General features: G+C 38.7%; 2 protein-coding genes across 2 annotated transcripts; one reads left to right on the top strand and one right to left on the bottom strand.

Moving 5' to 3' along the window:
• The first annotated feature begins 19,739 nt into the window (after positions 1–19,739).
• On the top strand, positions 19,740–34,278 carry MFAP4 (microfibril associated protein 4). Its single transcript, XM_032237669.1, has 6 exons — positions 19,740–20,145; positions 24,884–24,974; positions 30,166–30,329; positions 32,413–32,509; positions 32,956–33,138; positions 33,850–34,278. Exons 1-6 carry the CDS (start codon positions 20,140–20,142, stop codon positions 34,095–34,097), a joined length of 789 nt encoding a protein of 262 aa, XP_032093560.1. The 5' UTR covers positions 19,740–20,139; the 3' UTR covers positions 34,098–34,278.
• Positions 34,279–42,162: 7,884 nt separating this feature from the next.
• RNF112 (ring finger protein 112) lies at positions 42,163–69,283 on the bottom strand. Its single transcript, XM_032234550.1, has 14 exons — positions 69,184–69,283; positions 64,612–64,680; positions 62,581–62,878; positions 59,472–59,687; positions 58,768–58,905; positions 57,773–57,877; positions 57,625–57,675; positions 55,546–55,602; positions 52,730–52,816; positions 52,452–52,578; positions 51,385–51,515; positions 47,290–47,343; positions 45,982–46,053; positions 42,163–44,758 (listed from the first exon to the last, which is right to left on the bottom strand). The coding sequence occupies exons 2-14, from the start codon at positions 64,635–64,637 to the stop codon at positions 44,213–44,215; spliced, it is 1,908 nt and encodes a 635-aa protein (XP_032090441.1). The 5' UTR covers positions 64,638–64,680; positions 69,184–69,283; the 3' UTR covers positions 42,163–44,212.
• Positions 69,284–72,089: the final 2,806 nt, after the last annotated feature.

Below are 72,089 nucleotides of genomic sequence, written 5' to 3'. Positions count from 1 at the left end.
TAATGTGGTGGTGAGGAATAGAGTGGTAATGAATCTGCAATACTAATAGCAGCGGTGAGTGATTAAAGTCTATATATTTTTTAATTCCATAATGTATATTTTATTACTCTAATGATAACATCCTTTATATATCTATTCTGGAATGAGCTCTAGTGTGTTCAGTAGGTTTTACTCATCTTAGCCCTCTATACTCCCCAAAGCATTGTATTGCTGCTTTAGTTTTCTTTTGGAGGGGCCTATTGTTTGCATCCCTTTGCAAAAAACCAAAGGAAATTATCTTTTCCAATACTTTGACGACACCAACAAAGCAGTCCTCCATAAGGTAACCTTCGAGGAACATACTCAGAATTGGGATTGGTCAGCATCAGTCTATTGATAATACATGAGGATGAAGCTAAACCAAGGAATTGCTAATTTAGATCAGAAATTCCAGTGATTTTGCAATTCATTTGTGTGAGATACTTAATGTCTTTGTTATACTTTCTTCTGTTCTACACAATGATAATTCTATCCATTCAATCCAACTCTATCCATGTTGTTTGATTTTTATTAACCACTACACCAAACTGGTTCTAATTATGTTCATGTCATGTTTATGATTATTTACTGCATGGGCTAGATATGAATTCTGTCTGAAAGCAAAAGTGAGTTTAAAGAGTTTTCATGAAACATAACTTAAAATCCAAATCTTAACATAGAATAACTCAAGGCAAATACAATCTTTATTACCAATTGTTAGTGACTAGAACTGATTAAGCTGACCATTTTCCTTTATTTAACAGATCAAGCTGATCTTTTTTTCCTTTAACTGACCGTTTGCAGAAAGCAATGTCCATTAAATCTCAAAGTACTTTTGTGCATATATAAGAAAAGCATATTTGTTATTTTAGTCATATTCAGATGGTTGCAACAGGTTAGCTCCAAAATCGGACTATTACATTACTGGAGAATAGCCAAGGGAGAAAACTACTGTATTGTTTTCCCAACTTGCATGTGGACTTTGCAAAGTCTTCTGGTTGATCATCACAGGAATCAGTAAGCTAGGCTAAATAAATCTTTGCTAACATTTAAAAAACATGAAAGAGATATCATTCTCTCATGAGTTATAAAATTATACAGAATAATAAGTTGTCCCTATGTTTTCTTGGCTAAGATTTTTCTAATGAAATGGGGCTTCTTATCTAAATATCTAGGATATTTTCTACCACTGATTCCTGATTATAAAGAGATCTTGCTAAATCTTGCTGATTTAGTAAGATTTTATAACCAACTGTCCAGTTGAATATGTTTATATTTGTCAGACTGGAGAACAGAACTGGGAAAATGGAATTCTGCCATAAGATTGTTTAACCTTAGTGACTGACTGAAAATAAAAACTTGTGGAATCTGTTGTACTCAAAGCACTCATAACACAGCAGAACTACATGGAAAGGGCTATTCCTTATGAGTAGATGAAATGATTTTCAAGCAAACAGTTTAGGGCTATGCCATCTTTGTTTTGAATAGTTGAAATTAGATAGATAGATAGATGGATGGATGGATGGATGGATGGATGGATGGATGGATGGATGGATAGAAAGAGACAGAGATACAAATACATACATACATACATACATACATACATACATACATACATACATACATGCATGCATGCATGCATGCATGCATACGTGTCTCTGTGTGTGTCTCACATCCAAAATAGCTAACTCTAGCCCATATGCTAGATGGCTCTATGCTTTTGCACACTTCTTTTACAGTTATATCTTGATAGTTTTCAAATACTGGTAACTTCTTGCCTCTCCATAAATTGTGCTTCTCAACATCAGGTCCAGTTCTGAATGTTTCTGTGAAGATCATTTGCAAATATTAACCAGCTGTATTTTGAGAATCACATTACCTCATCCTTCCAAAGTCAAACCAGATGGTTTCAATCTTGAAATCTCAGTCCTGTGTATTTTCTTTGTACTCAAGGGAAGAGCTAGTGGTTTCAAACTATTATTTTTTTTCAGTTTTCCATTTTTCCTCTTAATGAATTGACCTCAATATCACTTTACTTGTAGGTAAACTTTCCTTTGGACTATTCTAATTTTTTGATATGCTTTAGGCTAATTCTCCTATTTTATTCCTGAATTATTTTAACAACATTTTAATTATCTACTATTTGCAATGGTTCAGGAAATAGAAGACCGATAGACAGACGGACAGATATGAGAGAGAGAGAATCGTTTCAACAGAGATTAAAAAATATTCTTTTTGTAATTCAAGAATGTATAGCCTTAGAGATGGGAGGATCCCCAGAGGTCATCAAGCCTAACAACCTGCCCCATACAGGAATCAAATTGAAGCATTTCTCAAGGTTGTCTAACCTTTGTAGGTGCACATTCTCCAAGACCATCATATCTCTGGGTCATCAGTTGCCTAGTCCAAAGGATAAGTGGTGTCTTTGCTTCTCTTTCAGCACATACAGCTCTCAAGAAAAACAACAACAAGGTGCCTTTAGGTGTGTGGGTTTTTATTTTTGTTTTGTTTTTGAAAGGGGTTGATGTGGTAGTTATCCCTGGAGACACATCTGGCAAAGGAAATATCTAAAATATGCAGTAATGTCATGCAAGGCAGCTAAAGTTGAAGTTAAAATTCCAATATTTCTGTGGGTTATCCTGCACCATCCTGTTTCTTGGGCTGCTGGTTTCCAAGATGGAAAAATTGGGTTGATACTGGATGGAGCAAGGAGCAAAAAGAACAGGGGGGCAGGGAAGTATGAGCATTTATTCCCTCCCATAGATAGATAGATAGATAGATAGATAGATAGATAGATAGATAGATAGATAGATAGATAGATAGCATAACATCTCTTTTTCACCTTGCAGAAACTATATTATTCAATCACAATGCTTCTTGTCTCCATGTATCATTCAAATTCCTCCTTTTTTCCTTCCTCCTTGGATATACTCTTTTCTTTTTATTTCAACAAGTCTATAGTTTTGTTTACCTGTTTGTGTCCCAATTACAGTTGGTTTTGTTATTATGAGCAAAAGACTGCTCATCCCAATGATTTTTAATGACTTGACAATTATTTTTAATTGAATGATTTCTTCTTAGTTTACACTCCAATTCCACATCCTCTTCCAAGGGACTTAGGGCTGTCCGCATAAGTGTTTCCAAATAGAACAACTTTTTGAAGCAGAAATGATTGTCCCATGCAAAAGAGAAAAGGGCTTCCATAGCAGGAGACGCAATCTTAGGAAAAACAAATATCATATTTGGTCTGATATGGCATGCAGGAGAAGAAACAGTTTTCAAAAAGGAACGAAGTCAGAACAACAAATAATTTGATTGAATTCATTTTGATTGCATTAAACAATATATAGTGAATTTGATTATTAAATCCTCTATATGGAGAGTGGTTTCCTCCATCTATCCCATAAAACATTCATCAGCAAGTTTTAGACAAACTCTTAGATCTCCTCCTTTTTTTGAGATTTTGTTTATAAATGGAAAACTCAATATTAGAAATTATTCTTTTTGAAAGGTTCTTTCTACACAACTTTGCTTCACAAAGGAATGGATTCTTTTGTCCCTGAGCATCTGAAAAGTAGTGTCACAGGGAGTGGCTTTCCCCAGGTGGCCTATGTATTACATGAGTCCAGGTTTTTCTTAAATAAGATATATTAATCAAATCATAATCTGTTGGATTTTCACGTTATCTTAAACCATCTGGTTCAGTTCTATAATGCATGGATTTTTCCCAATATGTTACATTAAAACCAAAAAAAGCACATTATAGTTTAGGGAGATGTAGGAATTAAAGTAGGGATTTTTCTTAGCGTGGCTTGGATACTCGTAACTAGACTGACATTCTAACCACTACCACACATTGGTTCTTATGTCTGATTTTAGATTCTCTGAGGTAGGTTATTTATTGTGATAGGTTAAAAAACCAGATCACACCTGTGATTACAGGATTTTTTTTAAAGCCAATGCAATCCTAAATTTCATTAACACTCAATCAAGATCACACCTAGAATATTGCATCCAGTTTTGGTCACAACACTATAAACAAGATGTTGAGACTCTAGAAAGAGTGCAGAGAAGAGCAACAAAGATGATTAGGGGACTGGAGGATAAAACATATGAAGAATGGTTACAGGAACTGGACATAGCTAGTCTAGCGAAGATAAGGACCAGAAGACATGACACCAGTGTTCTAATATCTGAAGGGCTGTCACAGAGATGAGAAGACTCATTCTATTTTCCAAAGGACCTGAAGGCCAAACAACAGATATTGGATGGAAACTGATCAAGGGGAGATTCAAACTAGAAATAAGGATAAATTTTCTGACAGTGAGAACAATCAACCAGTTTGCCTTCAGAAGTTGTGGGAGATTCACCACTGGAAGATTTCAAGAAGAGACTGTCAGAAATGTTGTAGGGTCTCCTGCTTGGGCAGGGGGTGCTGGACTAGACCTACAGTATCCCTTTCAACTCTGTTGTTGTAATTCTGTGATTTTTGTTTAGTTTCTGTACAAGAAGTGAATAATAAGATGGCAAATTAGGTTACACCATGTGACCTTTTAAGCAGTAGTCTTAATTTGTAAATAGCTCTCTATGTCAAAATTTCCTGGAAGTAATTTAAACTCTACAAAATGTGGGTGGAACCCTGAAGAATGCAAACTTTAATGCTCAGATCAGCAACATTATCTAAAGCATTTTTCCAGCCATGCATGAAAAATATAGAAACTTGCCAGGGACAATGACCCTAAAACATAAGTTGCTTTGTTTTGTTTCAACAATTATTTGAATATAGCCCAAGAACAAGAATTCCAAAACAGGCAGGGCAATATTCTCTTGTTTGACATTATTCTTCCTTAACTCATCTCTGCCTCCACAATGAATTCCAGCAACAATATTTTCCCCTCTACTGGGAACTGTGAGTACTGCTTGCCACTGGATATTTTTGGATGATGACTACTAAAACTGAGAGAATGGCAACAGTAATATACTCTTTCTTTTTCCCTGCCTAAGTTTGACTAAATGTAGTATAACAAAAAATTCACAACTTCAACCTATTAGCATATCCACATTATAATTTTATTTCAATACTATTTTAGGCATGCTATTTTTTAAAAAAAAATCTCAGGAAAAAGAATGGGTAAATTTGTCCATTTTGATGACTACAAGTCCTGCTTAGTCATGGTTTTGTTTCAGTTGACATACTTAGTCAAAAAAGTTCTGCATTAGTATTTTCAGAATAAGAGAGAGAGGAGAGGGAAGGAGGGAGAGGGAGAATTTTCTGTAGCTATTTTCTATGCACCCGAGGCATATTGGTATTTCCCCAATATTACATGATGTTAAGGCTAGAGCTTCAGGATTTGGGATTCCAGTCATTGTTAACATTATTATATACGCTGTAGCAGATAATTGGAGAAGTCATTTATTCATCAGGTTGGAAGCTTTCTTAGGTAATGCCTTTTTAAGAGAAAGATATCTATTATATCTTGCTTCAGCTATAACATTCTTAATGGGGGGGGGTTTCCTACTCATTTGATAACCTCTTTTACCTCTTGTGAAAATGAAAGCTATTTCATTACTCTGAATTTTGCAGGAAAAAATTCACACATTCTTTTCAGACATCTGTCTCAGAATGGTGAGACTGATTTGCCTACAATACACAGAACAGCAAGTTCTAGAAACCCCATAATGATGGATACCCCCTATGGAAAGCTTTGATAACCCCATGAATTTATACCTACCATCCATACAAAAATAAGGGGAGAACATTTCACTCCATCCTTGTGTTTTATTTGTCTCTCCAAATATTGTGGATCCCCTCCCCAAAAGGTTGGTTTACTTACTGGAGCTGGAGAGAGTAAACAGAGCAGTTTCTCCTTCATTTTTTATTAACTAAAATCTTGTGAAATAGGTTGGTCTGAAAGACATTGACTGCCCAAAAATAATCCAACACTTATCAAAGGATGAATATGAATATGAACTTTTGCCTTCTTGGTACTAATCTTGTATCTTAATCAGCATTCCACACTGGCAATAAGTGAGACTCACATGTATATTTAATTTTCCAAATTCATATTGCAAAAATGAATATATTAAATTATCCAGAGTTTCCTGTAAGCTTGGAATATCCATATATGAAAGAGGCTCCTTGATAAGTCTACACAACTATTGCCTCTGGCTCTTCTTATGTATCTTCTCCATTTGGTATAGATAATTCTTCCTCTTTCCTCATCAAATTACAATTGGAACATTCAATCATTATTGTTACAGAAATAGAATTCTCTGTGTTAGGAATCTGCCTATTCATCTCTGCATACGTTGCACATCTTTGCTTAGTTTCTTTTCATCAGGAAAAATGCTAATGTACATTATACGTTTGCTTAAATGTATTGCTAAAGAAATAAAGCCACTGGGAACTAGGTCAAGTTATTTCCACACATAGTAGTGCTGATTAAGATCTATATGTTCTCAATGGTTTCCAGCCCAGTTGTCAAGTTGTTCTTAATGAAAGCATGTCCCTGGAAAATCACTTTACAGTTAAACTAAAAGCAAGTTTGTGGAGGGTCTCTCATTTCAGAAGGGTAGATAATAACTATAGCATGTTGTTTCTATCAGAGAGAGCAGTGAATAATATATGCAAAGGATGACATCTTACTAACAAAAGCACAGGCACAAACCTCTTTGATCTTCGTCATTGGTTCAGTTTTTGTAAAAAGTGCATGGGAAACCCCTTTCATGACCATGGTGTCACAATTTATTTCTGCTATATCTAAATTCAGTAACAGTTTTTATTTGATTGAAGTGGCTCAAACTTATTTATTTAGAGATTAATACATTATCCAGCCCACGTGGACTGATCTTGAAAAATCTGTGGGCCACCAGGAAATCCCAGGGCTATGGCTTAATTTAACAAGTTCAGAAAATGAAATGGCAAATCAGTTCAACATTTGTAAACCACATGCTAAATTAATACACCCACCCAGATGTTTCTATGAAGACACTAAGAGTCAATATTTATTTAAAGAGACTTCACTTTTTTCTATTCTTTAATCAAATTACCAGAATAGCTTGTAATGTCAAAACACTATCAAATCAGTGGTATGGTTACAAAGTGCATTCATACACACACACAAAAGCTAAATACAAAATATTCCATATTCATATTCAATCCTTCACGTTGGTTTTGAGTAGTGATAGAAAAAATTCCAGTCTAAATTCACTAATAATGTACAATATAGAGACAGCTGAAAACATGTAGCTCAGTATGAATTAAGATATTTAATAGATAAAGGTTCAACAGTGAAGCTGAACTCCTTGGACTAAACTGAACTCCTTGAACATGGATAAATAGTTCAGAATATTTCAACAGTAGACCTCATAGTGCTTATTTCAGTGTTCAAAGGTTAAGTGCAGCATTTTCCAATGCAGATTAAATGGATTATCAACTCTTAGCCAAACATGCTAAAGTTTGCCTTTTTGCATTCCATATAGAACAAGCATGCTAATATAATCAATGGATATAAATTTGATATCAAAAAGAAAGTGTAAAATATTATCAGGGGATTTCAACCTCCTAGGATATTCTATTACAGATCTCAAAATAATCATTTACAGCTTCATTCAGTGTGAGATTGATAAATTCACATACATCAAAAGTTTTTAGGCTATTACAAAAGGTATCAATAATATACTGGTCTACTATTGCTAATTTATAAGATACTTGTAACTATCTCATAGGTATATAATCTGCATCTCATAATCATCCTGCCTTTCTCTATTGCCTTCCCCTGCTTCAGTCCATTTAAAATCCTATTTCAGTGGGATTTGTATTTGATGTAATGAACTGTAGCTGAACAAAAGTTTGTGATTTTAATAAAATAAAGTATATTAGTCTGAAACAGAGACCCAGACTCTTTATGGTTTGAAACTTTCAAGTAATTGAATAAACAGTCCAAACAGTGCATTCCAAGAACTTGATATCAAGGTCACTTACTCTAATCTTGCTCTGAATTCAGTCCTCCACCTACCACTTTCTTTGTGTCCTCTTTACAGGAAAAGTATAACATACATAGAACATTAAAAAGAATGTGCCTTATTCTAGAATAGTGTTTCTCAACCTTGGCAACTTGAAGATGTCTGGACTCCCCAGCCAGCGAATTCTGGGAGTTGAAGTCCAGACATCTTCAAGTTGCCAAGGTTGAGAAACACTGTTCTAGAATATTTCACTCATAAATATAGAACCTGCATCTCAGAACCTCACATTAATGCTTTTAAAATATGAAAATAACAACTTCATCTAAGACCTTAGGGTGGGGAAGCTTAGACTGCTAAAATTGTGAGTCTTGGGTCATTTTATGAAAAAGCCTTCTGTTGTTTTCCTTTTTTTTAAACTATGATCATTTCTTAACACTCATCTTATCAGGCAACATGAGGCAGCAGTGATTCTGAGTGCCAGAAATATCCCAACCTATTCCTTAACATATAAGTAGCAGAGTCAGTTGCAAGAGGCCAACAATAAATATTTGGATGAAGAACTGTATGATTGAAAGGGAAAAGAGAGAATGTTTGAAGGAAAGAAACTGAGAAAAATGTGAAATGCTCTATAGGAATAATGGATCTGAGAGCCTTTAGAGATGGCAGTTGTATGAGAGGGAGGAAATCTTCAAAATAAGTGTTTTAGTGCCACATACTGTTGTCAATGCAGTCAACCTTCCCTCGCCATAAATTCTTCAGAAGTTAAGTATGATGCACAGACATGCACTGAACTTTATCACAGGAACAGGAGTGATGGCCTGATTCCACAGAGATTCAAGATATGTTCCGTGGTGTGCTTTCAAGATGCCTTGAAAGATAGGTAGTGTCCTTACTCAGATACATTGCATAGTTATGGAAGCAACTCTGGTATAGTGATTAAGGCATCAAGCTAGAAACCAGGAGATCATGTGTCTCATGTTTCCACCTTGGGAATAAAGCTGCTTGAGTGACCTTCGGGTCAGTCACTCCCTCTCAGCCTTAGGCAAGGAGGCAATGACAAACCACTTCTGAAATCTTGCCAAGAAACTGCAGGGATTTATCCAAGCAGTTGCCAAATATCTAAAGAAAAAAATTGACCCGAAGACACTCTATACATAATATATGGAGAAGGACCAATGCTATTACATGTAAGAAGAGGAAAATAATGTTTAAAGAGTGGTGGGGAGATGTGAGATTTATGTAGAAGAAAGAAGCTCCTGACTTAATTATTTTCTCTGGGTGATTAAAAAAAGAAAACAATCCTATCTGGATAATATTATAATAGATGTAACATATCTCCTTATGCAAATGAGACTTTCAACCAGCCCACCAACACTGAAAGACAAGCATTAAAATATAAATTGATAGCAAACTACACTCCTTACTAGCACTGGTTATCAAGTTTGGGTGATGAAACATCTGCAAGAAAACAAGCAAGCTCAGAGAGTACCAAGGATCCCAAGTATCTCCCCATTTTCACCAAAGCTATTCCTGGCCAATCATACATAAGAATCCAGAAACATTACATTCTAACTGTTTACAGGCTTATGATCTATGATCATAATTGAGTCAACATTTCTGTTGCTAAATAAAACAGTTGTTAAGTGAGTTTTGCCCAATTTATGATCTTTCTGGCCACAGTTGTTAAGTTACTAACATGATTGTTACATGAATCTGGCTTCTGCATTGACTTTACTTGTCAGAAGATCACAAAAAGTTATCACAAGACCCTGGGACACTGCAACTGTCATAAATATGAGCCATCTGCCAAGCATCCAATTTGATCATGTTACCATGATTATACTGCAACAGTCAAAAGGATGAGAAATAATCGTGTCATGTTTTCAGTGCCATTGTAATTCAAACAGTCACTAAAGAATTGTTTTAAGTCAAGGACTACTTGTAGATCCTCACAGTTCCTATATAAAGCTAAAATTAACTTTCTTCAACTGCTACTGCTCTTAGTTATGACATCTTGAAAATCAAAATTTGTACATAAGTAAGAGAAACTGGGCTTAAAGCTGAGCTTAATCCTCATTCAGAAACAGCTGGTTTTTATTTGAAAATACAAAGAGATAGTAGTGTTATAAGCTATGATGCCCAATTTTAAAATGAAACCTGGATTCAAGGTGATCCAGTGACTGAAATACAATAGTGAGATTAAAATTTCAGGGAATAAAGTCAAGTTTCCAACTTTTCCCATTACTTCCCTTTGCTCTCAGAGAATGTTATTCATTGACTATGTCAGATAGTTTCACTGGGCATTCCTCTCACTCAATATTCCTTTCAATTTTCTTGATTCACAGGGCGATTCTGAAGGTCCTATCGTATATTTGGTGGGCTAATCATGAATTTTAGCTAATATTATTAGTCGGGGTGAAGGGTGTGCTCTTGGAAACCATCCTCGTATCTACAGTTAGCTCACATATTACAAAAAAAACTATATTCCAAATATTGAATGTATCAAAGGCCCAACAGTGATAAATCACATAACTGGCAGCAGAAATAACTTGCCTGACTATGGTTCCTGACATACTATAGATTATGGATATTAATGGTGTTATTGACTTTTGTAGAATTAATAGACAGTGAAAAAGTATTTACCTGATGGATTATGAATAAGAAAGACAGTGCCAGCTAGCTTTCTTATGAATCTAAGGGAAGTCTACTTCTATCTTCAACATTAGCTGCAGTAAGAAACTCAGCTTTTGTTGAGAGTCCAAATGTATGTTATTACTATAAAGATAGTTCTTGACTTACAGTCATTGGTTTAGTGTTCATTCAAAGTTACAGCACTGAAAAAAAAAAGATTTACAATAGGTCCTTGTACTTATGACCATTACAGTGGTCCCACAGTTATGTGATCAAAATTCAAGTGCTTGGCAACTGCCATGTATTTATGATGGTTTCAGTATCCTGGAGTCATGTGATTACCATTTGCAACTGTCGGAAGTTAGCACCGACCCCTCCCTAGAAAAATGAAATATTTTAGGAAATATTAAAACGGATGAATATTTCCCCTAAAAGGGAGGCAAAAACTCAGCTGCCCCCCACATGTGAATGGGCCATTAAGGCCTGAGCAAGTCTATTCTACATAACAAAGATCTATCTCCTTCAGGCAGTGCCATAATAGGAATCCCAAACCCCTTTCATTACATCATCATCCAGTAAGGCTCAACCAAGCCTGGGACTCAGCACAACCTACAAAGTTGCCCCTGTATGGCCCCATGGGAGTCTGACAACCAATCAGAATACAAGCTCAAATTCAAAAGCCCAGAGAGGGTATAAAACTCAGGCACTCTCAGCATTTCTTCCCTTATTTTCTTCACCCAACATCTTCAAGGCATGTGATTCTGTCCACCATTAAACCTTCTTTCCGAGCAACTTCCATGAATCCAGTGTCTCCCCCACCCCCTTGGAACTGAACCCAGAAGGATATTTCTTCCAACACAACTTTCCTAGCCAGTTTTCCGACAAGCAAGATCGATGTGGGGTGGGGTGGGGGACATTGTATTAGCTTAATGGCTGCATGATTCACTTCACACCTGCAGAGATTCACTTAATAATTATAGGAAAAAAGCTGTAAATCAGGCATGGCTCACTTAACAATGGTCTTGTTGAAATTATTGCTCAGATTCCAAAATACAAAACCTCCAATGGTCTTTCTAGTCCCAGGTTATAGACCAATAAATCATAAATTGAGGATTGGTCTGTAGTTTCTCTTAGATGTGAAGCATTTTTATTGTAAGGCCACAAACCTAATTAAAAGTTATACTATCCCAATATAAGTAGAAGTACAATTGTTTTCTGAATGATTATTTCTTCTGAACTCAACTTTCATTAAAACAAGACAAGAAAAAAACAAAACAAAATCTGATCTGTATATATAGATCTTTATATAAAAGTACTAAAATATTATTAATACCTATTCTCTTTTTCATGAAAATTGAATTCAAAAGCTGACACAATGGAGGTTTTGTATTTTGGAATCTGAGCAATAATTTCAATTGGGCACATCTTACAAGTTTTAAAATAAAGTTTGAATAAATCGATGAAGTTCCCTAGTTTGGGGGGTGAGGTGGGAGAAAAAAAAAACACATCTTTGCAAAATTGTTCAAATCATTTCCATACCTTTCTTCAGTCTGATGTAACTTCTCTGGAATATTGGAATAATCTTTACATACATGCTAGCCTAAACAAATGTAACATAACAGTTTCCACCATTATGTTATATTTATCTGGACTAGAATGCACGTAGAGATCTCAGAGATAGGCATTTGGCTTTAAAAGTTTGTTGAGAAACATTTTTAGAAAAGAAAAAGGATTAAAAAAAAGAAAAGAAAAACATCTTGGAATCTATCTTTATTAAGATTTAATTCATTCCCTTGCTAGGCACATATGTTTCACTACATAGAATGGAGGAGTCTTTTCTAGCCTGATGCCCACCAGATGTGTTGGAAATTGAATCCTGTTGTTCCATCCCCATAACCAATCACTATTCTGGCAGAGGATTATGGAAATAGCCATGCTGGCTGGAGATGGTGGAAGTTTTAGAATATCCTCCAACAAATCTGGACAGTATTATGTTGGGGAAGATTAAGGAAGTTCTATACATGAAAATGCTATAGAAGAAAGTGCTATAATGGTGTTGCTCTGAAAGTAAAGATCTGAACCAATCACCCAGGAAATAAATTGATAAATGAAATCTGTGTATTAAGAGGGGTCATAAGCTTGCATTTCTTCTTAATCTTAATCTTTATTCATTATGAAGGTAAAACAAATGATAAGGCATTAAGAAAGAATAATGAAGTAGCCATAATGGTACACTAAGCTAAATATAATTGTCACTTGTTAAAAGTGTCATTTTGGCAGTTTCAAACAAATCATGAAAATTTTTAGGATGTAATATGGTATGTATCAGAGGTGGAGAACTTTATTTATGTAATTTCTTAGTAGATCCCTTTGATTTACTAATTTGATTCAAAAAGAGATAATAGACTAATATCATATACTATAGATGTAGAAAGTTCTAGAAATAGGGCACCAAAGTTCAGAAAATTTTAGATTTTCTGGTGATGGGAATAGTTCGGTCTGAGCTGTTCATATCTTTTATAATCTTATAATAGATTATTGTAATAACAGAATAATGGAGTTTGAAGGGACCTTGGTGTTTTTTTTTTCCTTGCTCAAGCTGGAAATCCAATACCATTTCAAATAAATGATTATCCAATCCCTTCTTAAAAACTTCCAGTGTTGGAGCATTCACAATTTCTGGAGCTAAGTCTTTCCACTGTTTAATTGTTCTGTCAGGAAGTTTCTCCTTAGTTTTAGGTTGCTTCTCTCCTCGGTTAGTTTCCATCCATTGCTACTTGTCCTGCCTTCAAGTGCTTTGGAGAATAGACTGGCCCCAACCCCCTTCTTTGAGGCAGTCCCTAATTATCTGTTTTAATTTAGAATATACCTAAGAATAGAAAGCATTTGTATTAGCAATTGCCAAGTTCTTAGTAAATGTTGACATCCTTATAGATATGGGTGAAAACACTCTTCTATACCCATTACCCATTAAACCCATTCTACACCCATTACCCATCCAGCTGGTTCCATTTGTAGAAACAAAATTGAAATGTGTATCTTTGCCTTGAATGTCTCAATGAACTGGTTTGGACATTTGTAATGAAATTCATTATGTTTACCTATATTACCAATCATACTGTTGCTAACTAGGGAATTCTAGAAGCTGAAGGCCACATATTTTAAAGGCACTATCTGTCCATGTATTTGTCTATCAAAAGTGTATGCTGCTGACTCCCATTGATTCTGGGAGACTCACAAGAACATTTTTTAAAAACGCAATAAGAAACAAAAATAAGAAAAATAAAGATTGTAAAGAATGACAGAAACTAAATGGAATTTGCATCATGATATTTCCTCACTTGCCTCCCTCTTGAGAATGCCTATGAAAGCCATCAGGCATGGCATTGTTTTCAGAGCAAGACAGAGGTATTTTAAATGAATAAATAGGGAAATCTTTTAAGCAATTATTTGCCATTACATATAAAGAATTTCTTACCTGCAAAGAAATCTACTGAGCTCATTGCCACTTAATTTTTGAAGAATTTCAGAAACTGCTTCATACTCAGGTTCCTATTCTATGCACCTGGTTTGATCTGACTTAATTGGTTCTGTTGTTTGTAAACTACAATTTATTGCTTTCCATGATATGTAAACCTAATGAATTCAATGTTACTTACAATGAGATCTACAATCTTTATTCATTCAGGGGTAATACTTTTCCTTCTTCTCCATAGGAGAGCCGGAATTAATGTGTAAACATTATTAAAATGTGAATTCATATATTTCTCCTCATTTTTTGCTTCTTGAAAATCCAAAATGGTTTCAAGTGCTATAAGACCAACCCTACTATTTTGCTTGCAATTTCTTCTCCCCCTGCCCCCCCCCCCAAATAATAAAAGAATCATGGGCTACAAGCCAACTGGAGGTTGCCCACCATTTATTTGATAAGCAATGAATCTCCAGAACGTCAAGAATCATGATAGCGGCAAAAACAGCCAATTTATGACAGCTCTATCATTTTTATTGGATGCCTCTAAAAGTGGAAAGTTGGGAGAAGAGCATTTTAAGTAAATAAATGTTGTAAGCAAATGGAAAATGTCGAGCAATCCAAAGATGGGATGTACTAGCTAGGCTGTCTTTCCAACTGAAATTGATGCCTTATGAAGGCCAGCTGTAAACAATATATTTCAGTGAGGGGAATATTAGTGTAAAGTACATCTCTTCTGGAAATAAGGTGACAGATTCGCTTGGAACTTCTGGAAGTCCTGTGGGATACCAGATTTCTGTGACTTCAACCAGCTAGCCAGCGTTTCTTTAGGTGTAATGGTTGTAAAGAAAAACTTGTGGTTCATTAGGTTCTGACATACACCTGAAAGGGGCTGTTATAAAAGAACTGGGGGGAAAAGCCAATGTAAATTTATTCACATTATGGAATTCAGGAACTTATGGTAACAGAATGTATGTACAGATAGTCCTTGACTCACAACAGCTTATTTAGCGACTGTTCAAAGTTACAACAATACTGAAAAATGTGACTTATGACTATTTTTCAGTTTATGATCACTGCCGTATCCTTATGGTCACATGATCAAAATTCAGATGCTTGGTAACTGACTCATATTTATGACACTTGTAGTATCCTGGGGTCATGTGATCACTTTTTAGGACCTTCTGAGAAGCAAAGTCAATGGGGAAGCCAGATTCACTTAATAGCCATATTACTAATTTAACTACTTAATAACTGCATCAAGAAAGGTTGTAAAATGGGCTTCTGGGGGAGGAGTCTGTCGCCGACGGGAGCTCAACGGAGCTCCTCTCAGAGTTCTGGTCTGTATATCTTATAAGATCTATAGATATCTCCCCTTTCTGGCAGAAAGGGGCAGGGAGAAGGTCAGTCGTTAGGATCTCTTTGTAATTCACAGCCTTTTTTTTCGCTGTGAATGGAGAAGAGGTTCAACATTAGCTGAGCTTTTACTCCAGCCAGTTCTTCGCAGCTGCTTTTTTGCAGCCCTAGGCAGGTTGCCCCCCCCCCCAGGACAAAGCTAAGCTATTTAAAAATTAATCCGGGCGGGGACCATTCCTGAGGAATTTCTTCTATTATTATCCAAAATACCAGCTTCAATTTTGTAAAAGGCTCCCTTTTCTAGCTGCGTCACAAGATGGCGATCTTATAGCTTTTGTGTTTGATGTGACGTACTTAGTCAGCCCTACTCTCCTGAAGGCTTCTCCGTATTAACTGTTAAAAGATTAACTGAGGGGAGCAGAGACTTTGATTGTTGGCTTGCTTGATTGCTTGTTTTTATTTTTTACTTTTTTGGAATGGCTCCCAAATCTAAGCAGAAGTGCTTCCTTAATAACACATCTCAAAAAATTGCTATGAAGTCGCTGCCCTTGCCTCCTACGCCCTCCACTGGAGATTTGTTAACACAAGAATTTCTTCTCAAAACGCTTAATAATTTCAGACAGGAAATTAATCAACTGATATCGGATTTATATGATCAATTTGATGCTAAAATTGCTCAAGCAAAGGAGGATATGATCGGAGTAATGACAGTTATGACAGATTATATTGCTGAAACGGAGGATAAATTGGAACTTTTGGAAGAAACCAACTCTAATTTGACATCCAAAATCCAAACGTTACAACAGGAAATTGAAAATGCTCAAAAACAACTTGTCATGATAAATTATAATAAGACTGCGTTTGCAATAAGAGTTAGAGGACTGCGTGAAAAGGAACAGGAGAATTTGAAACAGATCTTCTTTGAGGCTCTTAGCCGTTCGGTGGGAAGTCCGGGACTTAACTTTGATTGGCAGATCCAAAAAATTTACCGCCAGAATTCGTGGGTAGCAAAACAGCGACAGCTTCCGAGGGACATAATTATATATTTCACCACAAGGGAATCCAGAAATGTGATAATACAGAGGCTTTACAACAAGAGGCTGAGAATTGATGGACAGGACTTGATTGTTTTTAAAGAAATACCATCTCAAATATTAAGAGCAAGGAGAGACTACATTTTCTTAACTGAAGAACTCAGAAATTCTCAGATTCCATACAAATGGGAAGTCCCAGCTGGCATTACAGTTACATTTGAGAATCAAAAACATCGCTTTAACTCTGTCTGTGAAGCCCGAGAATTTTATTACAAGACTCTGAAGGCGGGACTTCCTGATTCATCCGGACCTGGAGAGAGACAAGGAGAAGGAGAAGACAAGCAGCGGGACACGTGGCCACAAGGCGGAGGGTGTTGCTTTCCTCTTCCGGAAGGGCAGAAGAGTAAAGAATAAAGACTTAGCGATGCTTTTAAAACTTCATGATTTCTGCCTGGTATAAAATGGAAAAGTTGTACATCGATGATGAGATATGGAGGCTGAAAGAAGCGCTGCTGATTGTGGACATATATTGTATATAAGATTTGTTTGAACTCTAACTCAATTTGCGCATGAATTATTTTCCTAGGCGAGGAGAGCGGAGATCGCGATCTTCTTGAGTTGTGGTTTGGGACGAACGGAGTTGGGAGCTGCATGGGAGATGGAAGGGTAGCGAAAGCTTAACTAGACTACTTGGGGCTAGAATGCAAGCTGATGTTTGTATGAATTGCTATTTCAATATAAGGTTAAGAAAGATTAGTCAGAGAGTCTCCAGGAAGGTGGAGTAAATATGTGAGGAGCAATGGACGCGGATAAAATATATATGTGGACATGGGTAAAGGCAGGGTGGAAGGTAAAAAATTACACGTGGATGTGGGTAAGGACAGAATGGGAGGTGTTGGAAATGAAAAATGAAAGAAGTACTTGAGTTTAATGGTTTTATAGAAAGGTTTGGATATTTGGATAAAAAAGAGATAAATTAAAGGTCTGAATAGATAGATAAAGCAATGAGACCTTTAGTTGGAGAACCCCAATTGATTAACTTACCTGGCTCTAATAGAGTTTGAAACCCTGCAAGTAATAAAATAACCGAAATTTGGAATGAGGCACATTGTTTAAGATTTACAGATGATGGGAAGCTGTGTTAATGTAGCGGGTTTATTGATCTTTCTTGTTTTTCTTTTTTTTGTGTGTCTTTTTCTTTCTATTTTTTACTATTTCCCCCCCCCCTTTTTTTTTTTTATCTTTTAACTTTAAAGTTAGTCGGTCTTATTACACTCCAGTGCTTGTTAAAGAATTATGCCGGGTATGGGACCTGGGAAGCCGTAAGGGGGTTAGGGAGGGGGGATTATAGGGGGGAGGGGGGAGGGTGGAAATACAGTTTCAATTCTTAGAACAATAAGAATGCACTTGTATACTGTTGCTCGCTTTTCTTTTCTTTTTTCTTTCATTTTCTAAAAAATAAACTGAATAGATTAATTGTAGGGATACACCAAAGTGAGGAGTAGAGGGAAAGAAGAGGGAGAAGTAAAGAGGGAGTGAGAGGGGAATGTAAGGAGGGTGAGATGGAGGGAGGGGGAGATGTCTGAGGGGGAAGGGAAGTAGAAGAGGGGAATGTTGGAGGGGAGAAATGAAAGTTGGAGGGGGAGAAGAAAGGGTGTATTGAAGTGTTATGTTGGTTTTTTTTATGGTGGATTTTTTTTCCTTTTTTTTGTTTTTTTGTTACGCACAGTATATAAGTGATTGTATAAAATGAAAATGAAAATGAAATAAAATATGGTAATTAGAAAAAAAGAAAGGTTGTAAAATGGGGTGCTTAACAAATCTCACTTAGCAACAGAAATTTGGGGCTCAACTGTGGTCGTAGGTGGAGGACTACTTGTATACACACACACACACACACACATACACACACACACACACACACACACACAGTATGACTGCAACTCTATGCAGTTTACTGGGAATAAACTCCACTGAATATCTTGGTGCTCACTTCTGACTGAATGGATTTGATTTGCAAAATACATTGTCCTTCAATAAGTTAAAATACACTTTGGGGTTTTTAATGTGAAAAAGAGGACTATTGTCTCATTTTCTGGAGATGTCAACTAGGTCCATAGTCCAGGAGAAAAAAGTATCCAACTCTTGTTTGATTATCGGTAGTTTCTTCATTATTTGCTCTCTTAATCCGATACACACGTTAAAATCCTTGTTATGATACGCCACAGATGAGGCAGCTTTTAAGTCATCAGTTAATTGTACCAGCATTAGTGTTCTTATCTGTATCCTGATTGACTTTTCAGTATGCAAAAGCACCATACACTACCATTCTCTTAGGGGTGCACTTGGACGAGTCTTATAGGTGGGGACAATCTGGTTTACGTTATACTGGTTTGTGATCACATTCGGCTGGTGTGAGATCACTCCTTTCCTTCCAATCCCATGGCAATGTTTCCCAAGGCCCTTCTTTTCTTTCTCAATCTCAACTCCACCCTGCTACAAGGCTGATGTTTCCAGACAAACTCTGGGTTGGAGATCTGAATGAGTTTTGAGAGTTAATGACCTGTAGTAGTGAAGCAAGAGAGAGAGAGGAGAAGGGGAGAGGGGGAGGGAGGAAGGTGAAGGAAATGTGATTCTCTGCTTTTTCACAATATAACAAGCTTAGCAATTTTTCTGACATTAATTGATAACTAATGGTTTCATTTTTCGATGAGAGTTTGTGGTGCCTCTCTTCTAGAGGAATGCTATAACAAGCCTTGTGACTTATTTCTTGTGGGAATCCAGTGCAGTTTTTGACAAAAAACTAAAGCTACTGCTAAAATTGTTAAAATTAAATCCCTTCACTTGTCTGAACATATATAGAGAGAGTAATTGATGGGTGTTTTTCTACTAATAACATTTGCTGAGAGCTGAAGAAATAAAAACCCGGTGAATCCATTGGACTTTGAAAATAAGGAAGCAACATTTGCTATCATTGTGTATCTGTGAGATTGTGAATAACCAGTGGGAGCGACACATTTTATGCTGATATAGTTTTCTACTAGCTCCATTTAATGTGTCTGTGGGCAAGAACCCCAGATTTTGAGTCATTACTAGATCACACCCTTCTTCCACAGTAGACAAGAATCCTAATTTTTATTTCACTGGAAGTCTCTCTTTGGGACTTCACAGAATACACCCAAATGTTCTGGCTCTGAATTTTCTCCAATTTTAGTTAAAATTTAACACATTTTCCAATATGATCACACAAACACAGAGGCAGAGAAAGACTTTGGGGGGGGGACCCTTCTCGGACATACGTGAGAATGGCATATAGCAGCATTATGTTCATGCCAAGAGCCCTGGAAAACATCTAGCTCTTGGCTTGTTCTGTGTTTCCTTTCTTCTCTCCAATTTTTCATTTCCTGCCTTGCTTTTCTGTAACACATTCTTGCTCCCCCCCCCTTCCCCTCCCAATCCTGCGACTTCTCTTTGGGCTATAAATCCGGGATTTACACATCATGTCTGTCCCTTATCTTGGGGTATGTTAGTGGGCAGGCAGCAGTGTGGGTGGGAGGTGTATAGCTAAAGGCCTGCAAAGGAGACTGAAAGAGGCAGCTTCAAAAGAAAACAGAAAGTCCTATACAGAGAGCAACAGGAGTGACAGCTCAGGAACCACAGAACAACATGAAGGTACAGTAAGTCAACGAAGAATCTGAAAGTTTGGAGCAACAGATATTTTTGGAGGGGAGGTTTATTAGGCTGTGAAATAAGGTTTGATTATCTTTTTTTCAGTTGGACTTTTGCATTCTCTCTTTACTCTCAAATAAATTAATGTTTGCAATGTTCTATTTCAATGTTGTATGTGATGAATGGAATTTGCACTTATAACAAATGGTGAAAGCCAGCTTCAGTAACTTTTAGATATGATGGCTGAATGTAGTAACTGAGACCCAGCAAAGTGGAGTGGTTAAGGTGCTTGACTAAGATTAAGGTTTGGGAGATTCATGTTTATCTTCAGCCATCAAATCTCACTGGGTAACTTTTGGGCAGTCCCCTTCTTTGGGCCCAGCTTACTGACACCAAATTATAGCTGCAAGGATCAAATGGAGGAAAAGCCTTCTGTGAGGTCCCTATATTGATGGAAGGATATAAAATTAACACATCAATAAAGATATCCTCCCAATACAATGTATACTAGATTTGACAAAGATTTCAGTAAAAGATTCTTGAAGAATTCTGTCTGGCCATTGTAGGGAAGTAAAATGCTAAATGAAATAGACTTTTCTTTTGATATGGATGGCTTTCCTTGTCTTCTTAAATCCTGGCATTTGTTTTTCTTATCATGAAGTTGATTCTTTAAACAAAGGGATGTTTACTTTTTCTATCTGTAATACTTTTATGGGATTGCTTTCCAAACAAAGACACCTTGAACTATGGATTGCTTAACTAGTTTATTTTTGTTCTGTAACAAAGGAGAGAAATGGTTTCCATTTCATATCCAAGATAGTGGCATTACAAGGGCTAATTGAGCAGAGTAAACCTTATCAATATCTAATTAGTACCTAATATGATTCTATGAAGTGAACTATTTCATACAAAATGCTTTGCAAAACTAATAGGGAGTGGATGGGAGGAAAACTGCCCTGATTCCCTACATATGAAAAGAGATAAGAGGATATTAATTTCCACAGAGAAAAATGATCAACAAGAAATGGGAAGAACAAGAAGGTGCAGGTTATTTTAAAAAATAAAGATGAGCCAACATGATTGTACGAACTACAGTGTGGATATCTCTATCTATATGTATTATAGCTACATCTATATATCTTTCTATCTCTATCCATCTATCCACCTATCCACCTATCCACCTATCCACCTATCCACCTATCCATCTATCCATCTATCCATCTATCCATCTATCCATCTATCCATCTATCCATCTATCCATCTATCCATCTATCCATCTATCCATCTATCCATCTATCCATCTACCTACCTACCTACCTACCTACCTACCTACCTACTATCTATCTATCATCTATCCATCTCCACTATATAGCTCCCTCTCTCTCTATCTATTTATAATCTATCTATCTACATAAAGGTACATGAACAGAGACGTACTAAAGATCAGCAAGGAGCATATCTGATTCAGATAAATTAGCCCGCTGTAATTGCACTGTCTTGAATATGAAGGAAAACACTTTGTTGCAATACAAAAATGAAGCAGTTTTATACACATACATAAATACATACATACATACATACATACATATCCCGATTTTCACAGACCTAATATAAGCCCTATCCCCCCAAATAAGCCTTGGTTAACCTCCGCCCGCCATCTGATTGTACAAAGTAGAGCAAGGCGCAGGTGTAAAAATCAAGTTAGGGTGGGGGTGGGCGGGGTGGAGCTGCCCCAGACACCCCACGCCTGCTTACCTTGGGACCACCACAGCCAGGCCTCCTATCTCCAGACACCTGTCGCACTGCTGCTCGACTTCTGCAGCTGGACACAATATGCGGTGCATCGAGCCGGTGCTGCCGCTCGCTGCAGAACACCACAAGTCTCGTTGCACTGGTGCCACCACTCATGGCAGAACACCACAAGGCTTGTTGTGCTGGCTCTGCCATTCACGGTAGGACACCACAAGGCTCGTTGTGCCGGTGCCACCACTGACATGTGCAATGGCACAATGCACCACATAGCCGCCTGCTGCTCGCGGTGCCATGGCTCCAGTGGTCCTAAGGTAGGCGGGTAAGACAGCCCCCGAAAAGAAGACCTGGTGCTTATTTTGGGGCTGAAAATAAAATAAAACCAGGTCTTTTACACACACACACACAAACACACGCACACACACACACTTCTGTGTGTGTTGGTTTTCTGCACTATCTAGAATATTGACTGTTGATTGCATGAAGAAAGTTTACTAGTCCATATTTTTCATGAGCCTCTGCATATTTTTATCAGGAATAGAGGCTAATACCCTAGTTTCAAATAGAATATTGTTTATTGCAGGCAGCTTTTATGTATCCATGCCAGAATCAAACTCAAGGTTGCCTACTTGTTATGTTTCCTAGCCGACACGTGATGCCCTAGACATGAGGTGCTTGGAGAGATAGCTGGGAGACATGATGTGGAAACAGAGAGGATTTCTTCACATGTTTCCTATGCGTTGCTCTTTGCTTGCTTGCAAATGTTACTGCAGGTATTCTAGGGGTGAGCTATGATTTCCACCTAGTTTCTTTAAGGGCTTGGCTGCAATACATTAATGAAAGCGAGCAACACTATGCAATGGTGTTTCCTATCCGTGGAAATTTAAAGATGTGAGGACTTCAATTGGCTGGGGAATTCTGAGAATTGAAGTCCACGCCTCTTCAAGTTGCTAAGATTGAATTACACTGCCATACAGGCAGTCCTCAACATACAACTGTTCACTTAATGACCATTCAAAGTTCAAATGATTTATGACCTTTTTCACACCTCTGCAGCATCCCCAGGGCCACATGATTTATATTTGGATGCTTGACAACTGACTCACATTTATGACAGTTGCAGGGTCTGAAGATCATGTGATCCCCTTTGCAACCTTATGACAAGCAAAGTCAATAGGAAAGTCAGATTCACTTAACGACTGTTACTAATTTAACTACTGCAGTGATTCGCTTAAGAAATATGGCAAAAGTGGGACAAAACTCAAAACAAATTTCTTGCTTAATAACAAATATTGTGGATTCAATCGTGGTCGTAAGTTGAGGACTACCTGCTCCACTATATATCAGAGCTTCAAATAAAAGTAAATATGTAGTTTAACAATCTATAATTTTTCATTTTAATCTCCACTTTCTTCCTCATTGGTTCTTCATTCAGTAAGAAAACAGTGTATGTTCCCAGAAAAACAGACAGATAGCTAGCTGTAAATTTACAAACTTTAAAACAAAACAGACAATAATAACAGCAGCAGCAGACCAGATTATATAAACATTTTATTTCAAAAGTAAGTAACTGGGACAGGAATATATTCAACGAATTTGCAAATCTGGTCAAAATGTCCCTGCGATGCATTTTTCCCCTCGATGTTAGGCCAAGAAAATCATGAGGCCAAGAAAAACAACAGAGTACACAAAAGTTTCTACCTAAACTTGTGTCTGCCGTGCAGATTGTTGATAGATTATCAAAGTTAAGGAGAAAATGAATAATGGTAGATTAACTTTAGAGTTGTTCTCATTTTCCCACTTTGGGAACTAACAAATATTAATTAATGTTGGATCAGATGGAAAAAAAATCTGTTTGCCAGTTTATGAATCTTAATATTTAAGGCTTCTTGTGACCTGAACATTAGGCCAGTTATCATGAGCTAATGTCTCTAAATCATGTTCTCCACCAGCATCCACGTTTTTTGCTGCTTGCCTCACAATGACAAAAGCCGCATTCCAGCACCATACTGTAAGATCTTTATCTATGGAGCAGGGATCCAAGATTGCAACACATATACAAAAGGGACAGGGTTTGTATTGCACCAAGACAAGGCCACCTTCATCAACCTGATTCCTTTTGCTCCTTCTACAGGCGCTGCTTTGACTAATAAATATGTAGGCAACTTTTCAAGTTTCAACTACCAGGTTTATGTTGTGATATACTGTATTTCCATCTCTGACAAATATTTTTCTGTTTTCAATCAGTGAATCAATTTCTCTCTTTTTCTTTCTACCATATATTGCTATGAAACTTTGAGCACTAGAGTTCACATTATTATTATCAAAGAAGCTTTTTAAAGCCCTCAACAAGTTTCTGAACCCAAAAAATGTGCATTTACATTTTTCACTTGAGACATTTTTCACTTGAAAAATCAGCGAAGTCTGATTTTTATCTTTTGGTAATATTTAATGTGAAAATAACCAAAAGGAAGATTTGACATAAATAAGCCATGGGCAAACTAAGCACACATGACAGATTTCTATTTTTATTTTTCTTGGTAGACAATGCCAAATGTATTAGGACAGTGTCAGAAGGAGTTGCTGGGAATTGGACAGTATATATTCTATATTATAATTAGGTTGGTCACACAGTCAAACAGATGATTGACTAGGTTTGGCGTTTTTGTCCATCCATCAAGTTCTTCCAAAGAACCTGAGATAGTAATAATGAAGGTACTGTCTCCAATATGTAAGTTGCTCCAAGTAAATCTGCCTTCTGCCATTGACCTCATGGTGATTATGTCAATGCTGATAGTGTTCAAGTAATGTTTCGGAATTGTATCCAAGTTTCCTATCTGCAATACCTTTGCTTTCCTTTGCCACATTCATTCTACTTCTATTTGCCGATCTTTATAGTAAATGATAATTATATTATTATTAATAATAAGGTGCCTCTTTCCTCACTATGTATCATGGATGACAAGTCATGCCTTTTTTTTTTTTTTTTTAGCTTTCTCAGGCTTCCTCATTTTTGCCCATCTCTCTGTTCCTCCTTTTACTTCTTCAGCTGCCAACATTGCAAGGACAGGCCATCAACTCAGGTAAGGGGTCTTGAGACAGATTTATGGCACATACTCATCCTCTAGATGGTCATTCCATATTACGTCACCTGAAAGAAGGCAGTGACATCATCTTTTAACAAAGTAATTTTAGCCATCTTTAGGTTGGACAAGAAAGAATTCTTATCTAAGACTATGAAAATCTGCTTGTCAATATAGGCAATACAGAGCATGTTATGACTTGGGACATAAGTACAATTCTCTAAACTCCAAAACATACCTCTCAAATGTCTCTCCATACATTATTTTATTTTTTGTGCCTTCACGTCAATCTATATTAGTGACTGATCAGAAATTTCCTTCAGTTTTCTTGGCAAGGTCAGAAATGATTTATCACTGTCTACTTCCTAAGGCTAAGAGAAAATGACTTGCCCAAGGTCACCTTACTGGCTTTATCCCTAAGGCAGACTAGAACTCATGGTCTCCAGGATTCTAACCTGATACTTTAACCATTATACCAAACTGGGTCTCCATTCCAGCTTGACTCAACAGTTGAAGACTTCAAGGTTTCATGTGTTCCAGTGCTTGGGCTTCGTATACACAAGCTTCTGTCAGGGAGAATGGGCAGCAGCTTAGGGAGCTCTCCTGGGAGTGTGATATTGCCAGCAAATTGTACCAGTATTTGGGTTATTGGATTGGATCTATGATAATTCACCATGTCCAACTTACCAAGACCAACTCACCACGTTCAACTTGCCATGGTCAACTTGCTGTGACCATAGGAAAACTCACTGCAGGATAAGAGTTACACTAATATCAAATAAATTGTGGAGTAGAATAATTAAAAAGGATGCAAAAGCAGGGATAGAATGAAATGTGAATGATAAAAATTAAAATCATTTTTTAAATTTTAAATAATTAAATTGAATTGTTAAATTGTCCTGCCGCAAGTTGTCCCAGGGCGAGCTGTCCCGCAGTGAGTTGGCTGTAGTGAGTTGGCTGTAGAAGTTGTTCCATTTATTATTGGATGTGGGTTGAAAAAATACTGATGATTCCTAGATAGCTCCCACAATATAGACACTTTTCTCTTTCCTGCCATTTAGTGACTGATCTAGGAGTGCATGTTAAGTTTATGTATTGTCTGTCATGGAACCCCCAGACATTATACAGCCGCCAGAAAATGCTTAGATTCCTTTACCAATAGCAATAGTACTTATATACACAGTGCTTTACAGCCCTCTCTAAGCAGTTTAACAGAGTCAGCATATTGTCCCCAACAATCTGGGTCTGCATTTTACCAACCTCAGAAGGATGAAAGTTGAGTTAATGTTGAGCCGGTGAGACTTGAAATGCCAAACTGCTGCAGCCAGTAGTTAGCAGAACTAGCCTGCAGTACTGCATTCTAACCACTGTGCCAACACGGCTCTTATGGTTGCATATCAGCTCTGCAATAACCAAGTTTGTTTTCTAAAGATTATAGGTTCAACTAAGAGTCTTAGAACTATGGCCATTTACACTGTCTCAAGTATATTAATGTCATTGGCACAACTTAGTATAAGGCACCTTCTTCTACTATTAAATAGATAATTTGTGCTAAAAGTAAATAAAGCTTAACTCTTGGTGATTCTGACTGTGAAGCTCTTTTGGCAGCATTATGAAAGTTTGCTGTTTTTTTGTGGTTTCTTTTATTTCTTAATCTAGCTAACAGACATAGCATTTCATAATCATCCCAATCCAAATACTAATCAGGACTGACCTTACATGGCTTCTGAGATCAGCCAAGTCCATTTGTTAAGACATTTCTAGACAGATAAACTTTGCTGCCAGAGCTGCTCTCTGCATATATATTCTTTTTTTAAAAAAAATCTGGCATTAAGTTGCCGAGCAGACAGCCATTTAACAATAAATGAAGAACATCAAAACATAGTCCATGTTCAAGCAAGCACAAAAGACACAAACAAGCATTTAAATTATATTCTTGGCTTCTGAACAGCTGTTTGCAATCAAACTGGATAGAAAAATACACTGCTCTCAGTTAGCCAGAAAGTCTCATGTTGGGAGGTCATTTGTGGCTTGTAGCTTGCCCGGCCTGGCTTACATTATAGCATCTTTTGCCTTTTTAATCCTCAGATCATTTCACCATAGTTAAAGACAGTGTTCTGGAATATCCAAAATAGCAAGAACACTTAGACTTATATACTACTGCATAGTGCTTTACAGCCCTCTCTAAATGGTTTACAGAGTCAGCATATTTTCCCCAACAATCTGGATCCTCATTTTACTGACCTCAGGAGGATGGAAGGTTGAGTCAGCTGGTGTGAATTGAACTGCTGACAGTCAGCAGAATTAGCCTGCAACATTGCAATCTAACCACTGTACCACAACGGATATATACAACAATAAAGTTTCTTGGATGAGATGTCTCTGTACTTTTACAATGCAGTATAGAGAATCTTGAAGTACACTTGAATTATTTCAAAAGAAACACACAAATCTACCTTGGGTTCAGAAAAGTTTATGGAAAAAAGCAAAAAATGAAAAGATTTAAACTATGTATTTGCATTAATCTGAAAGTCCTTTAGAAGATGCTGTTTCTGACTGCTGAGTGGGCACTAATTATGGAGACAGGGAGATACCTGCTTGAAGAAGACACTGGAGCATCTAGTCCTACGATAGAAAAAAACCTTTCTTGCTGTTTAGTGCCTTCATATCTCAGATAGTGAAGGGACCATAAACGTTCATCTGATTGCTCAGGTACATTAATCTTCCTACAATGGAGCTGTAGGCTATGCTGTCTCTTATCTGACCATTCACTATGCAGAATCTTTTTTTACATGGCCTCCTAAAATAATTCTCACATACCATTGACAATAGAGAGGGTCAGCCTTGAGCTATGGTCTCATCGTTTCTTAGTACAGAAGATGCATTGAAAATCTCTGTCATTATTATCCAAACTCACAACATCAGTAATCTGTTGGGATAATAAGTATCTTATCTCATACTATGTGTGTGTGTGTCTGTATGTATGTATGTATGTGTGTGTGTGTGTGTGTGTGTGTATGTATATGTATATATATACATATATGTGTGTGTGTGTGTGTGTATGTGTGTGTGTGTGTGTATATATATATATATATATATATATATATATGTATGTATGTGTGTGTGTGTGTGTGTGTGTGTGTGTGTGTATGGAAGTGTGATCTTCCTCCCATATTTGGGCATACCAGGTGTGTGTGTGTGTGTGTGTGTGTGTATATGTATATATATATATATATGTGTGTGTGTGTGTGTGTGTGTGTGTGTGTGTGTGTGTGTGTATATATATATATATATATATATATATATATATATATATATATATATATATATATATATATATATATATATATATATATATATATATATATATATATATATATATATATTTCAAGCTATTTAGCTCTCATCAGCTAGCCATACCCTTACTGGGATTTGAAATAGCTTGAAATAGATCTATACTAGTCTCCCTTTATTTATTTATCAGCACAAATACAACAAAATGTAACAAAAAGGCAACAGTAAAAATATTGGGTTTCTGCCTGGATGGTCTCTTGTGATGAGCCGAAGGACAGAGAATGGAAGTATTAATCTTCCTCCCATATTTGGGCATACCGGGGGTTGTAAAAATCATATATATATATATATATAAATAATTGGAAGAACAATAGAAGTTGAATGAAGTTGACAACATCTAGCCTTAGTGGCATTTTATCACACTCCTTCCTTTGTAACAAAATATTACAGGTTTACGACTGACCAGCCTGCTCTTTTGAGATATTGCTGTCCACTGTTTTCTTTCCCAACAACCATTCTGTTAGTAATGTTATTTGTTAGAGGATGAAATTACTATATATTTGTGAGTCTCAAGTAATGTCAGATGATCCTACTATAATAGGCAGAATATTTCATGGAACATAGAATAATGGGGTTGAAAGGGACCTTGGAAGTCTCTAGTGACTAGTCCTACCCCCTGCTTAAGCAGGAAAGCCTGTATCATTGTGGACAAATGGCTGTCCAATCTCTTCTTGAAAATCTTCAGTGATGGAGCACCCATAGCTTCCAGAGGTAAGCCATTCCATCAATTATTTATTCTCATTTTCAGGAAATTTCTCCTTAGTTCTAGACTGGATGTCTCTTTAACAATTTTATATCTGTATTTTTTCCTCCACACATATTGTTTAAATTGTAGTGGGAGGCTGAACAAATAGCTTCCTATTATGGAAGAATGTCTAGAAAAGTCTTAGTTAATGGCAGCTACTACAATATATCACCTCTTGCTATCCCTGCACTCCCTCAAGAGTGGCTTTTGACAGAGATAATAACTAAAACAATTCCTTAATGGGATTCTTGGCTAGAAGGTGCTTGCTTATATGACTGTTAAGTCTTTTTCATGCTTGGTATCTTTTAGTTACAGGCATATATGCACAATCTCCACAACCTATAAACACCTGTTTCATTGAGGAATAAAGAGCAATAAGTATACATTTGAAAACTATCCAGAAAGGAAAATTGTTATCCCTTTATAGGTTCAAGCTATCTAAAAGTAATCATTAACCTCCCCTGAACAAATCTCAAGCATATCACATACAAATTCATTCAGATTGTTTGTGAATGACAAAACAATCTAATTATATATTTTTGGGGTAACAAACCTGCATTGCACATTAAAAGTTAGCACTTCCAAAATTTTACAGTTGTCCCCAAATCTCCAAAATTAATATATATGTACTGTAAATGACAGCAAAGACTGCATTGAAGTTAAAGTAATATTAAAGTAATATTTCCCCCCCAAAAATAATAATAAAAATTATTTATAAAATCTGTTTACATTGGATGAATATCAAAAATGTGTCTAAATTTGGACAAAAATGTACAAAAATGTCTATATAAATTTTAATATGAAGCTTGAAGGGGAAAAAACAACATTTAAATTAATAAAATATAATGTTTTTATTTATTTCTTAGCTATTCTCAGAAATGTCACATTTGCCCAAGTAGAAGGTAATTTTGAATAAAAGAATTATTTGTAATATATTTGTAAAATAATAACAACAATAGCTTTATAATTATTGTCTTGGACTACTAACTCTCTGCTTTAAAGCAAAATGATCAGTCAGAAATCAAAGTAATGTCATATGTTTGATGGGTTATTTAAATTTAAAGTAATCTGTTTTTCCTCCCACTGGGACAGCTCAGCAATCTCAACCCTGCGGAGAAGATTCCTTTCCACTTGACTGTGAGGACATATACGATCAAGGTTCAGAGACAGATGGCGTGTACCTTATCTATCCAGCAGGACCCAGTGTCCCTGTCCCCGTGTACTGTGACATGACCACTGATGATGGAAAGTGGACGGTAATGAAATCCCTGTGATGGATCCAAGATGGGAAAGTGTATCCTATGGAAGCACAAGAGATCCTAGGACTGGGTTATATTAGTAGTGGCTGTTAGTAGTGCTAGTTTGGTGGAAGTTCTCATAATCTTGATTTCTTTGATTTCAGCCTGTTCTACAGTTGTAGTTTCACTATCATTGATGGTGCTGATATTGCTGTACATAAAGCCTTAAAAAAGTTGTAGTATTTATCTTACAAGCATTTTCCCCCTGGGAGTTCAAGACAACAAATATGGAAGGATGTGTCATTTTATCGCTACAGACCCTTCTCAAGTAAATTGGACTAGAATTGGCAAAAAAAAAAAAATATTGAGCTCTAATGTCAAATGGTGTTATGATCCTGGATATTTCCAATCCAGGTCCTCCATTACTCTTTTTCATGGGGCCAAGGTATCTGTGTCTCATGTGAATCTTTTCACTCCTTAATTTGAACATCAGAACATTTAGGATTAACCAGAAATACACATTTTGTGTGGTGTCTTCCTGTTTATAGATGTAGGCCAGGGGTGGGTTTCAAAACTTTTTACTACCTATTCTGTGGACATGGCCTATTTTGTGGATATGGCTTGATGGTCATATGACTGGGTGGGCATGGCCAACTTGATGTCACTCACCAGGAGATGTCATGGATTGGGTAAAATGTGGTGAAGCTCACTTAACATCGCTCTTGCTTACCAATCAAAATTTTAGGCTCAATTGTAGTCATAAGTCAAGGACTATCTTTGCCTTTCACTGAATGGCAGCCATGTCCTAGTAAATTCCTTCTCCTTTCTGGCAATTTTCCTTTCTGTTAGAGGCACCAAAATAATCCAAGCAATGTAAGGCTTCCTGCTGTAGCAGAAGGTTGGACTAGATGACCCCCGAGTAGCCTTCTAGCTCTAAATTGCTGTGCTGTTTCTTTCTTTCTTTCTTTCTTTCTTTCTTTCTTTCTTTCTTTCTTTCTTTCTTTCTCCCTTCCCTCTGTGGGAAGCAACCCCTCCCCCCAAATAAAGTATTACTCCCAGAAAAGGAAAAATCAAGCTGCTAACAAAGAAACCTGCCTGAAGCTCATTCCACATTCCTGCCAGATTGAGATAATAAGCCTACAGAAAGTTTGGCTCCATTCACAGGGAATCATTCAAACACAAAGCCTATATTGCACAAACCCCAAAACTTCAGAGAAACATATAAGAATCCTTCCTTATATCCAGTTTGTTGTTCAGCTGACCCAGAAACAAACTGCTGAATATCACTTTGCAAATTTTCTTCCGAGCAGCTTTTCAATTTAAAGGAGACTCCAAAGTTTGCAGCTTTAAGACTTGCAGACTTCAACTCCAAGAATTCCACAGCCAGGCATGCTCAGTTCTGATTTAAAGTGATAGCATTTGTTTTTCTCCTTTGCTGAATCTCCATGCTGAAAAGTGAGTTTCCTTCTTTCTTTCTTTTTATTTTTCTTTCTTTCTCCCTTCCCTTCCTCTTTCCCTTTCTCTCTCCCCCCCCCTCTTATTTTTTAAAGCCTCTTTCCCCTTGCCTGAACCAGCAGGGGAAAAAACTTTTAAAAAAAGCTTCTGATGGGAGAACAGGTTTGGGGGCGTGGCCATGTCATCATTACTACTGGTCCTATCTGGTACACCAGATTTTTACTACCTCTTCTAGCATACTGGACTGGACCAGGAGGAACCCACCTCTGATGTAGGCCACAAAAATCACAAAAGAACTACAGATATAACCAATTCCTTGTACTTTTCCTTGTCTTGTTAGCCAATGTAGAAGTGAGATGGTGTCCAGCATGAAAAAGTAGAATATAAAGACCAGACATCAAACAAGCAAATATACATTTAAAATAGGAGGAGGAGGAGGATTTTTGTGTATACTTAAACCCAGGCTGTTAAGAGTAAGGCTTAGCACAGTGTATGAATTATTTTGGCTTATCCAATTAACCATGTTTTAGCATAATGTATAATCTTCCTTTTCATGGTGTTGACAGGAATACAGCTTCAGGGTAACTGTTGACAAATTGATGTTAATTTAACAATTGTTTTTCCTCAAAACTCTTATACTTTGCAGGTTTTCCAGAAACGCTTCAATGGGTCAATCAGTTTCTTTCGGGGATGGAATGACTACAAGTTTGGCTTTGGCAAAGCAGATGGCGAATATTGGCTGGGTAAATATGAAGGGATAAAGAAAATTTCTCCTACTCCTCCTTTTCTCTCTCCTTTTCCTCTTCCTCTCTGAGGAGCCTGTGCCAAAAGTCCTTGATTTTTCCCACCCTTTCCCTCACTGGCTTCTCTCCAATCTCATAATTTTATGCATCTCTTGGTCCAGACATCTCCTTTTGCCAGAAACGTTTGGAATGCAAAATGTTTGGGTTTCTCCCCTAAGCAGCTGAAACCTGGGCCAGAAAACTACATCATGAAGTGCAATTGCTCTGTTTATTATGAGTCCAGGCCAGCAAGCTCAGCCAAGAATTGTCTTGCTTTTCTGTCTGGCCAGTACTTTTTGGTTAAGAGAATGGGGGTCATCCCCAAAGGGTAGGAAAATAAATGGAGGTCTTAAATGGACTTCTTCCCAAGGCACCACAAATGATTTTAGAATTCCCATCTGGTCTAGGACTGCAAAATATCCACCTTCTCACCCTGAAGCAGAAGTATGAGCTACGTGTGGAAATGGATGACTTTGATAATAATACCGCCTTTGCCAAATATGCTGACTTCTCCCTTTCCCCAAATGCAATCAGTGCAGAAGAGGATGGCTACACACTCCATGTATCTGGGTTTACTGATGGAGGGGCAGGTAAGAGGCCTTAGGTTCCCAATCCCATGAGTATCAAATAAAGTAAGACTGAGTCTCAAAACGAGGGCAAGAAACCCTATTTACAATAAGAAAGTTGCCACACATTTGCAGCTGTCTTTTTTTTAAAAAAGTTGGAAAGCATAGTCTTCAAATAATTTCAAACATGGTAATCAGGCATTTAGGTAGGATCAATTTGGATCTGTGTATTATCATGAATACTAAGATAATGTTTGACTTCAGCCTAGTATATAGATCAGTCACCCCCAATTTGCTGTCCTTCTGATTTATTGGGTCTATATTTTCCAAAACCCTTCTGGGCCAGGGGTGTCCAAATACTAGCATAAACCCACACGTGAGTTAAGAAGATGTTTACAGCAGCAAGCAATATTTTTCCCCCTAAGACAGATGATTTATTTAGGCTCCAATGGATCTACTCTCAAATATACAAGCAAGGACACTTACCTTGGTATATGGAATCAGAGTATATTATGGGGAAATTAGAAGTCATTTAAAAGATTTTTACAGCATGTTTTGTCCAATCTTGAAACATAAGTTATGAGATGTGCATGAAAACATTCCAGTGCCAGCTATCCCTATACTTAGGCTCCAATGGATCTAATTTCAAATATACAAGCAAGGACACTACTCCTTATTCTTACCAGCCTCATGAAGTCTCATTGTTACCATTATTTCGCTTGATGTTCCCACCAGGTGATTCATTGTCCTATCACAGTGGCCAGAAGTTCTCCACATTTGACCGTGACCAAGATCTCTATGTGCAGAACTGTGCAGCTCTGTCATCAGGTGCCTGGTGGTTCAAGAGCTGCCATTTTTCCAACCTCAATGGCTTCTACCTTGGTGGACCACATCTGTCTTATGCCAATGGCATTAACTGGTACCAGTGGAAAGGCTTCTACTATTCCCTCAAGAGAAGTGAGATGAAAATACGTCGTGTTTGAGAGCCAAGGCAGCTAGTGGCTTTTCCCATTCTTCTACTCTAGAGGCCACTTGGATCTTCATGTAGACTGAATTCCCAATTATTAATGTATTTCATTACTCTGTTTTCCTACCTTTAGCATGCAGCCTGCACCAAATTATTCCTCAGAGAACACAACTCTCAATAAAGATACCCATTTCTCAGGCCTTGCTTTTCTGAGATCCAATACAACTAGATAATTGCCAGTGCCTTATCCTACTAATCACCACAGTTATTGTAGCCACCAACATTCCCACTCTTCCAGGAAACCTGATGTTGGTTTGTTTCACCAACATCAATATCACTGGCCATGAGTCTTACCTGCCACTTCAATGTCCCAAATCAAAAATTGCATTGGGAACATACCAGAAATAAACCCCATCTCTTCTAGCTGACTGCTCCTCTTCAGCAGCCCACCAGGAAAGAAAAAAATGGAGGAAGCTATAGAGATTATAGTAGTGTTCCAGGCTAACCTCCCTGCCTCAATTAATAAAAATGAGGTAAAGTGTATTGGCAGAACTGGAAGAATGGCTCATCTAAGCCATGTTCCTGCTTTACCCATTTCCCAGTCCTTGATACAAATCCAACAAAGGATTTGTAATATTTTAAACTACAGGTACCAGACGATTTAAGACGAAATGGAGAAAACATTTAAGAATGATCAGAGAAGACACATCCAATTGGAAGTTTCTGGCAGATGGGACCAAGTATTGTAAGGTTCAGGGAAAAGGTTCCCAAAAGTGATAGCAATTATCCTGCTTTTAAAAAAATAAATAAAATGAAAGTCTCTTTTCCAAATATGGGCAATTGAGAGACCAGTAAAACTGTTAACAATATAAAGGCTTTTAAGGCCATCCTTTCTGGGCCAAATCCCACCCCTATACATCTACCCAATCATTAAACTGTTTCTACAGCATCTGTCTGGACAGTGACATGGTCCAAGTTCTAAAGTAAAAATCTGAAGATGAAAATCCTCCTTCTAGCCTGCTCTGGTATCTTGCCAAAAGACTTGTTTTGACTACAGCCTGCTCAACATCTGGATTCTGTTCTCAGTAATTAAGTTTATAGGACACCTGAGGCTACAGTACTGAAATGGGCAGAGATCCCAGAAAACCTGATGTTCTTTTGCATGTTCCAAAGAAATCAGTTTGGATCTTGCAAAAGCATGTTGTGGGAGAGAGTGATAAATTGGTGGTTAGACCTACAACAGTGAAAGTTTGGATCTGTAGTCTGTGAAAAGGAGATGTAGAAAATCCAAGCCAAAAAGTTAAATTAATTAATTTCTGGAAACATTATACAAGTCATTAGCAATCATGCAAATTAAGATAGTGAATATATTGGAGAAAACAGATGAATTTGAAAACTTAGAAAGAGATGTCTTCGTTTTTTTGAGGGGGGACACAATGAAATAGTTCGCTGAGAGTATAAAGGAAAAAAGACTTGTAGAATCCTTAGTACTTTCTGAGCTTGATTATTTGCTTGCAGATGTTTCATTACCCAACTAGATAACATTATTTAGCAATAGCACATTGAAAAATCTGTAGCAAACAACCAAGCTCAGAGAGCACAAAGAAGTCCACAATTCCACCCTGAGCTACATATAATCTATGTGAAGGTGAACTTCCTTGAGGACGAGATAAGAGGTTTTGATTTCCTAAGTCAGTATAAATTTCTTAGCACACCATGGTGCAAGCAGAGTTGGGAACTGCATAATTTACCCCATATTCTCTAACTGAAAAATTAAATCTTTAGGTAACTGGCAAAAATCAGTAGTGCCATTTGAACTTCATTGACTATTTGAAAAAAGATGAAAAGAGGTACACACACACACACAGAGAGCTAGGAGAACCAAATCCCACAGTTTTAGAATCTTTCCGATTTCTTGATTTCATATTTCATCTCTTTCACACAAAGAATAAAGGAGCTTCTTGCAGTGTAATTTAAGATATGACAGCTACGCCCACTACGTACTGCTTTAGTTTTGTACCCAAAGCAATCCCAGAGTGGAAATACAATGGATGTGAGCAAGTAGTTCCATGTCAATCTTGATTCTAGTACTCAGCCAAGGATGGCATTCCCCACTTCCCTCCATTGTGCTTATTACATTAGGATAGGTGTTAGGACAAAGATACCTGTAATGAAAAAGAATGGGCAATTCATTAAGGGAGTATCCAAGAAAGGAGGGAGAGACACAGTGAAAGCATTATGTCTTTCTTTACCACTAGTGAGCATGCTGCCCTAGTTTTTATCATTACCAGCAAATCAAAATATTGATGCTGGCAAGTATGTCATTTTGTTGTTATTCCTTAATGGTGCTATAATACAGGATTGACTTTTTTCATAGTTTTTAGGATAGAGAAATTCACGTGTAACCTATCCGTTGATATCTGTGGCCAAAAAGAGAGAGCTAAAGCAGAAGAAGTTATAGACTTCAGATTTTTCCAACCCTTAAGATGTATCTGAAAAAAAGACTCCCCCCTCTCAACCTTGCAATATTTTTTAACCTCATTCTCAGCCTTCTGAGCCTGAGAGTTTCCTAATGTTCTTCCTCACAGTAGTCTCCCATTCTTTCTCCAACAGTGCAAAGGTGCTTGCACCTCCCATATTCCCAGTGATAAATTACCACTGCTTAGCAAAATGGCTTTAAAGCAAACTGTTTGGTAATGATGGATGTGCTTTTTCAAAAACCTTCAGCCTCATCTTGCAGTTGGGATTCCAATAATGAGGTGAAACTTGTCAAAAATTGGCTCACCACCTTGAAGTGACTCATTGCATTCTTGGACTAGCTTCGGCTGCTTCTTCAGAAGGAGCTGAGTCATAGGGATGGATGTTTCTCTTGGGTTCACAAACAGAAGATCCTTGGTGGAAGAGGAAAGAAGTGGAAGCAGTATAGAAGTGGCTTAGGAAGGGAGAAATGGAAGTGTTAATCAAGTTACAAGTCAACAATTTAAGCCCTTCCCCTTCCTCCTCCTTTTGTCCTTCTTGTATGATCAGGTTCTTCCAAACTCCCATTTCAAGTTCACAATTACCATCTGAGGTCGGTTGATGTTAAAAAAAAAATCCATACTCAGTTTGGTGAGCTAAATTTTGGAGCTAACTGAAAATGCTAATCTATCTGGATTATCTCTCTTCCCACTTTGTTGGGAAAAATTTAACTCTGATCATATGTGTGAAGAGGGAAGCCAGCACTGGACATGTTTGGATATGAGGGATCACCAAACAAGATGAGGCAAGACCGAATGAGGAGCCCAGAAAAGACAGCAACCCAAGTGCCACTAGTTAATTGGTATAAAGCTAATTTGCACTCAGCAGTGCACCAAGGACAGTGTGTATGTACTGAACAGAATGAAATAGTATTCTCCATGTCAGGATTGCCTTGCCTGTGTAGCATATATAGATTTCTCTGACATTTTGTTTACACAAAATAAATAAACAAATAGTTGATAAAATGTAGGTTATATCCCATGCAGACATTCATTTGCACATGTGAACATTGTAAGAAGGATGAGGACATCTAGCTCATTCTCCTAATTCCGTGATGGTGAACCTATGGTATGTGTGCGAGAGGTGGCCCACAGAGCCCTTTCTGTGTGCAGGTGCATCATTGCCCCACAGGTCAGATCGCCATGTCGTTTCCTTCATGAGCTTCTGTTTCCCTGCAAATGACAAAACAGAAGCTCACAAAAGAAAAAAAATCTTACCTCTTGCTGCCATTGTCGGGATGCCCTGCCTTCCCGCTGGCCAGCTGGTCTTTGGATCTCTGCTGTGCATGCGTGCATGTCCGTGCATATCTTCATGTGCGCACATTCACGTGCGTCCCTTTCAGTTTGGGCATGCATGTGCATGCAGTTTGGGCACTCAATGCCTAAAAGGTTTGCCATCCCTGCCCTAATTACTAAATCAGAAGCCAGGAATTATGGTTAACATAGCTAGTAGTCTCTGAACCTTATGCAGTGAATTCCAGTGCTGAAAGTTCAAGGATTCTTGTTTTTATAGTCAGATTTCATGCAAAATATTTGCAAGTCTCTAAAATAGGCTTAGCCCAAACTGACTAAGGAAAAAAAACATCAAAAGTTCTTATCTAATCTTTTTGTCATTGTTCTTCATGTTTTCCATTCACAACAAATATGCTTCCTCAGTCACAAAAGCTTGCTGCTTCTTCATATATTCAGCATGATTCCTGTAAATGTATTTCCAGATCTCCATGCTAGGTGCATATTAATTTAAAATGTACTCTCTTTAATATGCATGTTTGAGAAGAAGAGATTAAATACATGTTTATTTCCATTAAGGTAGCACTCATTTACCAATCATTTGTTCAGTAACTCAAACTTACGAGGGTACTAAAAAAAGGAGACGTGCAGCCAGCAGTTGAACTTGTAGCCATTTACAGCATATCTGCAGTCACATGATTGTGATTCTATCTGATTTGACAATATCATTCTCATAATCCCGCAAGTGTTCTTTAAAATCTCAATGATGACTGGAAGAAATAATTCAGATCTATCTGACAAATGCAGAACACCAACTATACGGAGATGTTGCACCTCCTGCTGGCCAGAGTGGATAATGCAAGCATAGGAAAATAGGAAATCTCTCAACCTAAAAAAAAAAAAATGTATTACAAATTTGGGATAGAAAAGCAAAGCAAAAAAAGTATTGATGTCCAGTGTTGTATGTTAATTTGTTCAGAATTAGTAGTTTCTGTAGTAATGAGTATGCTCACAAAAGACTATGATGTGATTTTCTACAAAATTTCAGAATCTGAAGTTTCTTTCAGTAAGACTTTTCAATAAAGAGAATAGACAGTAAGGACTGAAAAAAACAAAAAAGAGGAATTGTTTCAATGTCCTAAAGTTCTAGATAAAATATATAATCATGTTTTAATTAATTAAATGAGATGAAAATATAACATTAATGGTTGCATCAGCAAAGTGAAGTTAGCATCTTTGTTCCCCTGCAGAAACACTTTTTCTTTGCAGGTTTAGTGCAGTTCAGTTCAGTTCAGTTTAGATAATTCTCTTCATATTAGTGCAATGGAGAACCAGTTTGGTCTAGTGGTTAAGGTTCTATGCTAGAAACCAGGAGACTGTGAGTTCCAGTCCTGCCTTAGCTATGAAAGGAAGCTGTGTGACTTCAGTCCAATTCACTTCGCTGTTCTTGTGGGGGAAATTGAAGAAGGATTTGTTGGATATGTTTGCCAACCTGAGTTATTATTATAAAATAATAAAAGCAAAATTAAAATAAATATGTACTGAATTTGTATTATTTCTTTTTCACTAGTCTGCAAAATGACTGCTATTGATATTGTGAAAATAGTTTGAAGAAGGCTAATCAAGACATATTCATAGCTCTTTTGAGAGAATAAAATCAAATTTAAAGGATCCTAAATCTTGACTGGAAAGAGTAAATATCACCGCTTTTTATAGTTCTACAAAAGTCTTCCGTTTGTTTTATTATTCTTTTTGGTGAGAACCCCTCCCTGCAAGCCTCCTCCTCCTCCTCCTCCTCCTCCTCCTCCTCCTCCTAAGTTTCCTGCTTTCATTCCAGGCAAGAGAATTAGTCTACTCTAAATCTTTTTTGGATTCCACCAAAGATTAAAATGGTGAATTTATAGCACTTTAGTGATAGAATGCTGCAATCCTGTCTTTCTTTCTGTGAATTTATGCTAATAATGGGCATACAAGTAAATGGGAAAAACATGAAGGATTACTGTGAGTTTCATTACTTATTTCTTGCTAGCAATGGACATCATCCTACGGCTGCTTTTGAGAGTCTTAGGGGCTCCTGAATCCCAGTTCGTTAATGAGGTTAAATGGCTAAATAGAGGGAACAATGTGCGGCCATTGTAAAACCATCACATAAGGAGAAGATGGACTCGAACATCAAGTTCCAATTCTGAACACAGGATAAAGCTTTCCATGCTTTCTGCATGTTTGTGTGAATGATGTCTTGGGGCAGACCTGGTTATTTTATGGCTCTTGGGACACAGCCAGCTCTGGTTGTCCCTGTCTGGCCCGCATGAGGTAAATCAGAAATTAGAAATCAAATGTAAATAAGTGCATCACAGGGGGAAGAAGAAGAAGCCAAGCTGAGTGTGGCTCTGTGCCAGTGGGATCCTACAATTGACTGGCAGCTGTAAGAGAGCAAGGAGAGAAAGCCTTTTTCTGCACCTATGCAGCACTCATAGGGACATGGTGGCTCAATGGCTAAGATGCTAAGCTTGTCAATCAGAAAGGTCGGCGATTCAGCTGTTTGAATTCCCAGCACCATGTAACAAAATGAGCTCCCGTTACTTGTCCCAGCTTCTGCCAACCTAGCAGTTCAAAAGCATGTAAAAATGCAAGTAGAAAAATAGGAACCACCTTTGGTGGGAAGGTAACAGCATTCCGTGCGCCTTCGATGTTTAGTCATGCCAGCCACATGACCACGGAAACGCCTTCGGACAGAGCTGGCTCTTTGGCTTTGAAACAGAGATGAGCACCGCTCCTTAGAGTCGGGAACGACTAGCACATACCTTTACCTTTATGTAGCACTCATCCCTCACCTAAAGCAGCCTGAGGAGCTAAGGTGATGGAGTTTGAGGATTTCATATCAGTTTATATTGTTTCAGTTCCAGTTTGTTGTGCAGCCCCTGGAGAAAATTAATTGCCCACCCATCTTGGGGGAATTCTGTCCTCCTCAGTATCCATATGTGCCTGGGATGATCCAGTCAATTTCCAAGAGATTGTGATGTTGCAACAGAGTTAAGAGAAACTCCATTCCCACAAATTTCCTCCCACTACAGACCCACTGGAAGCATGATAGCAACACACCTACTCTAAGCTTGATAGCTTTTGTCAGCTGAGGGATTTGACAGACCTGCAAATTCTCCCAAAGATATCCTAGAAACAAAACTGTGCATATGGCAGCAAAGCATAGGTGATATTCAGGCAGTTCTGACAGGTTCTGGAGAACTGGTAGCGGAAATTGTGAGTAGTTTGGAGAACCAGCAAATAGGCTGGCCCCGCCCCTTGCTGCCTCCCAGCTGATCTTTTGTTGTCTTGAACAGGAGAACAGAACTGGAAAGCAGGTTAATGGGGTGGGAATGGGAATTTTGCAGTATCCTTCTCCTGCCACGCTCACAAACCCACGTCCACAAAGCCAAGCCATCCCCATCAAGCCATGCCCACAGAACCAATGGTAAAAAAATGAATCCCACCTCTGAAGCAAACGTAAAGGGCTGATTATTCCAATGAAAATAACCTATAGAAAAAGGTTTGTTACCCTACAATCTTGAGCTGTTATAGGAATTCTATTTGGCTTGTCTGAGGAGACCCTGGACAAAATAGGATAGAATCACAGCATTGTATGAACCTTTAGTCCAAGTCCCCCTCACAGCAGAAATCCTCACACCTCCTCAAACAAATAGCTGCCCAAGCTTCCAATTTCAGATCACCCATGGATCTGCAAAGTAATTTCCCTCTTTCTTCAGGAGAGCTTTTCCTTTGTAGCCTGGCAGAGGGGGAAGAATTATAAATGATTCCTTTTACTTTTTGCTTCTACTAAAGTCTTCAGGGGATCATCTGGATTAGAATGGTGATACTAAAACGACAGCGGAGGCAGTGGGACCCAGTTTCTTGGTGATCTTCATTTGGTGTGGAGAAACATGAGATGCCTTTAATATGCTAGCTGGACAGAGAAAATTTGTCACCCTGAACACAGATTCTCATTGTTTTAAGAAATTCTGGGGTGGTGGTGTCTGCTCCTTGAATAACCAGGAACTTGAAAGTACATCAATTAAACCATTCTGTGTAACAAACTTCCTTGGTTTGCTTCTGGCATTCAGGCAAGCTGAGAGAAATTTTGTTTAAGGCAACAGAAAACAATAAAGGAAGCTGATAAGAATTGTGTTTCCTTTCTGGGAAAATTTAAGTCCCTGTACCATCTCCCCCCATCCAATTTCCTACAACACAATACCAATAACAAACAAAATCTTGTACTTGACTGGTGTTCTTTGGAAATTCAGGTTCCAGTTGGAGACCTAGGATTTATTTATTAAATGAATTTATAGAGTTGCCCATCTAATGCAAAATGATCTGGGCAATGTAGTATAATTACATGAAAATAATACACATATAAAAACAAGCCTTTAAAATACAAACCGCCCATGTTAAAAAAATTGGGAGTTTTTTTTTTAAATTTATTATTCTGGTAATATCATAAAAGTCAGCATATCATAAGCCCAGAAAAGAACTTTTTTGGTAAATGTGCAACCAATATAGCCAAAATATTTATGTTATTATAAAAAAAATGTTTAGTTGTTATCCATTAATCACCATTATTATCAACAATCTATTACAGTAGTGCAACTTAAAAACATGGAGGTACAAAGAATATCCTATGATCCCAGAACCCAACATTTCATCTCTCTTCTAAATATCTTCCAAAAGAGCCTTTAAAATTCTCTGAAATGTTTTGGGAAAGGTATTTGCAAAAGAGGTTGCTGCCAACTGAGAAAGCTTAGGAAGAATTTTCTAGCCTTTCCAAATTGACAGACCAGAGCGGGGGGGGGGGGAGGAGGAAAAGAGGGCATGGTTTTGTGGTAGAAGGCCGTGCATGAGTGGAGCCGTGAGCCCTGATGCTCAGGGCACTGCACATTTGCGCCTGGGCATACACCAGGTCACTCACACAGCCCTGTTGGGAATAGGCCACAGACTGGTTGCAGGTTGTGGTCCATTGGTTGGGGATTCCTGAGCTTAGGAATGGGAGCCATGAACATGATATTCTCTCAGCACAGGGAGACTTTAACAGGTCTTGTCTCCCTGTTCCCACTGGGCCATCAGTTGACTTGGTCTCAGCCATGTACTGCTTTTTAAGATGACCACCAGAATCTTGAATTTATTTATTTATATATCATATTTACAAACTGCCCATCTCCCTCATGGAGGGATTCTGGGCAGTGTATAAATAGATATAAAATCATAAAAGCTATACATATTATAATAAAGAGAATTAAAAACAGGAACAGAATAGTGAAAGTTCAAGATTAAAAAAGGGGCAGGGAGAAGCTTTGGGATGCTAGCCAGCCCCATGGTTGTGTGCTCATCTGTGGGCCCCAACTGGATCAACAGAGCCAAGTCTTCAAGCACTTATGAAAAGCAAGGAGAGTGGGGCCCTGCCTCATCTCTGCGGGGAGAATGTCCGAAGAATGAGGGCAATGGCAGAGAAAGCTCTCTTCCTTGAGCCCGTCAGTCAAAATTCTTTACCCAATGGATTCTGCAGCATACCTTTTTTGCTTGACCAGGTGGGGAAGATCAATGTAATGGGATAAAGACAATGGCAGAGGTAATCTGGCTTTATGACATATAGGAATGTAAAGGTCATAACCAGCATCTTGAGTTGGGTATGGAAACAACCCAGCACCAAATGCAGCTCACATAACTGAAGATTCTGAATTATTTTTTAATGGCAGTCTCATGTGGAGTGCAGTGCAATAATCCAGACAGGAGATGATTGGGGAATGAAAGATCAGATGAAGGGCCTCCTTGTTCAGGGAGGGTTGTAACTGTGACATAACATAAATCACACATTTAAGCTTTGAAGGAGCTCCATCTGGGAGTTGTTACAATATTTCTATGAAGAGCGAAAGAATAGCCTCTTGTGATAAATTTTGAGATGACAACAAAGCCCACTTTAGTCTGCTCTAGATTTTGATCCAAAGCAGACTATTGCAAAATGGATACCATTAAGTGGCTCTAATGCTATGGATATAATTTCCTTTTCTCCTTTAGAATAGATGCTAGAGCAGGAGAAACATGTCACTGTAAAAGGCTTGGTAATTCATTGGAGCTCCCCCCACCCCCGGAGGGAGAGCCCCAGAGGAAATAATTATTCCTTTAAAAGCCTTTGTTTTTTTATTGTCATTTGCAAGTTCAAATCTTTGTGCCAGAACTATGCTATTTTATGGCTATCCCCGAAAGGGGATAATTAATTTTCCATAGTTCTTGAGACAAAGGAGTGCACATGAGACTAGTCTTTTGGGATTAATGTCTTTATAGCAGGTATTTGTTCTTTAATAAAGGAAGTGTGGGGCTTCAATTCTTAAGGTTAACCTCATCAGCTAATAAGACTTTTCTCATCTGACATATTCTCCTCCTCCTCTTCCTCCTCCTCTTTTTCTTCTGTCTTATTATCATCTTTAGCCTCACTGTTGTCATCATTGGTCTTAGAAGAATCCCCTATGCGTCTCCCCACACCAGCTCCCACTCCTCCCCCAACGAGACCGAATGTGCCTGCCCCGGCCACAGTCCCAATTGCAAAAGTTGCACCAGTCCCCAGCACAATGGCTTCACCTGCTAACAAGGCTGCTGCTATGCCAGCTCCAACAGCTCCACCAGCTAACCCCACAGCACCCACCCCAATGGCTACTCCGGCTTTGATAGCGGAGGATTTGAAGCGGCGCCTATAATCTTCCAAGAAATCCTTAGTTTCACAGTTGAGGTTTGACTCCAGGCAAGCTAAAAATTCGGTCTGATGTGGCTCGTCACCCTGAAATGAGTTTTGGAACTGTTTGAGTAGTTTCTTTTTCTTCTCGTCTAAGCGCTTAGCCATCGAACTTGGGGACACATGTAGGCTTGCCCACATTGAGCGTGATAGTTTATCCTAAGATTGAAGACAAAAGGGTGGCAGGTTACAGAAATAGATTAATAGAAATATCAATCATCTCATTATTCATAACAATGCCACTTCTGATTATTCCACTATTTATCATATATACTTAATGTGTCCTTATAGCTAAGACCCCAAGATTTTTTTTTATTTGCCATTTTATATTCCCAATAATCTTTTCTGGTCAATTAAGGTGAAAGAAAGAAACAAACAAACCCATACCCGTGTGATAATTTTTGAACTGCCAAAATATTTTAACTTCTTTTATGGGTCTAGGAATAGCAATAGCACTTAGACTTGTATATCGCTTCATAGTGTTTTACAACACACTCTGAGAAGTTTTAAAATTTCAGCATATTGACCCCAACAATCTGGGTCCTCATTTTATTGACCTCAGAAAGGTGGAAGTTTGAGTCAAAACTTGAGCCCTGTCAGGATTGAACTCCAGGTTATGGGCAGTTAGCCTGCAATACTGTATCTAACCACTGGGACACTAGGGGTCAATGGTTAATCTGCTAAATTTTGCAAAACACAGTCCATTCTCAGACAATATCAATCAAAAATCATTTGATTTTCTTTTTCTGTATTTAAATACTTACTAATGCCACTACAGGTAGTCCTCAATTTATGACTGTTCATTTTATATTAGCTTAGGGTTATAACAGCTTTGAAAAAAAGTGATTTACAGCATGTTCTTGAATTTAAGTCATGATTTGCAAGCTCAGCAACCAGCTTGCATTTACAACAATTGCAGCATCCTGTTATCACATGACTCCAATTTGTGATCTAGTTAATTTTAATCAAAGTCAATGTGGGAACCCAGATTCACTTAATAACCACATAATTCACTTAACAATTCATTTGCTTAATTATAATTTTTTGCTTAACAACTGTGGAAAAATGCTTGTAAAATAGGGATCTGATCATGGGATGACTTAAGACTTAATGACCACATCTTTTAGCAAGCAAAATGCTGGTCCTTATCTGCACTTGAACTTTAAAAGCGCAGCCCTCTGGTTTTTATTACAGCTCTGATTCTAGTCTACCCTACTCTGATCAAATGTCAATCCTTTCCCCTTCACTACATGCCAATTTACAGTAGGCAAACCATAGTAATTTGTTCTCTCTCTAAGACATTCCAAGTATTTGTGTCTTCAGAATCCTCATTTTTTGCCTTTAAAAAAATTAAAAATATAATAAAACTGGGCTTGTCCTACCTGCTTTTGGATGAACTTTTTAAATTTCATCTGGAGCATTTTATTGGTGTTCTGGTTGAAGGTACAGGCCATCTGAGCAGAAGGAAAAAGGAAATATTAGCAGATGTGGCTACATAAAAATTTGAAAATAACCACATTTTCCCATACCACAAGAAAGCATGCCAACCCAGTTGCAGGTCATGTTCTTCCAAACTCAGTAATCTTGTATGCCTCAATACAAGCCACTATTTCATCCATGTTAATACAGTGGCCTGCTTAATACAATTCCCAATTTGGTAGCCCAAAATCTCCTCCTCCTTCTTGAATCTTGCAATATTTTAAAGTTAATTCTTGCTTCCCCCCTCTCTTTATATCTGAATGTATGTATGTATAAAGGGAAAAAGTTAGAATTAGTTTAAAAATGTTGCAAGATTCAGTGTGCGTATGTATGCATGTATGTATGTATGTATGTATGTATGTATGTATGTATGTATAGAGCTGTGAAAGTTTTCCCACTGGTTCTGTGGACGTGGCTTGGTGCGGGTCATGTGACTGGGTGGATGTGGCTATGTAGTCATGTGACTGGGGGATTCAAAAGACAGAAACTCACTTTAACAATGTCCTGCTAGAGTAGGGGGTTGGACTATATGACCTCCAGGTCCCTTCCAGCCCTGGATTGCTGTGCTCTTTCAAAGTATCCTCAGAAGCTACGGGTAGGACCAAGTTTGTGGTTCCCCTCTCTCTTCTTTTTCCTTTCTTTCGCAGCACCCCACCCCATTTTTTCCACTTTTTAAAGAATTCTTTCGCAACAACAAATGTCTGTTCCGGCGAATAGACAGGAAAAAAATACTTTTAAAAAAATGGCGGGAGGGGGAAGTTGCCGATGATCAAGCAGCTCAGCTGTGAGAAATAGGATTTCCTGCTAAGGACCTCCAATGCCATATCTAACATGTTCTTCCACCCAAATGCTAACTAGGCCAAGTCCAACTTAGTTTCAGCAAGATTCCTTTGCTCTTCTTCACACCCCATTATGGTTTATCAGGCCTTATTAACTCCTTGTTGGGAATCCACCCAGCAATATTAGAATTGTAATATTAGGCTAAGATTAAAACAAAATGAAACAGAAAAGAGTGAAAAGCAAAGCATTTCTACATAGTTGCTCAGAAAACAACATGGATGTGTTCATGGAGTCAGCAATCACACTTCGCTGACAGAATTCTATTCAAATGTGGAACTTGATCTGAAGGATATTTTCCTTTTTAAAAAGTAAAGACTAGTTATACGTGTCTATCAGGGAAAGATACAGAAGGAAAATGGGGAAGTCAGTACCTCTGTGGGTGAGGAAAAACCAGTGTGATATTGTTTCATGAGTTCTGACAAAGCCTGAAAGAATAAAAAAGGGAAGATTTAACATATAAAAATAGATTAACAAAAGACTCTCCTAGTTGGCTATTCAGACTACTTTTAAGATATGTAGAGAGCAGGGGTGAAATGCTCTGAGGTCTGCTACCAGTTCGCTTCACTACTGGTTTGCTTCACCTGTGCCTGCGCCCTTTCCGCACAGCGCTGAAAAAGGAGGATTAAGACTCTGCAAAGGAAGTAGAACAGCGGGGGGGGGGAGGGTGAGGACAGCTGTGCCACATGATTTAGAGTCACTAGAAAGCAGGATTTCCAAAATGCACGTGAAGCGAACCAGTAGTAACACCAGCAGCAACTCACCCCTGGTGGGTGGGTATGTTTTTGCCCTCACTGGGTTCCAGAGGGAGCCTTTTTTTGAGCCTCCGGGAGGGCTGAAACAGCCTCCCCAGCTCTGGAAGCCCATTTTTCACCCTTCCCAAGCCTCTGTGCACACCCTGCACTTACTTGCATCCAAAATGGGCCGCGTGTGAACTCAGGGGAGGGGAGGGGATGGATGGGCGGGGCCAGCCAGGAGAGGGATTTGAGGTTCTCCGAACTGCACAGAATCTTAGCTCCCGAATCCCTGCAGGCCCCCAGCAGCAGACCCCTGGACCATGTTCCTTGTCCTCTGAGTATGTAGTAACAAGGCTCACACCAAGCAACACAAGAACTGAATGCGGAATTAAAGCTCCCAGTGAGATTCAGAACAATCACCTTGATGTGGTAACTATCCACTGGCTTTGTTTAATGTGATCAAGTAGTACTCCAACAATCATGGATTTTTGAAATGATCGGGGATTTTAACTCTGAGTTTCTTTGAAATCATATTTCGAACAGGCAGTGCTGGACTTTTCCTGGTTGCCTGTCAATTCACACATACAATTTTAGTCCAAACTGTGGATTCTAGGGTCCCTCTCCATATAACCAGTTTTCACCTATTTAGAATAGGGCATCTCACAAAGTTTGTGTTTCAGCTCTCGATGCTCCTTTCCCTCTCATTTGAACCTTTCCTCTAGCACTAGGATAGCAGACTTAGTTGCCAATAAAGCAGCAACCTTGCATAGGTGTGATAGGCAGTATAGGAGATGTATGTTTTCTGCCGTCATCAGCAGCAAAAAGATAGTTGTTTTTTTCCTTTCCAGTGAAAACAAATCTACAGAATGTATAGAAAGAAAAAGGACAATTTAGAAAAGTGTAAGAGCTCCATCTGCTGGCTGTTAAAAGTGACAACACTTTTAATTCCCAGGGGGGAAAGGGGGGGGGAGTCAGAATACACTACAGGTATTCCCTGATTTACAACAGTTCATTTAGTGACCATTCAAATTTACAAAAGTGACTTATGACAATTTTACGACTGATGCAACATTCCCATGGAGATCAAAATTCAGATACTTGGCAATTTGACTCACATTTATGATAATTGCTGTATCGTGGGGTCACGTGATCACCTTTTGCAACCCTCCGGCAAGCAAAAATCAATGGGGAAGCCAGATTCATTTAACAACCATGTTGCTAACTTAACAACTGCAGCAATTCACTTAACAACTGTGGCAAGAAAGGTCATAAAATGGTGTAAAGTTCACTTAACAAATGTCTCACTTAGCAACAGAAATTTTGGGCTCAATTATGGATTATCTGTATATAAGAAGACATCAATGTTTAGTAGGTAGTAATGGAGAAATACTGTATGTTTTAGGGCACACCAATTAGGGAATTCTGTGAGTGAAATCCTTGCTGAGGTTGAGATACAGTGCACAGATTACAACATAGATGTAATTGTAATAAATAATATTATATAAGTAATTTTATTAGAGAAGGAGTAATTGTATTAGGGTTTTTCAAACTTGACAACTTGAAGATGTAGGATTAAAGTCTCAGAATTCCCTAGCCCAGTGATGGCGAACCTATGACACGCGTGTCAGTGCTGACACGCGTAGCCATTTCGGGTGACACGCACATGCTCCCCAAACTTGTTTCAGCGGCAGCTCTCAGCCTGGGCGGCAGCGTCACACAGGCTGTGGAAGGAGGAGGAGGAGGAGGAGGAGGAGGAGGGAACCAACCAAAGAGAGGCTTTTACCGGGTCTGCGCCCCACAGCCAGGATCGTCCTTGCGCCTCAAGCCGCGTTTCTTCCTGCAAAGCCCTTCGGGCAACCCGAGAGTTCCGCTTGACGCCAGAAGGGCTTTGCAGGAAGAAACGCGGCTTGAGGCGCCAGGACGGTCCTGGCTGTGGGGCGCAGACTCGGTAAAAGCTCTCTTTGGTTCCCTCCTCCTCCCCCTCCTTCCACAGCCTGTGTGACGCTGCCGCCCAGGCTGAGAGCTGCCGCTGCTGCACAACTGAGGGAGGGAGAGGGAAAGCAGAGGTAGCCTCAAATTCCACCGTTGGGACAGGGGAAAGGGCTTGTCCCTCAAGAGTGGGGGGGGATAGAGGTGGGAAGAAGGGGCCCGGCCTGTCCACAGCGCCCCCCACAGACGGATTACGGATCGAACGCTTCTCTCTCTGCAGCCTTTTTCTGCAAGTCCCAGCTACTCAGCGGGGCGTCATCATTTCCGGGCGGTTGCAGTTTTCCAGCTCAGATATCAGGATCCGCCGGGATTAAGTGGGAGAAAACGCCGCTGGCCGAGCGGAACAAACACATCCAAAGGTTAATCTTATTTTACGAAAACGCAACTTCCAAAAGTCGATCGTGGCCTCCGTCAAGAAGCTCTTCCCCCACCCCCCACCCATTCTGGGGTCTTGGTGTCCCTCGGCTAAGATCCACCCCGGAAAGCAGAACGGGGGCAGCCCTCCTGTAATTCTGGCTGGGTTAAAGAGCAGGGATGGAGGAGCCCTATCACACCTTCATTCAAAGGGTGGGGAGGGGGAGGCCCGATAAAGTCCCTCCCTTGGGGTGTCTGAAGTCCCAGCTGAAGCAGCCGAAGGAAAAAGGATAAGCATCCGTCGCTGCCCAATGGCGCTTGGGGTAACCCCGCTGGGCAGAGCCAGTCGAGGCTCATCCTGCAAATGAGGGTTTCCTTTGGGGAGGGCCAGGTGGTTTCAAGCACAGGTGGTTTCAAGCCCCAAACAGCCAATCTCTCTCTCTCCGTCCCCCCTCCTTTGCTCCTGGGGCTGCAGAACTTTCCATGGGCTCAACAGTAATTGAGTAAAATTCTAAGCCACTGCAGTAGCTGCTTTTTGGTTTTATTTTTTTTAATATTTATCAGTCTCTCTTTTAGTTGAAGAGTTGAAGTCCACAAGGCTTAAAGCTGTCAGGTTTGAAGACCCCTGGGGTTTTTTTCCTAAAGGGTTAGGGGTGCAAGGGTCTTGTAACTTGACAGCTTTAAGACTTGCACGCTTCAATGCCAGAGTTTCTGAGCCAACATTTTGGTTGCTAAGCAGGACCGTTGGTAAGTGATACTGATAATAATATCAAGGGCAACATACGAAATCGACTGATGAACAAAGAAGTTACTAAGCAGCTATGTTAAATAATTTGTTTTTGGTTTATTAAATACAATTATATTGCAATTATATATTTTTGTAGTTTAAACTATAAATTGCGCAAAATTATGTTTTTGTCGAAGTGACACACAACGCGAGTTATGCTCGATTTTTTGCCGATTTTTGACACACCACGCCAAAAAGGTTGCCCATCACTGCCCTAGCCAATATGGGGGCTTCTTGGAATTAAAGTCCATGCATCTTAAAATTCCCGAGGTTGAGAAATACCTAAAGAAACTGATCTTTTTTGGTATAATAGAAATCTCTATATGCCTAGCACAAATACAAAGGTTTCAGCTGGTTTGGACTGGTTCACCTGAACCAGTAGCGGAAATCACAGGCATGTTGTCCTATTTAGGCATGTTTTTGAGGCCGGAAGTATGAGCGGAAGGCATGCACTCAAGCAAAGCGCATGCATGGAAGGCCAGGCACATGCATGGAAGGTGGTGTAAAGCGGGCGGGTGCATGTGGGGCAAACCGGTGGTAACAAAATGTAAAATCCACCACTGCATAGGTTGCTTTCATCATTTGATTCCCAGAATTCTCACCTTTATCTTATCAGCCAGTTCTGTCCCGGTGAGAGGTTTGTTCTCCTGATTTCTCTGTACATGCATTGCAGCTGATCTGGCAATATGATTCCCATAATCGTTTAGGAATCCCCTAAAATCCTCATCCATACCTGCAAAAAAAAAAAAAAAAAACAATTCAGACTGTTCTGGCCAGGAGAAGGTTTTTTTTTTTAAAAAAAAAAAAACTTTTTCTGGAGAAAATGGTTGAAAAAATCTGAATGCAACCCGATTTAACTAAAGACTCCAAAATTCAACAGTGTTGGATTTGGCCTTAAAATGGGAACTATCCTGTCTGATAAACCTTTGTTTCAGTATGTATGTTTATATGCTGTGTGTCTGGGTGCTAGTAGTTGGAGAAATGAAATTGTTATTTTAGAATATTTTTAATATCTCCAAGATTCAGGCTTTGTGCATTTTTAAGTGCACTTTGTATAAATACAAATTTTATAAGATGTGCACTTTGTGCATCTTATAAGCTTTGGGGAAAACAAATGCAGCAGAGGGCTTGCAAAGTTGATTCTATCAACCACGAGTAGTGCTAAGGGAAGGATGAAGAGCTCTTTAGGGAAAAAAATGCATATTTTGCAATAAGTCACAAAGATCATATAACACAATAAGAAAGTTTTGGTGAATTGTGGCCATGGCAATTATTTGTAGAATAAGAATTTATTTCATAAAAAAATACTCTGAGAAAGTGGAAACTCTTGTTGGTTTCTCCATGGTCATTTTACATTGCCTTTTGGATACAGAGCAATTTTTAAATGATGATAACAGAAAAAAACCTGTTCCATAGTTTGTCCGTCCCCCCCCCAAGGTTCCTGTGAAGGAAAAAAAAATCCCAATCCCATTACAAGCCACAGAATGAATTGATTTAATTGTTTTTAAACTCCAATGCTAATCAGGAAGGATTTATGGTATCAATGTTCCTCCTTCTAATACAATGAAGTCATTGTGCTTATTCCTTACTAAACTTTATGAAAATGCCAGATGAATCGACTTGTGGGTGGAACATGAAGAGGGTATAATGGAAAGGAAGAGGTTCTTGCCTGCTATGGTGCCTTCAGTTCCCATCACCAACGCCTTGCCAGGGAAGGGCATCAGGTAACAAGATGTGTTGGTGCTTTTTAATATTTCCAGGGTTTGTGAATACCGGTTGGGTTGACCCTCCAGCTTCTGAGGTTAAATGAACAAATAGAAGGGAGAAGATGCAAACATTGTAACACCACCTCACAATCACTCTGTTTCTCTTCTTTAGAAGGACTCCTGGGGAATCTCTTCATTATCAACACAGGATATATTTCTATAATTTCTATAATAGGTTTACCTGGATGATCTCCTGGAGATAAACTTGTCCGCCCTGGAATCCATAGGTGGGTGAGTAGAACCAGTCACGAACTAAGACATCAAGATGCTGCAACAAAGAAGCAAGAGAATCTGCATTTGATTTCTTTCCTTCCTATTCTGGTCCTACGGGACGCATGGAAGCAAAAAAACTACTCTGCATGGTAGCAAAGGTGAGTTAGAAAGTAGATTGTACATATGGCTGCAAAATTATGGGGCTGATTCTACCATTACAAGGACCCACAGGAAGTATTTGCAATCTTATCACCTTCTCCTGCCAAAGCATGCATCTAGCATGTCTATCAATGCTGACAAAACAGGGAGATTGATGAGTAATGCATACCGCTGCAAAACTAGGGTCCTTCCCAGTGGTGAAATCTAAATTTTTTTTACTACCGGTTCTGTGGCCGTGGCTTGGTTGGACGTGGCTTGGTGGGGGGGGTCATGTGACTATGTAGTCATGTAACTGGGGGATCAAAAGACAGAAACTCACTTTAATGTCCTGCTGGAGCAGGGTTGGACTAGATGACCTCCAGGTTCCTTCCAGCCCTGCATTACCCTCTGAAGTTGCTTCTATGGTGAGGTTTATAGTCCTTCCTTTTCCCTCCCTTTCTTTTTCTTTCTTTCTTTCTCTTCCTTCCTTCTTTCTCTTCTGTTTCTATTTCTGCCACTCTCTCTTTCTTTCATTCTTTCTTTCTTTCTTTCTCAGCACCCCCAGCCCCCATTTGTGGCCCATCAGGCTTTAGGTAGCCTGCTGGGAGCAAAAGCAGACAACACCCCCCCCCCCCCGGTTTTTACCATCTACCCCGTTTTTGGCCTAGCAGGCCTCAGAGAAGCCTTCTGGAAGCAAAAATGGACCTCACCCCCATTTTTGGTCCAGCAGGCTTAAGGGAAGCCTGCTGGAGCAAAAACGGACCCCCTCACCTCCCGTTTTTGGCTGTGTGGTGCGCGATCGTCAGAACTTTTTTTTAAAAAACTTTTTTTAGTATTTTTTACTACTGGCCTGAACTCGTCGCATTTCACCGCTGACCCTTCCCTATTAAAGAAATCTGGCTTTTAGGCTCTGGATGAAATATAGTCAGTTTTCAATTTACAACAGTTCATTTAGTGACGATTCAAAGCCAAAGACGATTTAATTAACAACTGGGTTACTATCTTAACAAATGCAATGATTCACTTAATAACTGTGGCAAGAAATGTTACAAAATGGGGCAAACTCATTTGACAAGTGTTTCACTTAGCAACATAAATTTTGGGCTCAATTGTGGTCATAACTCGAGGACTACCTGTACCTTTTAAGGGCATTCCTACTTTATCAGATTCTTTCTTACTCTGCAAGTCCCCTCAGCTTATTCACTTATACTTTCTTCTGGTCCCAGGCTATGCAGCCGAAGGGGAGCAAAGCTGTCTCATTTCTTCACTTATGGAGGGCAGGAGAATAACAATGAAAAGAATCTGTTCTCCCTAGTGGTACAGTTTTGACCTTTCTCTGAAGCCGGTCCTACTTTAAAAGATTGGTTTTCACTTTATTTATATCATTTACCAAGCATATCATAATTACAGTGAAAATAAGACAACACTTTCCCTTATTTATGTTGCTAAGTGAAACATTTGTTAAGTAAGTGACATTCACATTGCAATTAGGTTGATCCTGTTGCTTTTTAACAACCTTCCCCTTTTCAGTTTCCAAACGATCACAATAGGTAGGGCTGATGATACTATGTGGAGACATAGTGGTTAGAGTGCATTACAGCAGGTTACTTCTGCTGTCCGCTGATTGCCAGCAGTTTGGCAGTTCAAGTCCCACTGGCTCAAGGTTGACTTGGCCTTCCATCCTTCCAAGATGGGTAAAATGAGGACCCAGATTATAGGGGGCAATATGCTGACTATGTAAAACCGCTTAAAGAACCTTTCCTACTGATCTGCAAATGTGAGTGTGTGTGCACTCTCTCACTTTACTCGCACGTGCTACATCTGCACACTGCCTTCTGTGCATGCGCAGTGTTCACACATTATGTCGGGGCGGATGGGTGGAGCCTCCTGCAGCCACTGCTACCAGTGCTATTGCTATTGTCAGGGGAATTGTAGCAACATTTGGGTTGCTTTTTTCTCATTTTGGATAGATATGATTTTTGGACTTTTAAGGGCTTACAACACCTATTTGGAAAAGTTATAATTCTGAACAGAGTTTCTTCTTGCTGTAAAATGGAACTTGGAGCCTCAGGACCTCAGGCTGTCTATCCATGCTTTTGATGAAAATTTCATTTTGCTATATTAACTTTCTCACTGCCTGATTAGGTTCTGACATTCAAATCAAGCAGAGAGAAAGTTTCTTAAGGGAGCAGCACAGTAAGGGAAGGAAGGGGTGTGTGCTTTGGAAAAATAAATCATTCTACTATTTATTTTATGAATATGGTAGCAAAGATTCCTGCTTTATCCAATTTTTGACTTTTTCTTAAAAAATATTTTAAAAAATAAGTGTTATTCAGAGATTATTGTCCTTTCTCGAGATGAGAAATGAATACATTATAGAGATAAGTAATGCATTTTCTAATAGCAGTGGGTAAAAAAAAATCATTGGTATTCACAATGAAAGAAAAGGAAAGAGAGATGTGAGTACCAGGCAGAAGAAAACAGTGATGAAGAGGCATTAGCTGTGAACAGGAATTCAGGAACAAAGAGCCTCTTTGACCATGTATAAGGGCAACAGTCCTGAGGGGATGGTGACAGTGGAAGGGGGGGGGAAGTATACATTACATGAATGTGAAAAGAAAGAAGGAAAAAGATAGGGCTCCATACCTGAACAGGCTTCAGTTTGAATTGATGGCCCACACTCTTTGCTATGTACAAAAACATCTGTGGGATGAAAGAAGTAGGTGACTATTAAATTAGGTGATTTAATTTCACTGAAATTAATTGCCTGTTCACTCAGTGGCAGAGATAAAGAACTAGAACGTGATTTAGGAAATAAATGATTTTGTGAGTTATTGTTTTTACTGTTGGCTACCTTGAGCGTTTGATGACAGGAAAGATAAAGACACACATAAAAAATATATTTTTAGAAATGACAATATGATAATGGTTCATTGCACAGCCAGCCAGATGTTTAAATTGGATTTGGTATTTTTATCCACCTTTTGAGTCTTTCCCCAGGACACAGGATAGGCAGATGTTGTCATTTGGTATTATTATTCTCTCTTTTATTCATTAAACACGAAACTCAGTCAACTGAACATTTAAAAATGGGTCACAAATACCATTGACTGGTACTGATAGTTGATATGGGTTGCTGCCAGCATCCTAGGTATCAACAATTATCCTTTTAAAATATATGATGTTCTAAGTAGCACAGTTTTTTGCAGTTCCGCTAGTGTTATTGCAGGAAGCTGCAATTTCTTGATATGTTTTGTAAAATTCTTGGACATGGTACCAAGTGCCCCGATGATAATGAGTATCAGTGTTACATGTTTCATCCATAGCTATGTAATTTCAATTACCAGATTGTGATATTATTATTGTTGTTGTTGTTGGAAGACAATAATATCTACTTAAAGTTAAAAATTTGTCTTACATCACATTTGTATTCTGACCTATTCCAGAGAATTCAGGACAATATACTTAAATACAGTACTATATTTAAGCGGATTGGGGGAAGGTATATCTACCCCCCCCACACTTTAAAATGTAATACAGTAATCACATTAGACTACTTAACCTATTGCTTTTAACGTTAATGTTATTGAGACAACCAACTTATTCAAATCAGTTAAAGAATTATCCGTTGCATTTGTACAGCATGCTACATTGTAAAATTGGAGTGTTTTTGTGATTCAGTGAATTGCATGAACCAAGCACCAGAGATAAGTTAATGATTCAATGGATGTGCAGATTCAGACAATGGGTTAATGTGATCTCTAAGATCAACATGCTGTGGGGATCCAAGATTTGTTCAGTGATTGTATTCATGGCTGAGTCAATCATGTAAATTGGAAAATGTCCTTATTGGTTTTCCTGATCTATTTTGATGTCTTCATTGTGGATTAAAGTAAACGGAAGAAAGAGTAGATAACATATGCACACATTGGGGCAACAGTGATAGGGATCTAATAATAACTATTAGGTGCCCGTGTTTTCCATTGGGACAAAGATTAATCTTTGTTCCTAATCATCCAACTTAAATGACTTTTTTTGCAATCTGACGGCCATTTGATATTCCTGTTAATATTTACTCCACAATAAGACTTAGCAATACTTTGGGAACATTTTGGAAAAGATTCTTTGGAATATGATTGTAACACCTATCAAAACTCTTAAAATACCCACATCTTTCCTAAGGTTAACTTAACTTTTCTGTAGTTGTCAAATATCCTGGAAAAGATACAGGGGCTTCAAGGGGTATTACATTTACCATTTTTCATTCTCCTCAGCATCTTCTGTAAGTGGATCTGAAGCACTGCATAACCCTACTACTTATGGAATCTTTTGCAAGGCATGGATTCTGTATTTGTAGTACGCTGAAATGGATTCGAACTGCTTGGGTATCATAGCTGTCAGATTCTTGCATTTCAATCAAGGTAACCAGGTAAAATAATCTAGGATCTTTCCAGTTTTGTTACCTGAATCAAAGGATACCAGAAGTCTAGGCTTTGGTTTATGCCACCTTCTTTTAGCAATATTATATATATATCACCTCTACCTGATAAGGTTGCACTGGAATGTTTTTGTGATTCAGTGAACTGCATGAAACAAGCACCTGAGGTAAGTTAATGATTCAATGGATGTGCAGATTCAGACAATGGGTTAATTTGATCTCTAAGATCAACATGCTGTGGGCCCTGCAACAAGGACCTCACTTTTAATATTTAAAGCTCAACTCACTTCCATGTATTCCAGGTCTGGGTCCTTCATCTTATGGGATAAATTGAGAATCTAGAAGACAATTAATAAACACAACAAAGATGTAGTAAGTATGTGCTGATTTTACAGTCTAGAGGAAAAAAGAATGATTTGGTTTCTAGAACTCCACCTGATAGGAGCTTAACAGCATGGAGAAAGCTGAAAGCTTGATACCATTGTCCTTGCTTCTCTCTATATCCATTGACCCCTCAGTGTCAATCAAAAACAAGGCTACCTGGAGATGGAACAGAGAAGAGAAATAAATGGATATATATATATATAAAACGTGAGTCTATTCTTTTCATTAATTTCTTATTCAATAAGTTGTATAATGTGGATTATTTAGTAACCATCTTAGGAATGTGTCCATAGTCACAAAATTCATTTCTGAAATATATTTATATGCTCTTAGCCAAGATGGAAAATCTTTTAGATTCTGTCCTGGTTAAACTACAACTCCCAGCATTCTTAACATTTTTAAAAAATCAAAATGACGATAAATGGAATAAAAACCAGAGAGATAAAACTAATGAAAACAACCAACCATTGTAACAAATGAAAACAAATGGAACATAAAATAAATTATCCCGGTCATTCTATTTGAAGCACAAATTATCAGATACTACCTCATACATATTATATGAAGCACTAGCTCTCTACAGAAGACTTTAATGATGGGAAAAATGGAAGGAAAGAGAAGAGGACACTCAACAAGGTGAATACAGACTATTACAACAATGATCAGTGCACATTGGAAGATCTGAAGGACCAGGTTAGGGATAGATCATTGTGAAGAAAACTGTCCATTTGGTTGCTAGAAGTCAATATTGACTTGATGGCATATCATCAACAAATCAATCAACAAATCAAACATGCAGACATCTCAATTAAATCAACCTCTGGCTTGGCCAAGTGATGTTGTTTATGGCAAGATCTATGTTTTCTATCATACTATCAACCTTTTGGGTAGCATTAATGAAATCTTATTTAGTTTGATGTGTAGGTGGTGGAAAATGCATTACATTCAGAAAATTGTTGAAAAACCTGCATAGACGCTACAAAGAAGAAGACAAAAGGCAGAAAAAAGAGAAAATTACTTCTTGGATTGAACTCTCAAACGTTTACCTTTCCATTTTCATCAGGGACCAAAAATGGCTGATTCCATATCCATATCCCTTTGGTGATGCTCTCAGTTCCTGAACGCCATTCAAAACCTGTCAATGGCTCATCTTCTTGGCCCAGCCAAGAGTTATCTGCAGCAGCCTGTCAGCAAGGAAGAAATAAATGAAATAAGAAACAGATAGCTGCCGAAATAGCATTGCTGTCAAATGATACATATTTCACAATATGTCAAAAATCACTTGGCGAAGCAACTTTCCCTATTTTGCTCTGTATTTCTGCAAAGTTCATCAATTTGCCTTTTGATGAAATGCATGTCTTTGTCTTATTCTTCATTTTATTATTTATTTTTTAAATTATATTTTATGATTTATTTATAGCATAAATCTCTTGGGAATTTAGAAACGCCTTGAGAGTCATTTGTACTCTGCCAGGAGATACTGGTGAGATATGAGATATTACTCTACCTTCAGTGAAAATATTCCTTTATTAAGCTGTTATATTTGTTTTTTCAGACAAGGAATGTATACCTTATACATTTCCCCTTCTCCTCATATTCTTTAGAAAGTTGCACATGTGCAAAATGCAACCCATGTAAACTCATTCTGCATGCTGGATTTCCTGAATAAAATCTACACAACACTTTAAGACTATACCAATCAAAATCATTTTAAAACACTAAGAAAATAAACACTTATTCTCAGACTTACCAAGTTTTTAAGTCTCCGTAAGAGGAAATTTAGCAAGAAGGATTTACCCTGTCGCTGTTCCCCAATGATGGAAATCAAGCAGATGGGAGTATCTTTCACCTCTTCCTGCTCTAAGCAAGTACTCAGGGCCTCCGCATCCAAGTAGAGATCCCCATTTTCATCCAAACGTACTAGCTGTACTGCCTGCCCCAATTCCAATGAAGCTGTTGGCATCATCTGAAAAGGAGAAGACAACCAGGTAAAAATAAGTTATGTAGAACATTTATGGTTACTCAGTTGGAGACAGGTCTCAGGTCTGAAGAGGGCCAAGATAGAAGAAACTAGGGCAGCACAATTGTGATGGCCATGCCAGATTGACAGGAGTGGTAGAGAACTTGCTATTTGTAAGCTTTTTTGGAAAGGGACTGTATAATTTTGAATGGAAAATGAAGAAGTCAGTTCTCACTGACATATTGTCTTTCAATAGTTCTTTCTCTTCCTACAGGGTGGTTTTCAACAGAGGAGGAGATGACAGCTCTGCTCAGAGACCTCTATTTTGTGGAGTGGCCCAGGTTATCTTCACATCTATATGAAACCATTGGAATCCACCGGCACAGTCATGTATCAACAGTAATATGTCAACCCCACCCCAAACAATGTAAGTGCTGCCCCATAACTCTAAGGAGGATTGTACTCATTGGTTCAAAGTGGCCCATCACTTGGGATCCTTCTTGACTTATAGCAGATGTGGTATTCAGCCAGTTCTGACAGGTTCTGGAAAACCGGTAGCAGAAATTTTGAAAAGTTCAGAGAACCCTCAGAGAGGGTTCGCAACTTGGGAGTCCTCCTGGATCCACAGCTGTCATTTGACCACCACTTGACGGCTGTGACCAGGGGGGCATTCGCCCAGGTTCGCCTGGTGCGCCAGTTGCGACCCTACCTGAATCGGGAGGCTCTCACAACAGTCACTCGGGCCCTTGTGACCTCTAGGCTGGAATACTGCAATGTGCTCTACATGGGGCTGCCCTTGAGGAGCATCCGGCGACTTCAGCTAGTGCAGAATGCAGCCGCGCGAGTGATCGCGGGTGCACCCCGATTCACCCGCATTACACCTATCCTCCGCGAGCTGCGCTGGCTACCTGTTGATCTCCGGATGCGCTTCAAGGTGCTATTAATCACCCATAAAGCCCTACATGGCAGTGGATCTGGATACTTGAGAGACCGCCTTCTGCCAATTAGATCCCTGCGACCGATAAGATCCCATAGATTAGGCCTCCTCCGTATTCCATCGGCCAGCCAATGTCGGCTGGCAACTACAAGGAGGAGGGCCTTCTCAGCAGTAGCCCCGACCCTTTGGAACGAGCTCCCCGTGGAGATTCGTACCCTCTCCACCGTCCAAGCCTTCCGCATAGCCTTGAAGAACTGGCTCGCCCGTCACGCCTGGGGATAGGATAGTTACCCCTCCCGAATGATGAATGTATGTTGCTTGCTATTTTATTACTTGTTTGTCCTAATGTCTGTATTTCCCCTTCCCAGTTTTTGTGTGAGCCGCCCTGAGTCCCCTCAGGGAAAAGGGCGGCCTACAAATTCTAATAAATTCTAAATTCTAAATTCTAAACTGGCAAATAGGATGGCCATGCCCCTGCTGCCTTCCAGCTGATCTTCTTTTGTTGCCCTGAATAGGAGAACGGAGCTGGAAAGCAGGTTAGGGGGGGTGGGGAGGGAATAGGGATTTTGCAGTATTCTTCCCCTGCCATATCTGCAAAGCCACACCCACAAAACCACACCACACCCACAGAACCAGTAGTAAAATCCCACCACGGACATGCAGCTCTTTATCATTCTTCATTTTATAGATAGGTGACAGCTACGGCCAGGTGGACTTTTGAATAGTTACATTTAGTGCACTAATGTAACCATTTTAGGGTTGGGAAGCCTTGCTTCCATTCATCCACGCCCTAGTCATCTCGTCTGGATAACTATAAAATGATCTACGTTTGGTTGCACCTGTAAAGCATTTGGAAGCTAAAGCTACAAAATGTGGCAGTCCTGGACCATGATGAATGTTTCCAAGTATAACAGGAAATAGGAAAGTTTCCTGTTATACTTGGGAGTACACCCAGTTTTGGGAGCTGAGCGGCTGCATCTTGTCTTACAGATGCAATTCAAGGTTCTGGTTATCACCTTTATTGACCTCTGTGGCTCTGAATCTGGTCATCTGCAAGACTGCTTTTTCCTGTATTCACCTGCTTATTCAATCAGATCAATCTATCTTTGAACTAAACCTCTATCTATCTACCTATCATCTAACAATCTAACTACATGCAATGTAGGAGATGACCATATTGAGCTGAGGGAGGGTCAAATGCATCATCAGTTTGGAATCGCTACATCCCCACAGAAGACCTAAGTCTCCCTTTAAAGTTCATTGACCCTTATCTGGAACCAATCTGTCTTTACCATTAGTAGATCAGACCAGTGGTGGGTTTCAAAAATTTTTAGAACCTCTTCTGTAGGTGTGGCCTGCTTTGTTGTAGTGGCTTGCTGGCCATGTGACTGGGTGGGAGTGGCTTGCTGGCCATGTGACCAGGTGGGAGTGGCTTGCCAGCCATGTGACCGAGTAGAAGTGGCTTGGCAGTCTTGTGACTGGGTGGGCATGGCCAACTAGTAAAATGTGGTGAAACTCACAACAACACTCTTGCTTAGCAACCAAAATGTTGCCTCAGAAACTCTGGCATTTGAAGCACGCAAGTCTTAAAGTTGTCAAGTTACAAGACCCTTATACCGCTAACCCTTTAGAAAAAAAAACCCAGGGGTGTTCAAACTTAACAGCTTTAAGACTTGTGGACTTCAATTCCCAGAATTCCTCCTCTCACTCTTCATCTTGCTGATGTGTAGACAGGCGTTGGGAGGGAGCTGGAAGCGGTTCTAAACGGCACTGTAGATTTGTGGAACTTCTTCTGTAGAAGAGGTTAGAACTGGCAGGAACCCACCCTCAGAGCAGTCACTTGTGTCTATGTAGCATGAAATAAACTTGTATTGCATTTGAACTGTATCCTGGCTCATGATTTCTTGCACCTGACATGCAATGCAGTAAAAGCTTTCTAGTTCCATCTAGATGCAGTCTCACCTTATTGATATCTTCCAGATGAGGAAATTGTGAAATTTTTTCCACCAAACTTTTCAGCCGTGCATCTGGCTTCATGTGTTCAGGGTGGCAGAGATGGCGGCATTCAGGGCAATTGAACTCAGACTGTGGAGAATTATTCAAGTGTATAAACAGACAGTCTTGACAGAAATTATGCCCACACTCTATGGAGACAGGGTTATTGAAGGATTCCAAACAGATGGAACATCTGATATCCTCCTGAAGGTCCTGAATCATGCCACCTACAGACTTTGATATAGGGACATTTGATGAAGTTGGTCTGAAAGAGGCAAAGAAAAAGAACTGAATCAAATTGTGGGAGGCCAGGACTCCCATCTATAGCTCTAGTTTTGCTTCATGTGATATTGTAGGACCAAACTGCTCTTCAGAAATCCAGAAGCCCCATCTTGAAGGATGAGCATCAATTATGAGAGAAGGCCAAACTATATCATTGTCTACAGCCCAAATGTATAGATAATTCATAGGATTTTTAATCTGATTATGTTATTTTCCCAGGCAAGAGGCTCACAGTATGTGAGAAGGAGGAGGAGGAGGAGAGGAGGAGGAGGAGATTAAAAACCAGAGAAAAGGGAATGTTAAGTGAGAGAAAAAGGAAATATTAAATGAAGAAAATCAGTTACTTCATCTGCTTTGTATTTGGACCCTACAACACTATCCCTTACTTCAGTCTTCTATCCGCATCTTTCCTCCTAAAATACATTTCCAATGAGTGTTAATCTCACAAAACAAAAAATGTTTATCCGTGCCTGTAATCTCTGTTTGTCTCCAGCGAGTGAAAGTGAAAACACTACATTCCTCAGTCCAAAACAATTATACTAATAATATGTAGTATTTTGGCTTATTTTTATATTTGTCCTATCCCTTTGTGACAACCTTTTTTTCTGGTGGGAAAGTCAACTTTGCAATATTACATATTTTATGGTTTAAGTGGAAAAATGAAATCTAGGTGATGTCAGGCCTGCAGTTATATCCCTTTTAGGATCTTTGGCCTGCCACACTCTCTCTTATTTCATTATTCTGTTTCATTAGTGTAGTAGTTGGGAGGGAGGAATAGAAAGGAGTAGAATTGTGAAAAGTGTTGTTGTCATTCTTTTTTAGAAGCCCAAGGTAATCTTTTGTCTCTGCACCTCTGCACCTGACCGGAACCAGTTGGGTTGAGATAGAAGAAGATTGGACCATGTGATGGATTTGTGGGTGTGGGGACAACATCATGAACTTTCAACTGGGTGGGAATCTGATCTAATTTCCAGAATTGGGATTCCACAATGTGCTAAATGTCTGATTTATTAAATTGGAACTTTAAGGATCGTTTTGCCTTGGACTCTGATTTAATTCTACGTGATACTTGGAACGCTGACAGATCATATGATTGTCTTACCTTTATTTCTTCTGTGACTCATCAAAAGTAAACAAATAAAATGTTTAGTGTTTGAACAGTGAACTGATAATGAGGGGTAACTAATAAATAAATCATAGGTGGACTTAGATAACACTACCTTCTTCTTTCTGGTATTTCTTTTAGCTAATTTGAATTCTTAAAACTGTCATTTCTTCACTCTAGAAAGGGCTTACATATTATTTAAAGTGTTCAGACTACATCAATTTTCCGCAGAATTCCAAAGTGATCACAAAAATAAATAAAAATACAGTAATACCAAATAATCAGCAGAAAAATACAAAAGTTGCCACAAATTCTGAAATGACTGGAAATGTGTTGATAAAATAAATAAAAAAATTCATAGAAATAACATAATTTCTGTCAATAAATAAATAGCAACATCTCACAGAATTTTAATTTCTTGGCACTCAACCATTTTTTTAAACATATGATTCTTTGTTGCTATAAAGTTACAATTTTTATTAAATCAATATTCTAAGTGGAGGTGGTCATGGTGAAGATAATGAGAACACAGAAATTAGATCAAGTTATTACATTAATTCTTTCATTATTTCCCCAAATATTTTCCTTTGGAAAATAAAGAACAAACTCACGGTTCAGCACTATTTGTGTTTCCCATTTTGTGGTGACCAGGATGCTGTGGGATTCCAAACTCCTCCTTTCTAGAAGAGAGAAGATCATATCACTAAGTAATGGGTCATCTCCTTTTTTCCATATCTTCCCCCCCTCTCCCTCCCTCCCTCTCTCCCCCCCCACTCTCTCTCTCTCTCTTTATCTATCTATCTATCTATCTATCTATCTATCTATCTATCTATCTAATCTAATCTAATCTAATCTAATCTAATCTATTAATTATATGCTTTTATTATTTTATAAATAAATCTAGGAAATAAATATATCCAGCATATCTTCTTTCTCTTATTTTCCTCACAACAATCCTTCTGGCTGCATTAGACTAAGAGAGAGTGACTGGCCCAAAGTCACTCAGCTGGCTTTCATGGCTAAGGCTGGAATTGAACCCATGGATTCCTGCATTCTGGATTGGTGCCTTAACAACTAGGCTAAACTGGATTTTCTTTATCCTTATCTTATCCAGATTTTGAGAAATAAAGATGGGACACAGAAAGAAGAAAACAGGACATGGGTCATGAAAGACCAGTCCTTTGGTTGGGATGGAAGAAATAAAAAGAACCATTTGTGAACAAGAATGCAAAAATTAATGGCCCTCATCTGATCATTATATACAAAGAGCAAAATCCTATACAAAACAGTTCAGAACAAAGGTCTCTGTTTTTCTTTTTCTGTATTCTTAATAATGATTTTAAATCAAACGTATGATAAGCAATATTAAGCGATGGGAACAAAATGGCGTACAAGTTTAATAAACTAAACTAAACTAAACTAAAAACACACACAAAGAAAAACAAAGTTGGGTATGATGTGGGCTGTAGTCCAAGTATTAGGAATCAGATAAGTTTGGAAATGCCAATGCACAGAACAGCAGCTTCAAACTTTAAAAAAAAAAAAGCTTTATAACAGTGGGATGGAATAAATATATAAGGGACCTTGTAGGAAATCCTAAGTTTTATTATGGGGTAGAGTAGGAGTAAAGAATCTTGGATTTTTCCTCTTAAGGATCTTTTTTATATATTTGAAAGCATCCTCTGTCCACTCCCCCTACCATCAAGGGAAGATTTGGAACATAAGCTCACTGAAAAGAATTTACAGTTCCGATCATGTGTAAACATTAGTTCTAGAAATTCGATTAATAGAAGGAAAGAAACAGGACATTCTCATTAAAGTTGTCATGTATATTTGTTCACTGATAAAGGTGAAAACTTGATTTCTGGTGATGTTATAGACATGTCTATGTTACATTTATGAAAAGGAAATAATACTATAATAGCTTACAATGGCCTTTAGTAATTTGTTGCTGTAGTTGTTCAATTTTTCAGTCTAACATTTGGACTTGGGGTTTCCTTGTGGTCTCCTATCTGAGTACAAACTCCACTTAAATTGTCAAAATCAAACAAAGGAGGTTAGGGTTAGTTACCCGGGTGGGGTGCAGCCAAAAAGACCCGCTTCTCATTTTAGTCAGCCTGTTTAATTAGTAGAAATCCTACTGGGTTTATTTTATTTATTTATTTGTATTCCACCTTTATTGTTTTTACAGACAACTCAAGGCAGTGAACATATACTACACGTCTTCTTCCTTCTATTTTCCCCACAACAATAATTCTGCGAGGTGGATTGGGATGAGAAAGTGTGACTTAATTTAGGTTTAGAATATTATAATGAGTTAAATTATAGACAGAGCAGCATGGTGGCCTAGAAGTGGAGGTCTCTCCTCCCAATCAGGAAGCTGCGAGTTTGATACTAGGTAGTGGCAGATGTTTCTCTATCTACGCGCAATGAGTAACTATCTGCTGTGAACTCCACACAGACATCAGGAAGGGCATTTGGCCAGTAAACACCCGAGCTCTGTTCAGTTGTCCAACTCTACCCTGATGCAAGGGATGGGCTGTAGATAACAGAAGTTATCGTCCAAAGTATCTAGGGGATACCAAGCTAAGAAAGGCTGATGGAATTCATTAATTTGGTATTACACAGTAAACTTGCAAGAGAAATTTAGTATTATGAATATTATTTCTGCAGGAAGCTTATCTCAGTTTATATGGTTTCAACCAGTGGTGGGTTGCAGGAGGTACGCCCCGGTATGGGTATACCGGAGCCTGCCCGGAGCACCAGATACCGCTCTGATACGGTGCTCCGGATGGCTCCCCCGCCCCCTTTACCTGTCTTTTAAGGCTTCTGCACTTCCGTGCATGGCGCATATAGCGTCTGTGCGATGCTGCACTGAGCAGTTGGAGTGTTGTGGAGGCGGTAAGACGCATGCACACGCTGCACGCGTCCATGTGTATGCCGCCGGGCACATTCCAACTGTACCGGTTGGAATGGGATCTGGAACCCACCACTGGTTTCAACCATTAGCTTAAAGTGAGTTGCCATTTTTCATCCCTGACATTCATCTACTTCATAACAAAGAAAATTAGTGCCTATTCTTGATGGTTGGGTTTGAGGTGAGAAATGCAAAGTCTTTAATGTAAATTCACTTTCAATGCAAAGTGAATTCAAAAACAAGTTGAGTAAGCCAAAGAGCAAGTGTTAAAATATATTGCCTTTTGTTTTAACAACACTGTAGCTTTCAGTACCATGCAAATTAGAGAGAAAAGAAAATGGATTCTTCCACTCTTCTGAACATCTGTTCTTGTTTCCTGCTGCTAGAGACAAAGCGTTTTGTAATAAGTTTCATCTTCTATTTCTGTAACATCATCAGCCCACTATTTCAGGGCCAGCTGTACTCAACCATACCCATAGTTTCTGATTCTGTTCCTGAATGTTATGAATGAATGTTAGGTACTTTTAAAAAAAGTACTTAAGTGTGTATTTAAGTGTGATTATAAGGGTGGAGACATAAGAAAAGCCAGCCAAGCAAGAAAAGCCTGCCAGTAAATAATACGACTTTCACATGTTCCTCTACCACATTTTTGTTTTGAAGTCCCTCTTGAAGCCATATTACTTTAATACTCTACTGTATTTCTCTCTCTTCCACCCCTCTCTCTCCCTCTACCCACCAACCTAACTACTCTCTCTCCCTACCTATCTACTGTATTCTCTCTCTATCCCTCTACCTACCAACATATCTACTCACTGCCCCCCCCGCCTACTGCATTTCTCTATTTCTCTCTATTTCTCTCTCTTTATCCCTTTATCTACCTACCTACCTACCTATCTACCTACCTACCTACTCTCTCTCTCTCCCTACCTACCTACTGTATTTCTCTCTCTTTCTCTCCCTCTATCTACCTATCTACTTTTTTTAAAAAAATTGCCTCTTCAAAACCTTGGTGCATCTTATACTTATCTTATTTCTCAGAATTCACAGCCATTTTACTGATCAAAATTTTGGGATTTTGTAGTCCAACAATTTGGAGAACACTCTCCTGGCAAAGTCTGCTTTGAAGTTGACAAAGTAATGAATTTATTAATAACTAATGACACTTTCATCTAATGAGAAGGAAGGCTTCACTGGAGAAGAGCCTAATGTTGGGAAAGATTGAGGATAAAAGAAGAATGGGAAGACAGAGAATGAGGTGACTGGATGGAGTCACTGAAGCAGTTCGGCAGTCAACGTGAGCTTAAATGGACTCCTGGGGATGGTAGAGGACAGGAAGGCCTGGAGGAACGTTGTCCATGGGGTCATGATGGGTTGGACATGACTTTACGACTAAAAACAACAACAACGACACTGCTGAAGATGTTATTGCTATTTAGTTATTTAACCAAATTTATATGGCGCTCAGGTCATGGCATCTCTGTTCCTTTGGGAAGAAGTTGGCTATGCTACAATAACCAGTAAACTGGAATAGCAATTTGTCCCACTGATTTTCTGTAAATCTAATCCAGCCTGCCTAGCCCTTATTACTAATCCTGAGACGTGCAGGATTTGAAAGCAAGCTTTGCTCCAACAGCTATGTTTATTTGAAGCTGTAAAGCACCTTATCTGCTGTTCCTTAAGTCCATGTTCTATTTTAATCGTCCTTCCTTATCTTTATTCTGGAGGGCAACTAGTAAAGAAAAGATAAAAATAATCATCTTGGTTGACTCCCCTTTCACCTTTTATTATCGGTGATGCAAGCAAAAACCACCAGATCCTGTAATTCCAGTAAAACAATTGGATTTTCCTCTGAAATCTTCCCTTTTTATTGTTGCTGTTCTTTGGTGAAACAGCAAAGGAAATTATTTGAAAACCGCGCCTGATAGGTATCCCACCCCCACTTCTTGCCCACTGCCACTTTTTCTCTGATCCCTCATTGGCAGAATCAAAATACTCTCTAGCGAGCAGAAAAGTGAGACGTCGTTTCCTTTCTCCTTCCCAACCTCTTTTTCCTTGTTGAAGTGAAGCGCGGAAAGGCGAACTGATCGCGAATGCCACAAATATCGCCAAATGACAGGTTAAGTTTCAAGAAGCAAAAACCACGACGCGCCGTCCTTTTTTCTCGGCCAGCTGATCTTAACGCACATCTTAAGGCGCACCAGGCAGGCAGAAGGGACGGGGGGAAAAGTTCTTAAAAGAAGTCTACCCCAACCCCTCGCTATCTTACCTGTACCGGGGCAGGTTCTGTAAAGCTTGGGGCAAAGGAGTCAAAAGCGAAAGCGAAAAGAAGCATATTGGAGGCAGAAAGCATCGCTACTTCTCCGTGCTGGAGGGAGATAAAGAAGGAGGCGCGGATTGGTCCACAAAGGTCTCAATGTTAATGGAAAGATGACGCGTGGGAGGAGAGTAAAGAGCCGTTTATGGGCGGAGAAGAAATATGAATCCGACCGTACTAAAAAGATGGACGCGTTTCTGAGAAGGAATTCGGTTCCACCCTGAAGTTTGCATAGTTTTTTCCTGGCGTGCAGTGCAGGAAGAACATTCGTGTGCAGCCATTTTCGTCCCTTCTGTGCAAACAGGCGTGCAGGAATACTCACAAATGGAATTGAACTGAGTTTTTTTCTTTTAAATTTTCTTTTATTTCTTTCTTTTACCAGTTTCTTAATCTCAACTTCCTGCAAAGTCGGTATAATTAGTAAATTGAATATTCACCTAATAATGTTGAACTTGGAGTTGCAAGTTTACAGACAATTGGAAAAAACACACTGCAAGCCCTTTTATAAAAAAAACAAGCAAGCAAAGAGGGGAGATTGTATCTCCTTTGGGGAGTGGGGAGAAAGTGAAGCATGCAGAAATTTGGATAATCTGGACAGCACTGAAGGGGATGCCAAAGTGATTAATGGAATTACTTAGAGCAGCCATGAAGATCTTCGAAAAGATATTTTAATATTGTGTCGTGTTTATACTGTGCCTGAAAGATCAGAATTGGGCAAGCTATATTCTCAGAGACCCTGTAGCAGGGGTCTCCAACCTTGGCAACTTTATGATTTGTGGGCTTCAACTCCCAGAATTTCTCAGCCAGCATTAACTTCCTGGGAGTTGAAGAGGAATTCTGGGAATTGAAGTCCATAAGTTGCAAAGTTGCCAAGGTTGGAGAGCCCTGCCTTATGGAAGTGACAGTTGGGATTTAAAGAAGCAGGGTAGGAAGAGTATTAATGCTTTGAACTTTGTGTTGGAGAAGATTCTTGAGAATTTCTGTGGACAGCCAAGAGAACAAACAGATAGATCATCAAACAGTCCTTACTTAAGACATAAATGACCAGGCTTCAGTTTTCCTACTACAGACACATTATGCGACAATCCGGCTCTGTGAAGAATGTTTTAATGCTGGGAGGAATGAGAAGAAGGTCATCAGCAACATTGATATTACCCCAGCGAAGAGTGCACTGTTGGAACAGTTGAAGGATCAGGTTAGGGTCAGATCACCATGGAGACTAAATATTTATCTGATTGTTAAGAGTCAATGAGTTGATGACACATCATTAATCAATAAAGTTTTGGTTCACATGCTAAGAGTAGCAAACTGGTGGCTCCCCAGCTGGTTTAGAACCACATTTCTCAGCATCCTTTAGACTTGGTGATGGATTCTGGAATTATTAGAAGCTTGGTTTTCAAATATTTTGGATATAATTCTTACACTGAATTATGTTCAGTTTGCTCAGTATAAGAGTGGTGCTAAATTTTTCTTTTCAAAAAATCTCCTTTGAGTTGAATTTGACTTGTTGATCTAATCTATAGAGGGAGGGAGGAAGAAATAAATAGATGATAGTATGGAAGTGGTAAGCCAGTCCCCTTCATCCAATAGGAACCCCAATACCAACGCCATTGGCTTTTACCACTCTGTTAATTAAGGAGCATCTTGTTAAGCAAAATGCATAGATCGACTGCACTTTCCCTAATGCGCAAGCAGATCAGTGAAAGTCTTTATAGCAGGCCCAGCATATTTTGGTTCTATAAATATAGCTATCACTAGATACCAAGAAGGTAGAAAAAATAACTCTACTTCCATCTGAGGGTTCTCCAGATTTTTACACTCTACATAGGTCTGCCAGTTTTTCCATAAAGTTTCTTTTTACAGTACTTAGGACCTGGAACTACAAAGTTATACTGTATATCATTCCAATCTCCCATTATGAAGCCGAAGCTTTGATTTAATATGCATATTAATTATATCACTTTTTAAAAAAGTGATAGTTGTGCTGCCATTACAACCCAGATGTGATTTTCTTCACATAGCAGTTGCAATTGCTCTTCTTCAACATGCTAAGTTTGTTAAATATTGAATTGCAGTTAGGTGGGTGTTACTGCAAATCTTACTTACGTTAGGCATTTTTTTTGCTTGTTTTTATTAATTTAAAGCTGAACATAATGTGAGAACTCTCAAAAAATATAAAATGGGTATCCAGCTTAAACATATTGTTGGGACTAAAAGTTCTTGAAAAAGTTAATATGATGTCATATGGAGGAGAAGTCTGAATATTCAATTTAGTCTACAATGTGCATATTAATTTGAAATGCAAAAGCTGGAACATAAGAGAACCCAAAAGACATTCAAAAAGATATATGGAAATTATATTTAGACCAAGAGAAAATTTATATCCTAGCTATAAGTTTTGCATGTGTGGGAAAATGAAAACATTGTGTTAACATTGCCACCTGGTGGGGGACTACACTCCTTTATATAGATTTTCCTATGGGTTGTACTCCCCCCTCCCCTATCTTTATCTGTGGGTTTTTTTTGGGTGGTGGTGGTTGTTCAGGAATTACAAAACATTTTAATTCTTAATTCTTTCATTCTTTCATTCTTAATTCTTCAGGAATTACAAAACATTTAATTCTTCTTAATTTTTTTACTTGGAGAGTGGTGGGGAGAGTGGGGAGGTAAAGAAAATCCTTTAATGAATAAAAGTGCATCAGATGTATTTTAAAATAGAATATTCATACCTTAGCCAACTTTATTTTATTTTTCTCTGGTGCATAAACTCTCAGTTATATGTACAAACAATATAGTAATATAATCATAAGATACCAGTAGGAGAAGGTAGTAGAAAAGATGACAATAAATAATTAAAA

The sequence above is a fragment of the Thamnophis elegans genome, chromosome Z (assembly GCF_009769535.1).
Source record: "Thamnophis elegans isolate rThaEle1 chromosome Z, rThaEle1.pri, whole genome shotgun sequence".
In the NCBI taxonomy this organism is placed as follows: domain Eukaryota; kingdom Metazoa; phylum Chordata; class Lepidosauria; order Squamata; family Colubridae; genus Thamnophis; species Thamnophis elegans.
Note: the sequence above shows the minus strand (reverse complement) of the source record. Positions and strands in the feature narration are given on the sequence as shown.

Excerpts from the sequence above, each read along its gene's own strand:
- MFAP4 (XM_032237669.1), top strand. Across the intron at positions 30,330-32,412 it reads CTGATGATGGAAAGTGGACG|GTTTTCCAGAAACGCTTCAA; the intron begins GTAATGAAATCC and ends TATACTTTGCAG. Across the intron at positions 32,510-32,955 it reads AGATGGCGAATATTGGCTGG|GACTGCAAAATATCCACCTT; the intron begins GTAAATATGAAG and ends CATCTGGTCTAG.
- RNF112 (XM_032234550.1), bottom strand. The coding sequence starts at position 64,637 with ATGGGAAACACAAATAGTGCTGAACC. Across the intron at positions 52,579-52,729 it reads ATCTCCAGGAGATCATCCAG|AAGCTGGAGGGTCAACCCAA; the intron begins GTAAACCTATTA and ends ATTTAACCTCAG. Across the intron at positions 51,516-52,451 it reads AACTGAAGGCACCATAGCAG|GTATGGATGAGGATTTTAGG; the intron begins GCAAGAACCTCT and ends TTTTTTTTGCAG.